The 72089-nt window shown below is 25.3% G+C and overlaps 4 protein-coding genes across 5 annotated transcripts in view; 3 read left to right on the forward strand and 1 right to left on the reverse strand.

Annotated features, from left to right (window-relative positions):
* Positions 1 to 814: 814 nt before the first annotated feature.
* LOC145844708 (uncharacterized) lies at positions 815 to 12999 on the forward strand. The gene is made up of 19 exons (XM_082952163.1): positions 815 to 1114; positions 1182 to 1345; positions 2293 to 2395; positions 2460 to 2621; positions 2684 to 2836; positions 2902 to 3042; positions 3519 to 3644; positions 3885 to 4028; positions 4089 to 4205; positions 4267 to 4427; positions 4534 to 4579; positions 4843 to 4968; positions 5690 to 5770; positions 5871 to 6245; positions 6329 to 6514; positions 6582 to 6719; positions 7455 to 7586; positions 7701 to 7821; positions 8137 to 12999. The coding sequence occupies exons 1-19, from the start codon at positions 889 to 891 to the stop codon at positions 8204 to 8206; spliced, it is 2772 nt and encodes a 923-aa protein (XP_082808289.1). The 5' UTR covers positions 815 to 888; the 3' UTR covers positions 8207 to 12999.
* A 15373-nt stretch (positions 13000 to 28372) lies between these two features.
* On the reverse strand, positions 28373 to 38410 carry LOC145844577 (uncharacterized). Of its 2 annotated transcripts, none has more exons than XM_082951984.1 (9): positions 38205 to 38410; positions 36063 to 36337; positions 35709 to 35854; positions 34185 to 34313; positions 32586 to 33041; positions 32179 to 32301; positions 31129 to 31323; positions 28981 to 29234; positions 28373 to 28797 (listed from the first exon to the last, which is right to left on the reverse strand). In XM_082951984.1, exons 1-9 carry the CDS (start codon positions 38408 to 38410, stop codon positions 28758 to 28760), a joined length of 1824 nt encoding a protein of 607 aa, XP_082808110.1. In that variant the 3' UTR covers positions 28373 to 28757. The 2 variants fall into 2 exon arrangements, with proteins under 2 accessions (XP_082808110.1, XP_082808103.1); XM_082951977.1 differs by having other exon boundaries at positions 28977 to 29234.
* A 6088-nt stretch (positions 38411 to 44498) lies between these two features.
* LOC145837217 (sialin-like) lies at positions 44499 to 51180 on the forward strand. The gene is made up of 7 exons (XM_082945002.1): positions 44499 to 44502; positions 45148 to 45341; positions 48044 to 48202; positions 48491 to 48623; positions 49419 to 49572; positions 49665 to 49758; positions 51016 to 51180. The coding sequence occupies exons 1-7, from the start codon at positions 44499 to 44501 to the stop codon at positions 51178 to 51180; spliced, it is 903 nt and encodes a 300-aa protein (XP_082801128.1).
* Positions 51181 to 71437: 20257 nt separating this feature from the next.
* LOC145830794 (mini-chromosome maintenance complex-binding protein-like) overlaps positions 71438 to 72089 on the forward strand; it is a 1949-nt gene continuing 1297 nt past the window's right edge. Inside the window, exon 1 of the mRNA XM_082938292.1 lies at positions 71438 to 72089. This exon is cut by the window's right edge and continues 211 nt beyond it. Coding sequence (XP_082794418.1) covers positions 71451 to 72089 — 639 coding nt within the window. The 5' untranslated portion in view covers positions 71438 to 71450.

The following is a 72089-nucleotide window of genomic DNA, read 5'->3' on the forward strand; positions in this document are numbered from 1 at the left end:
AAAACTCAAGCTTTGTTTTAAGTTTTTTTGCAAACCTCAGGGCTAGTTATGAAATTATTTTAAAATCTCATATAATAAAATATTTAAAAATTAACTCAATTTTGTTATTATCTTAGAAATAAAGTTATTTTTATATTATTTTTATATTTTATTTAAATCTTTTTAAGTCGTTTTAGATTTTACTTATCTTTAATTTTCTTATAAACTCTGATTAGTTTGGTGTAAATATGGTAGTTTTTTATCACATATGCTTTATTTTTTATTTCAGAGAATAGCAATTTTGTTACTCCCAATCTTTCTTTGAGTCTTTTCTATGGAGATATTCCAAAAAAACAAGATAGATCCCCTATGGCCTTAAATGTTTATTTTATTAAAATAAAAGAAAAATTGTATTATTTTATATAATTGATGTAAAAAAAAAAAACAATATATCAGTAATTAGAGGTAAAAATTAAGATTTAGTAATAAAACAAATTTGAAATTTTTATTACCTTATTTATATATAAATAAAGTTTACCTAAAATTAAGGTATTTAGTTTAAAGTTTTAATAAATTCCATATTTTAACTGAAATGTTAAATCAAATAAATGAAGTCCTTAAATAAGTTAATTAATAAATGGTTTTGGTATATCACATCTTTAATTTATATTTTATGAAATGGAAATAAGCATTAATATTTCTAAAAACTAAAACTAGTGTTTATTTTCAAGCCTAAATAATTAAAAAAGAAAAAAGGTAATCAGTTGACTTTTGTTTTAACACTAGTGAGTTATGTTTTGCATTAATTATTTTTTCATTGCATTTTTTCAGAAAAAAACAGCTTTTTTTTAACTGTAAAATACGTAGTGTTTTAACAACTGCTATATACAACATTTCGTATCATTCAAAATGTTACCTTACAATCAATTCCACAACAATTCTTTGATGAAAGAAGTTTGGGATGTTGAAAGTAACCGATACTGTGCTGAATGCCTTAAGTCACTTGAACTCAAGGATGAAATCAGTGTATTGCTTTATCCGGCAGTAATACTTTTGTGCAGTGAATGTAATCAAGTTCACTTGAGTACATTAAGTAAAAAGGCTAAAGAAGCTCAAAATGATGTACAACAGAAAAGTAAGTTTAGTTTTAAACATAAGCTAGTACTATGATTTTAATTTTAACAAATTATTGTTTTTATCAGATGGTAGAAAGGGAACATTTCTTTTGTCAGAAATCAGCCAAAAAAGATTAACTCAAGAACAATTTGAAATGTTAAAGGTTTCTGGTAAGAAAGAGCAAGAAAGGCGTGCTTCTTTTCCAATTTGGTTGGGGTATCCTACACCCAAATCTAGCATGATATACAAGGTAACTAGCTTTTAAATTAAAAAGTTAAAGATATGTTAGTCTGTGTATGCATACATATATTGATATCCTCATAATTTTGTTGTAACTAATATTTTATTCAAATAAAATTACACAAATCGTTAAACTTAAAGTGATTATTATAGAATTCTAAATAGCATTTTAGGGCATAGGGGTCCAACTTTTTTTATTTTTACTAAAAATAAAATTGGCTTTTATATGAAATCTTTAAGTACAAACTACAATCTAGTTTTTATAGAACTAAAAAATATCATTTAACTTTTGAGATGATATAATCTTTGTAAACAGTTTCCAATACGTATGGACCGCAAATTTTTCAAGGCAATTTTCTCGGAAATTGAAAAATTAAATAAAAATCTATCTCTTCTCTCATTTTTTGAGCTAGAGACCTCAAACTTTCAGGAAACTTCCTTTTATAATTAATTAGATTTTGAATGTTGCCATTTTAAATATACTACAAAATAAATATTTTTGATAAAAAAACTAGAAAATAAAAGTTTTTATTTTGATAAAAAAATATTTTTCAAAATAGAAAAAAATCTTGCATTCAATCTTTTTAAAATTTAATAATAGACTTTCTGTAAAAATTTAAAGAAGATAGGTTAAAATTATGGAGAATATAGATTCTCAATAAAATAGTCTTTTTTTTTGCCTTTTTGATTTGCGCCTTCCACTAGAACCCTATTGAGGTCACTGACTTTGACCACTTAAATCTCAAAAATTACTTTGAATTTTTTTAAGTGGTTAAAAATATCTGATAGCTCAGATAGAACTTTTTAAAATAAGACCAACTTAAAAAAATCACGGTGGACCCCCTTGCCCTTAATATGGTCTCAAATGATCAAGATGTTTTAATTGTTAAATTGGAATTTTTTTAAATTAAACTAGCTGTTTAATCTTTTTAGTTTTGAAATACAATTATTTTATAGGATCTGTGGATTAGCACTACCAGACACTCTGAAGTTCCAAAGCAGCCTGTTTTATTGGAGAAGAGTATTAAAGTAAAAGTCAAGGGACTAGCTACTAATGAAGGTTTTGTTATAAAATATAATACAAGTTTTGAAAGTACTTAAAAAAAGCTTTATTTAATTATTAGGTGTTTATGTTGCTGGTGTTCAAAATAAGAATACGCTTGTGGTCACTAACGAAAAATTAGATAGTGATAAAACTGCCGTTCCTATACATCACATTGAGAGCTACCATTTGGATGACCAATCAAGCCAGTTTAATGTACATATAACCTGGAGAGTGAAAAATAGTAAGTTAATTTAAACAAATTCCTTATAATGAAAATACTGATTACAATTTTTCTGGTTTTAGATTTGAACAATGTCCAAGTTATGGGCTTATATACTGAAGACTTTGCTGGTGCCTACAACTTAGCATGCTTAATTTCGTATTTTAAAGAAGCTATTTATATGGATTTATATCCAGAAATTACATCTGAACAAATAAAGAATTTTTTTAATTTTGGTTAGTTTATACTTCTTTTGAAATTAAATTTTCCCATTTCATTACAACATTTTGTTAAATTTAAGACATTCTGAATAAGTCAATTATGGTGCTGGATAAAGTTGTGAGAGTATTGAAAGTGTCTGAAGCGCGTGTTTTGATATTCGAAAAAGCAGATGATCAACCAGAATACCATATTCCTATTTCTAAAAAGCTTAATTTGACTGGTGGGTTAATTTAAGTTTGTTTTAATTGTACCCACTAAGTTAATTAAATAAGCACTGTAGATGCAAAAAAAAATACACTAAGAGTTTGATCACATTTTTGTAAATAATTACTAAACACCATATTACAATGGCTGAAGACTTAGTACTTTAAAAAAGTTTAAGTAGTGGCCATATAATATGTTCATTTAATAATGATATTAGCTAAATATTTTTTTGAAAGCTAGTATTAGCTTTAAAACTAATAAAGATGATCTACCGTTTAAAATATTTGAATAAGTTTAAACTTCATAAACAAGTCTTATGTGATATATATTAGAGTTTGAACATGTATCTTATCATTTAAAAGAAAAAGAAAGAACTAATTAAATTAGTTCTATATAATAAATCTAATTTTATACATTATAGTCTTTATCCTTTCACTCTTAAAACATGTTTATAAATGGAAGAATTTTTCTGTTAACTAAAACTAAATTTAGCTTCTGACTATTTGGAAAAAATATGCAAGGTTCATAATTATGATTCTGCAAAGCTGGCTAACTATCAAACTTGGATTAGTACTATACAGAAAGCTTTGGATATGAATAAGCTTGGATTGTTACCAGGTTTTTTTTATATTGTCACAGTTGGATTAAAAATATTAGTTTTTTTGATATCAAATTGAATACTTTTTATCAATTTCGAGTTAATTATTTAAATAATCTTTTTACATATCAGTAAATTGAGCAATCTTTTTTAGTTAAGACAAATAACTATAGAGTTTATTATTTATAAACATTGTCTATAAACTTAACTAGTACTTTTTTTTTTGATATTTCATCTAATTACTATGATATTTTAAACAGAAATAGCTGATTTGCCGGAACCTGTTGTGCCAGAAATAGTACTGAAAAAGAAACAAGAGTCTCCTAAGAACACTAGTCAAGGAAATGGTTTACCATATACTGAAGGATCATCTAATTTGTATCCGTATCAAAATAACAATAAAAGTGAGTTGTTGAGGATGAAATAACTAGGTTGTAAAGTAAATTAAATATGTGTTAAAACAGATTCATACCAGCCAAAATCTGCAACTCACAATTGCTACCCGGCAATAGGCCCCATGGGTGAAATGGGAAAAGAAATGAGAGGTGAAATATCCCCAAGCTCAAACTTAATGAGACCAGGTTTGTTAATTTGTATAAGTTTATATTTAAGTTCTAGCTTCACTGTTCTAAAAAAATTTAGGCACAATTAAACAGCCGGAAACTAATTGCTATCCTCCTATCCAAGGGCCACCTGACATCATAAATGGTGGTTTAAAACTGCAGACAAAAAGCATAAATCCAATGACTGGCCAAGCAATTCAATTTCCAACTCACATTCAAAGTGGCCTAATTGGAAATCAGGTAAGCTATGCTTATTATCTAATTTTGGTGAACAGAAATAGTTTATAGAATAAAGTTTTGGTAATAAAATTATAAATGAAAGTCATAGTTACAAATTTTATTACAGCAAATCCATAACTTACAAAATCAGGGGTTGCTGGCACCAAGTATAGGTAAGTAATTTTGTTTAGTTAATTAAAAAGCTCAAAATTTACTGTAGATATTAAATTAAAAAAGTCCTAACTGCATAGTGTCATAAAAATTCTGTTCAATTTATAATTTTAATGAATTTGTTAAGAAATTCTTATCAAATAGATAATTTTAAAGGATGTATCTGACATAAATTTAAATATAAAAAGAATAGAGTGTTTGAGTTAAATTATATATAACAGTAGATCGTTAAACTACTATTGCTAAAAAAATATATATATTTTAGCTGTGCCTCAACAACAGTTGATCGATACATATGCTTTGAGAAATCCTTTGCTTTACAATATAGCCCCACATTTACAAACTTCTTTGACTAGCTTAGATGCTAATACCCTATTGCAAGAACAGCTGAGTAAGTTACTTATATGTATGGCAATATAATGTTAAGTTATGACTTTGAGTAAATAAAATAAATATCAAAAGTGAAAAAAAAATAGTATAAGTTTAAATAATTCAATTAAAACTTAAGAAAAATAAGACCATAAAAAACTGATATCATATAAAATTAACTTAAAATCAATCTTAAAAGAAACCATCAATGCATAATTTTAAAACTTATATTTTAAAGAGTATTCTAAAACTTATATTTTAAAACAATCTTACTATTATTTTCATTTATAATTGTAAAAGGGTCTACTTCACAATTAGGTAGTTGATTTTGTATTGAAGACCTTAACCTGTACTACTAGGTTATGATACGAAGGGGTTTTTTCGAGATAATAACTTAATACTAAATAATTAATTTGTCCTCAAACATTGTGAAATAAATTGTAAGGCTATAGCTAAAAGTAATGCAAATGTATGTTAGTTTCCCTTTACCAGGTGTTGCCAGATCTGAAAATGAGTAATTATATCCTTTAAATAGTTTTTTTTTGTAAGCTGATTTATTAGTTTTAAGGTTAACACTTGAATTTTTTTTCTATAAATAAAAAAACTATTAATTTGATGAGATATTTTTAAAAAATATATTTATGTAACTGAAATAAAATTATCTGACGTTTTCAAACAGTTAAATTGATAGATCATATTTAGTTTTTTTTTTTATAATTTGTATTAAATGTTTTCTATTTTAGTGAAACAAAAACTTCAGCAACAACAAAGTCAATTGATGCAAAACTTAAACCCTCAGTTATATACTCAGCTAAATATTGGAGGTTTGTCTAGTAATATTTTGAAATCTTTGGATTTGTTTTTAAAAAAAAAGAGTATTTGTTTAAGTGTCTTATAAATTCACCGTTTGACTAAATTTGTTAGGCCTTAACCAATCATTACAACCGCAACAAGACTTACTAACATCACTTGGTCAAAATTCTTTGTTTACCGGTTCGACTTCTCCTGGATTATTATTTGATAGTATTGCTGGAAATGGACTGATGGGAGTAAATGGTATAGCTTCGGGTGTCAACGTTCCCCTAACGAACACAGTAGAGCCAACAGCAGCTAATTTAGCAAATGATTTGTCTAAGATTTCCTTAGCTAGTATGTTGCCTTCTCAGCAACCAAAAATGATAAAACCTAATGTTTTCAATAAACCCGATGATGAAGATAACACTGATAAAATTTTGATTGATATCAAATGGGACGGTGTTTGTGGATCTTTAAAAGAAACCATCAATAACACGTTGTATGGTAAGTTTTTTATAATTAAGATATTTGTAGTTTTATTGCATTTAAAACATTTAATTTTTTTTTTATTAAAATAAATTTTTCAGACCCCTCAAATCCTCCAGATAATTTGAAAGATTTCGCAGTTAAAGACTCAGATTTTCATGAAATTCTAAAAGCTTTGTTTGAACACATTTGTAAAAGCGAACTAGAATACGCAGTTACTCTTTTCCGTCACACATTGAAAACATTTAAATACATCAATATTGATGAAGTTCAAAGACTATATGAAGGTAAGTTAAAATAAATAGATTTTTCACAACATTTTTTTCTATGATAATCATAATTTACTTTTGTCAGGTTCTGAGTTTGATGTAATGAAAAAACTTTTCTATTTTGCTGGTTTCAATCAACTAAAAACAAACAAGAAATGGGCTATTCAACAACTACACAGCACTGCTACTAAATCTCCTGCAACAACTAATCCTGATCCATGGGGTTTGAAACTAGTTTACTTAGTAATCGATTAACTGAAGATTTTTTTGAAATATTTAAGTTAAAATAAAGTTTTTTTAAAAGTGTAGGAGCCAATGGAAAGTGTAAACAATTGTGAAGTAATTTATTACAAATAGCTATTTTATTAGCTCTTCATATATAAATTTAATCGTTTGTTAACATAAGATCCTAGCTAAACAAGTTCACCTGAATATATAATAATAACAAATTATACAGTATCATTCTTTTATTACACTAACACATGTTTCTGCGTGTTAACGAACTAACACACTTCAACGGAGCTCTGTAAAAAAAATATTGTAAGGAAAGAATAGAAGCTAAAGTAGCTATATACATCATTATATCTATCATTAACCTTTTAAAATTTATAGCAATTGTTTTTATTTCTAATAGAAACATGTATATACTTACTTAAGCTTCTATTCTTTTCTTAAAGTATTTATTTTTTACAGAGATCCGTTGAAGTATGTTAATCTGTTAACACACAGAAACATGTGTTCGTGTAATAAAAGAAGGACACTGTATAATTTGTTATTGTCTTTGTTAATTCAAAATCTTTAAAAATAATATTTAGTATTTTTCAGCCACATACTGCATTTTCGTTGACATAAAAAAAGTTGTTGAGTTATGAAAAAGGAAACGCAAAATTGAATTTGTTAATCATTTTATGTAGCAATTAACTTATTATATTTTAATTATATCATAATCTTGTTTTAGGATCACAACTAAATGGAGGAAATGATTGGAACAAACAATCTCTTATTGGAAATGGATCAGCTTCAAACACTATTTGGGGAATGAATGCTCAGCCGCAACAGAGATCAGATTTGTTTAGTAGTAATGCTTGGGGTAGGTATTTACTATTACAATAAACACTTATCTGATTATATCATGTAAAAATAAGTAATGCATGTTTGATTTTAAAGCTTAAAATTATGAACTTTTAATAGAAGGTTATAACAGGGCAACCTCCCAAGAGAAGCACAAGCTTATATGACCAAACAATTGGATCAGGTAGGCCAAGCCGCCAAGCCACTCAAAGCGTAACTGATATTATGGGAAATTCCAATACTTCATCCTTAAGGTTATTAACTTGAAAACATACTTAACGTCTAAAGATGATTTTTTTCATTTAATTGTAATAACGTCTCAAATAATGTCACTACATGATGAGATTTTGAAAAGGATAGATCAAAAGTAAAATAAATTTCTACAACCTATATCAAACTAAAATTAGAAAAATGATTAAGTGACAGTTAACAAAGCATAATTTATCTTAGTTTTAAGCATCATTTAAAAAATAGTATTGTTTAATTTAGAGTAATACCTAAATGATACCATTTAAATACCTAAAATGGTTTACTGGATTTTTTATTAATTATGCTATCTGTACTTGTAGAACTTCTCCAAAAGATGATATTGATCCTTTTTTTGCTGTCAACAATCTCAATTCCATCCTTAGAGACTGATTTTAAGTAAGATTTGTATCGAGAACAAAACTGAATATTAAACAAATCTTACTAAAAATCTTCCTGGCTAATGCCATTATATCAAAAAAAAATGTTTGAAGATAATTTGTTTCACACAACTACACTGTGAAATTTAGCATTTATTTTATTAAAACCAAACTTATATTGGTTTATTCATAAATATTAATATTTTTTTGCCTAGCTGCTAAAAGCTGCTTAACTACATATTGTAGTTGAGATATTGAGGCTGTTTTTTTGTACTCTTACAGACCGAGTGATTTACGAAGTCTAGCAATATTGAAATTTTAATGACAAGCTTGTTTTTTATGGTTTAACTTTTTACTCACTGTACAGAATTTAAGTTTATTGGCTAATTATATAACAATGAATTTTTAACTGTTTTTATTCTTCAAGTTTGCTTAACAATCAGAAAAAAAAGCTTTCTTTAAGGATATATATTGGTGTTAAATAATAAATTAAACTAAATATAAGTTCTCCCCTGAATTTATTTCAAAATTATTAAGAGATTCCTCCGTTTACTTATGTTTAATTATAAGCCATCAATTTCTGATGTGCTAGTTCCACGTTTGTTTTCATTCCTTATAAATTTCGATTTTCTTCTTTATGTCATTTTTCTGCCAATACTTGTTCTTTTAAAGCCACCTAGCTGTACTCAATATTGGTTATAAGCAGGGAATTCTGAAAATTTATTTTTTACTTTATCCGGTGCTAACTGAGTTTGCAAGTAAAATTAAGTAGAACAATTAATTTAATATTGAATTTTACTATGCTAGAGTTAATTATGTTGGAAAAATATGCAAATAAGGTATCTAAATTTTTGTTTCGATTTAAGCATAATACACACTAAAATTTTATTTTGGAGTGCTTACATTTTTCACTCATCCATAAATGTTTTTGCTTGACTAAAAAAAAGATTTACTACTTTTCCTGTCTTTTTTAAACGAGAAACATGAGGATCCAAAATAGGTATTTATTTAATTTGGAAACAAAATTAGGTCAAACAGAAAATATTTTAATTTGGGTGCTGCACTGCTATATAATTTAAAACAGTTAAAACCACAACTTAAGATAAAGAACAGATTTTTAGTGTTAAGACGATAAGTATTGTTGGGTAATGTATTTGCTTTTTATAATTAAATACTGTTATTTATTTGTTATTTAGAAACAAATACTTTTGTTTTGGGTACATCTTGAGGCCGAAAATTTGCACAATTGTATTACTACTTAATATGCCAGAAAATTATAAACACCGTCGAATTTGTTCTTTGTAACTGAATGGCTTTTGTTTTAAATTTCTTGTTTTTATTGTAAAGATTTTTTGTTTTGCCTTCTAAATTCCCGGTATATCTCTTTTTGCATCTACGCCAACTATAGTTAGACTGTGAAACTGACAAAAATGTATTTAATAAAATCTTCCTAATATTCTCTTTAATCCGTCCATAATGTTTAAATAAAAGTTAAATATAAAAGAATTTTTTGTAAACATATATGCACTGCAAAGTTAAGGTAATAGTTAAACGGTCAAAAACAGGATGCACATCTTAAATTGAAATTTAATTAAAAATGAGTTAAATATTTTAGCCTTCTTATAATTTTTTTAAATTTTAGATCATTTCTTTAACGTATTCCGGCCTTAAAGTTGTAAGTATTTTGCATTTTGTATAGAATAAAACTGGGAGTTCTAACGTTTTCCATTTTGACTAAGAAACTTAAAGTCTAAAATAGTTAAGCAATTTTTAGCAGAAATACATAAACAAAGGCTTTTTAAAAATCATGTATTTATATTAGAAAGTTAAAATTTTTTAGTAATGATAAACTTAATCTTAACATTCAATGAACAATTTTTCTTAGATCGACTTTATTTTTTAAATTGAGCTTAGAGTCCATTATGATCCAAAATTATATAGGATTAAATGAAATAAAAATATTAAATAAAAAAAAAAAAAAAAAATTTCCAACTTGAGTTAAGTTTTTTCCATTTCTCTATGTTAAATAGTATTAAATCAGTCTCAGAGTCCTTGAAAAAAAAATTTAAAAAGTGCCTTTTAAAAACAGTTTGTATAGTATTTATTGTTATACAAACATAAGAAATATTCTATCTTAACAACCTGGGTTTTATGATTTACTTGCAACAAAAAGTCAAATTTTTAAATAGTAGTTTTTTTTTAGCCATCCACTATCTTATAACAGCTGATTATCTATATTATGTTTTATTTAGTTATATTATGTAAAGACCAACTCAAAAATAAACGTAAAAACATCCAGGCTTAAAAAATTATAACCAGTATTGATTATAAGCAAATTCGACACTCATTTAATAAGCAGATTGTTCAATCATTTAATCGGTTATTATTTAAAGTTGCTTCAAATTATAAAGTCATAAAAAAGTTTTTCAAAAAGATAATATATAGTAAACTGACTCTTGCCATGTTAATGAACGATAACAGTTTGTAATATTTGCCAAGTAAACTGGTTATTGTATAAATTAAGCAAGTTAACTTTCTGAAGTAATTCTTTTGTTAGTTTGTGTCTAAGTCCTTTGTTAAAATAAAATTTCTATACTCTTATACACAATGTAGTAACACATGTTTTTATGATTTTTTTGGTACAAACAATAATGTATTCAGTGGATTTGTGATTTTGTCTTGACTGTTTTTTTACTTTCGTTGGTGCCAACTGTTGTTTTATTTATATTTAATCGCTAAGAAAAATTGTTATATTGCCTTTTGACTTGTAATTCTGATTTATTTTATTCGTATTAAAAAAGAAAAAAAAAGACTTGTCAATTAAAATTCTAAAAAAAAGAGACTTGTTAACAAAAATAAAATAAATTGAAGCTTTTTATTGCTTATAATTATTTGCTACCTTAACTATTATTAAGCTGTACACCAAAAAAAAATCCGGTTTTTGCCACATTTTGTGATGTAATGACAGCTATTGATGCACTAATGTGTGTGCAATTTTAGTAATCATAACTTGCACTTAAATTAATAATCTGATTCTATTTACCTTTTTTTGCAGTACGAAGCACTGACACTTTCGTTTTTTGGTGTCTGTTTCCATTATTGGTAACAAATTTCTTTCGCCATATGTTTATATTTTGTAATGCCAAAGAATAAAAATAGACATAAAATTATTACATACTCGGTTAAGTAGTTTTGACTTGTTGTGTTTTTGCATATTTTTAACAAGTACCATACTTTGAGCTGCTTGCCTGTATCAAGGTTTTTAGCTGCTCTCTAAAACTGACCTACTAAAACTAGATTTTTAAACGGTTAAACAAAATTACGGTGGATGAGACTTAAGTCAGATTTGTTTGTGCCATTTTTTGTTGCAAATTGTACTTGAATTAATTATGATATGTTTTTGGAAAGAGTCGATCAAATTAAGTTGCGCTTTTAAAATTTAATTTCATTGAGGCCTGTTTATATAAATCAAGTACGTTTGGTAAAAAAGGTATTTTAATTTTAACAAAACGTGCCTTTTCTTAGCAATGGTTTATCAAGAATAACGGCGTACTTATGACATAAAAATTGTACACATGGTTAAAATTAAGTCATTCTTCCAAATTTTCTTCATTTTTCCAGTTGAAATCATCTAAGTTGCTTTGAACTTTGTTTTTCATTCATATATAAGCTAATTTTTCAAGATATTTTAAAGTAGCGTTACACAACTTTCATAACTATTCTGCTTGAAAAAGTTCAAACTTAAATAAACTACCCGGCTAACTTAAAGGACAGGTTGCTTTTTAAGTTTTCCATTGTGCAGTTACTCTATGCAGCACTTGATAATAATTCGTAGCTTATTTCTTAAAGTACTTATTTATCACTCGATTTGGACTTTAATACCACAGTGAACATTAAAGTTTATTTATCAAAGTGTTTTAGAATTTAGGTATAAATAATCTATGCTTTACTTTATTACGTTAAGATTTAAGGTCATTGTTATTCTTCAAAACAAAATTTCATAGTACTAAAATTATTTTAAGCTCTTAAAACAAAACCAAGTTAGTTTAAACTAAGCTGCCTTAAAGTTGAAAAAATAAACCAAAATTGCACTAAATTAAATTTTACTTGAGCATTTAGTTCGAACAAAGTGTAATATGTTTTCTTTATTTAATAATTGTTTTTTGGTTCCAAAACGTACCTGCAAAAAAGTACATACATATTTTATGACAACTGAACAACAAGCTTTTCAATACTCTATATTATGTAAATTTAACACCTTTCGTGCTTTATTATTATATCTGATTCAGTGGTTTAAAATCAGGCCATCTTCCTTTTTGTCTTTTTTCAGCCTAATTTAGTTTTATTTGCATTTGAATTTAACAAGGCTAAGTCCTTCAACTCTACATATTTTGTCCAAAATTCTAACAGTATCATGTGGAGTTTTTATAAAAAGCCTTTTAATTGATTTCTTCCTCAATTGCTCATTAATTGTCCTCTTTAATTGTGTATCATACGCATTACGGTTTTGTTTTTATATTGTAAATTTCGTTGTGTTTTGGGTGCAGTTTTTTATTTTATTTTCGCGTTTGTCTGAATTTTCAGGCAGTTACAACTGAACAAAGTATTAGCATCTCTTGCTGTAGCTCGAATCGATTATTGCTTTTCGTTAACATTGTTGTTCAGCAGTAACACGAATATTTATGCGAATTTCATTACTATATTTTATTTTTTGAATTAATATATGTATGGTTTTATCGTGTTTTATTTTTGACTTTTCGCAACCTTTTCTATTCGTAGATTTTTGTAAATAAAATAAATCTTGTATTGAAATTTGTTTGTTATAAACCATAAAGTTAAAAAAAATATAAATTCTAATTAAAAAAAAAAGAACTGCTATGTTTTAAATACTTGAAACTTTTCTAAGACAATTAGATAGAAAAATCCCAACTGTGTATTTGTATGCAGCTTGTAATTTCAAGCACTTAACTGCTGTGTTGAGATTAAGTTATGTAACTCATAAAAAATAACAACGTTGTCAAAAACAAATAGCTCAGATGATAAATGTTAAGGTATAACAGTTTAAAATTAGTTCGCTGTTTTTGTCACTAAGTATGTTTTATTAGCACTCAAAAAATAATAATTTTTAGCATGACATATGATAAACAAAGCACGGAATAAGTCAATAATTGAGCTGGCGTGATGGCGCAAGGAAACTCCATTGATTTCTCATTCGCCTCTCTTCTGTATTGCGAGTGGCGAGCTTGCAGAATTGCGCGCTTTATTATTCTCCTGCCTGCTCGCTAAACAACGCCCTCTAAATTGTTTCTTGAATAAAAAGAGAAGCCCAGCATTTCGCATACAAGCACAAGCGTTTTAAACTTTTTTATTGCTCAACGCAGCTCCATCCAACACTAGTTTCAAATTGTCGTTTTGCGCTTTGTTCGTTGGCTCAGCTAAAATTCAACGTATGCAAATTTTGAAGGGCATAGAAACGTTTAAAAAACAGTTACTCTTTTGTGTTTAAAATACTTTTAAGCACTTTTTAAGTTTTGATTAAAAACGTCTACTCTTTTACAATGTTTAACATATCAGTTTAGTTAGCGTAATTGAGTTTATAAAAAGGTATACTTGAGTAAAGGTTTCAAGATAATATTTTTTCAGTGAATTTTCCCTCTAATAAGAAATAAACTTATAACCAAAGTATACTTTAGTAATTTCTAAAGTTGGTAGAAACAGAAAAATCATTTCAAACAGTTAAATATTTGATTTAAATAAAGTTAAATCTAACAGTCATTGTATTCAACTTATATTGCATTATTAAATACATATATATTGTTCGAATTCCAGCTTTTTATCCAAAATATAGCCAACTCCAGGGTTTTTTTGCATTATATTTTGTAAAAAGAATAAAATAACCTTGTAAATATACTTTAAATAAGTACGATAAACAATCATTTTAAATAATAAGGTTTCAGTGATTTTTTTGTTTAATTTTTAACGTGAGTAAACTTACAATAACAAACAAGCGGTTTTCAGTTTAATTACTACATATAATGTGGAAAACATTACCAGTTTTAAAATATTTTGTTGATCTCAAATTATTGTAAATTTAAATTAACATTAGCTTTGTGAACTTCAAAATCCACACACTGTTTTAGATATACTGTTTTCTTGATATAGTAACTAAAATTGATTGTGACCAGAAAATATGGATCTCAAAATTTGAGCTAAAAAACCTTTATATTAAGAAAAATGAAAGTCTTTAGAAAATAAACACTCTTGTATTTAAAGTTTTATAATTTATGAATTGTCAGTCAGGAATATTATGAAAGTGATACTAAAGTTTAAATCAGAATCAAAAATGTTTCTAGAAAACTAAAAATATATTCAAGTCTTATCTATTTCAAAAATGTAATAAAAAGTATGTAGAACAGTTTAAATAGTTTTTTTTTATTAACATTTTGACAAGCTCTAATTTTATTTACAGAAAAATCCATTGTTTGAGTTATATAAAAGAGTTTTAAAAAAGTTTATTAAGAATGAAGCAGCATGTGCAGTCTAACTTTATCTAATTTTTTGATAGTGTGGACAGATGAATTATTCTGATAAACTGGAATGCTATGGTAACTATGAAGAAAAGTATAATCATTATTATAATAATTTCTAACTAACAAAACAGCTTATAAACTTTTGTGGGGTTTGAATAAACCGGGAACGGGTCAGAAAAGCACGGTATAAGTTTAGCACGGACTGACACTTTAGCACCGAACTTGTTTTGCAATTTATTTTCTTTGCTTAAATAAGATTTGTACTACTATGTATAAAAATCTAAAAACGATATGTAAACTAAATGTGTTACAAGTTAAAGCTTTAATAGAAGTTAGAAAAAAAAATTACAAATTTTATTAACTCATTTTACAATGTAATTTTTGATAGACTTTTTTCTACTATCATATTTTCGACATAAAATATGTTTATAAACCTAACAATATATACAAGCTCTAGCTTGTTTCCTAAATTTTTTTCTATAAGCATTAATTAATTTTAGTAAGGTTAAATTTTAATTGTAAGTTTTAAATAAAAGGTGAGATATATAAAGGTTAAAAATATTGATAAACACTTGTTTTTTTACAATCTGATAATTTTGTATCCTACCAAAAATTTACTTGTTTCATTATTAAAATATATACAATATTAAGTATCTTAATACAAAAAAGATGTTAAGTTCCTATTATTTCTACATGCACGTGTCTCGCATCTTTTTTATACTTTTCTATGTGTTATAAAAACTTTATAAAGACTTCTACAAGGGTAAGTAAACCTAATTCAAGAAATTGCTACCTGTTAAGCTTTATTATTATTTTTATTGTTTTGATACTTTAAAAAACAGCTTAATTTAAAGTGCTACTGGTAGACGATACTTTCATAAGAGTTAGAACTAGTTTTTGCACCTATTTGTTTTTTCAACTTATTAATTAATAAGTAGTTGAACATCAGTTAAATGAACGTTTTAAAAGATCTTAAATTACTCCGTGCTAAGATCTCATTCTGTGCTAAAGGGACGACATGCTTTAAGTGTCAATCCGTGCTAAATTGACGCCGTAGTAAAGTGTCACTCCGTGCTAAAGTGATGCTGTGCTTTTCTGACACCTATCCAAATAAACCCGTGAAGCGTTGTTGTTGGAGTGCCATAACATTCAGTATTAAAACCTATTTTAAATAAAATAATAAGTTTAATATTTGATGAACAATACTAGTTTATGGGTTCTTAATTTTGCAGTTGGCGCCTTGAAAACAAAAATAATTTAAATGTTTAAAAAACTTTTTTCATGCTCTTTTATTCAGGAAATAAAAGGAAAAACTTTAATTTTATTATAAAGATGACTAAAATAGTTATACAAAAGTAAACATTTGTAAGTATTTTGTTAGTTTATAGTTATTTTAACTTGACAGAACATGTAGAAACATTAAAATCTAAACTATCAAAAAAAAAAAATATATAAAAAGTTACTTTCTAAAAAAGAAATCTTTTTATTTTTATTGTTTTATATAATCTTCATGAATAATATTAGATACGGTTAGTTAAGTTGTAAAAAAAATGTAGAGTCTATGTACTTATAAATAGAATACTTGACTTTTCATTTTTAAAATACGATGAATGTGTAAGAAAGCTAAAAATAATAAAAATAATGCAAGATATTAAAAAGTTAATTAGTTATGAATCAGGTTATTTATATATATGCTCAAAAGCATTTTAAAATAATTAATATTAAGTGTTATTCTGATAAAAGAAAATAAAGATGAAATACAAAACCATTCAATAAATCTTTCAAAAAGAAACTAGTTATTAGTAAAATTTAATAATAAACATGGACATAAATCGCTAGCTTATTTGGGTAGTAAAATATAAATTAAAATACTAAATTATTTTAAAGACCATTTTATAATGTTCCAGGTTAATATGAAAATACTGTAAGATCAATTATATAAGTAGTATAAACAGGTTGCAAGGGATATTGTTTTTATATGTATTAAATACATACTTAAAATAACTTTATATCAAAAGATTTTCTTTACTGAGTATGTGGATTCGGTTCAAATAAAACTATATAGATTTAATGCTGTAGCAATCACTGTTATATTTTATACTACTAGTAAAAATAAAAAAAAAAAAATTTATTTAAGTAAATTTATCTAAACCTTGATACAATTATTTACAGTAATATTGAATAAATAAATCATTAGCTAAAGATACGAAAACACTGTATAAATATAAAGTTGATAGTGTCTTAGTTAGTTTTATAATTAATTTATTTTTAAAGAAACTAAAATAGTATACATTACAGTTTATTTGTTTGCAATATATACATGGTAAATATCGTTAAAGTTTAATTTATAAGTATAGATATATATTTATAATAACTATTTTTCGTTTTGTAAAGACTTTATAATTAAGAAAAGCAAGATAGTCTTTTTTTTACTACACATACTGTTTAGTTTTTATGGTTTTTTCAATTTTTGGGAAGTTATAACAAATTAGTACTATAATTAATATTACAAACAAAATTTTAATCACCTCTTCTAATGTTAATTAATCTGAGTTAAGTGTCATACTTGGGTTGTTTGTAATAATTTTTTCTTAGTTATTTGTAGAAGAAAAAAACTTAAACTTTTATAGTTTAAATAGTTTTTAGCTAAAAACTTTATAGCTAAAAATTGTTTAAGTATATAAGTGGTGTGTAGCTCGATGACCATGAAATCTTTCTAATTTTTTATATACCTTTGAAAATATTTTCGAGCGTCGATTTTATCATTGTGTGAACTAATAAATAATAAAAATCCCAAAATAGATATCATGGATAAAATTTATTCAAATATTTTTTTTAAAATAAGAAGTAACTTTAAAGCAAACTTAAAATTGTAATTAGGTATTAAGACTATCAGTGCTAACTGCTAATGCTTTAAAACAAGTTTACAACAAAAACTTAAAAGAGCTTAGTTCATAAAAACAAATCTGTTTGTAATGGATTGAAACAATATATAACAAGCAGTACGGTGTATCTTAAGTAGTTTTAGAATATTAAATGAAGCTTTTTTTATTTAAAGTTTACTAATTAATTAATTAATAAAAATTAAGACTAGTTTAACATTTTGTCTAAATCTTAAGCTATTTTTTCAATTGAGTATTTGTTGAGTTAATTGATGTTTTATTCATATAAGCTTTATTAATTTCATATTTAGTTTTCGGCCAACATAAATATATGTTGTTAAAATTAAACTAGCTTAAAGAATTATAAAATAGTTTTTGGTCAACCTGGATTGATTTTTCACTTTATAGAGTGACAAACTCTAAATTAAATACTAAGCCTAGTTAAAAACTTAAAAAATAGTAGTTGTTTGTAATAAATAAATTTCATAACAAAACATAGTTTAATTTTCAGTTTTTACTTTTTTTACCAGAAAGAAGTGACAATCAGATACAACCCTGAACTTCTTGAAGTGCAAAAATCCTGTCTATGAAAGAAACGATGTGTACATCAACTGTATGGAGAGCAACAAGATTGCATTTATTTGGATTTAGCTGTTTTTAACTCGTTTTTTGTTGTCGTTTTTCTGTTTGAATATCATTTGTAAAAATAGATAATACACACAAAGTAAAAGACATAGAATTAGTTTAAGTGTAGTTAATGTTAAATAAAATATTTTAAGAGTACTGTACTGGAAATTTGTAGTGATTGCGAAGATGTGTTAAATTAATAAGTATGTAAGAAAAAACCATAAAACAAAAATTTCATTGTGAAAATAAGGCAAACCACATATAAAGGTTCATTAAACTTAGGATCAAATAATAAGTCTCAGCTTGACTTATTAAAATGTTTGCATGTAAAAATAAACTTAGTTATGATATATTAGCGCCGCTAGTAGGTATCTTGGAAACATATGTCATTAACATAAATTATGATATCATAAGATATCTCAAGAATATCACTTTAGGGAGAAATATGTTACTAAAAGTGTTTACGTAGTCCTACCACTAGCGGCGCTTTTTAAAACAATTACTTAAGGTGTACCGATTTTATTTTTTTGCAGTTTGGTGTACACAAGTGAAGACCACTGTCCTAGTATATAATATAATGTATTTGCGTTTCATTTTCTTTTTAAAATACTTCGTTCAGAGAAGGTAGTTGTATTATTTAAGTTTGTTTTTCTCAATTTTATTTCAAACTTTAAGCATTTGTTGGAATATCAAAGTCTCTTTGTGAAGATTATTATTTTATTTCTAGTTTTATCTGAACCTTTAACAAACTCTTTTTATTGATGTGTGCTATCTTTAACTCAACAAAAATTTCATAAGTACAACAGTATTAACCTTTTCAGCCTGAACAAAAAACTTTTTAAAATGTTATCATTTCTAATTTCTAAATATGTTTAATTTTTCATTCAAGTTTAAAAATAAGTAAGCTTTCATTGGTTAAGCGGAAGGTAACAATGAACAGGTTTACGGATCTGACTGAACAGTTCAAGACGGCATCGAAAGCGAAAGCTTTTGCGACTACGTCAAGTTTGGCGAGATAATCAAGAAAGAATATTTCAGCCAACCATCGTCAGTTGACCCACCGGAAAAGCAGATCAAACAACTGTCGTCGGGCAACGTTGATAAAAGCTGCAAAACTAAATAGACTGGTAATGTTAGTTGTAATAAAATATTAGATCAGGGGTCGGCAAACTGCGGCCCGCGGGCCAATTGCGGCCCTCGAAGGGCAAATCTGCGGCCCGCGAGCACTTTATTTTTTTGAATGGAATGCGGCCCGCGAAAGAAAATTTTGTGGCCCGCGAGCATATAAATGTGGTCCGCTGAGCAAAAATATATTTCAAGTTAAATTTTATTCGGTAATTCGATTTAATTTGATTAGTTTGGTTTTAAATCTCTGTATAACATTTTAAAGAATTAGAAGAAGTTTCTGATTTAGTTTAAAAATGTAAATACAACAGATTAAAATTCTAAGAGGATGTTTTTCTCAGTTCATGATAATTTCTTTTTTACAACAGCCAGTAGTTATCTCAAAAAAAGAATGTAAAGAGTGCTTGGATTTAATTATAATACCTGTTATTAAATAACTAAATGCAAGCGTTTTCCATTTTATGCAAAAGTATTGCACAGTAATTAACTTAAGTATCATATCTTTATAGCTTAGATATTCTTTTTCAATATTTTTTATACCTAAGTTTCTTTTACAGATTTTTTATTTGTAAATTTTATATTTTTGTGTAAAAATATTTAAAATAACATAGTAATAAGAAATAAGGTTTATTTGATTTTTGTTTTGACATGTTTTAGTTTTTTAGAACTATTCTTTGCACTTTAAATTAATTTCTTTGCACACCAACTTAAAAAGATGCTCATATTTTAAACCACTTTTTATTTAATACTTTAGTTAGTTTAAGTTTAGTTTATGCATAATTTTCTAACATTGTTGTTTCTACATGTAATACCTAAATTTGTACAGATATATTTAAAACAATATACATATGACATAACTTAATATAGTTTTTGTTAGGTATACATTTTCATTTTTCAAACATTGTTTTTGACAAACTAAGTTAATTTTTATGCCTTGCATATCAATACACTAAATTGCTGTTTTTTTGAGCTACCTATTTAATATAAATTAGATTTAGGGATGGCAAATTTAATAAGTTTGTATATTGTTAATCGAAATGGTTCAAATTCAAGCAAATAAACAACTAAACATTACCACACACTCAGATTATTACTATTTGAAGACCTCAAATCTCAATACGATTAAGTCATTTTTTAAGTTTTTGGCTAGAATTAATTTTTGTATGCAAAAATATCAGGAATGTTTTTGTTGACTCAGACTGGCTTTTTTGCTTGAAAGAGTGGCAAATTAAACTTATGATGTATATTTTGCTCAATCCACAGTGTTAGTTTGAGTTATAATATATGTTGAACTTTAGGTCTTGCAGCTGATATAACTCAAAATGTACCTGAAAAGCTTTGAACTTAAAAATTTATGCTTAAAAATTCTGTAAAAAAACTTAAACTTGAGAATTTTTGATAAACCTTGAATTTCAAACAATTTTTCTATGTAAAGTAATGAAGCTTCGATTTGACACAAAAAATTTACCAAATATTTTTTTTTTATTAAAAAATATATTGAAGTAGCATAACAGTATTTTTTAATATTGATACATTTTTATTAAATTTTTTTTAACTTTACTTAAATTTTATACTAAAAATAAAAAAAGGAATTGTACTTTTAAAAACTTTGTATCATAGCACCTTTACTTGTAAAATTTCACCGATTGTTGTGAACAACCTTCGCGTTGGAACTAAACCAAGAAATTCTGCTAAAATGTCAAAGTTAGTAAAAACATCTCTAATAGAAATTCTCAGATGAGCAATAGTTTTTCTATCAATGCTCTCATGTCAACAGGATGATTAAAGTCCTAAATTGATTTATTCGACTTTATAACCTTAATGCATTTCCTAAACATGACTTTTTGTTGTCATTGAAGAAATAAACAAAAGTCTTTCATTACCGCAAACATAAATTCTTTAAAATAGTTTCTAATTATAAATGGTATCTCATTTTAAGTAACAAATTACACTACTTTATAACTTGCCTTAACAATTTTTTCTGATCATTCTGTAATTACTGAAGATAATCATATGCTTTGTTGAAATTGACTTTGATGATTTGTTTTATTATCGTTTCTCCCAATAACTCCTAACTAACGTTTTTTTAAATTCTTGTAGCTCGTCTTATATTTTACATTTACTATTTTTAAATGCAATATTCTTATTGCAGATAAAGAATTGCTATAATGCTTAATAAAAAAGAAGTTTTTCTACTTCGCTGATGACCCAATAAAATTTTTTTACTTTTGTTAAAATTTTTTAAGAAACTTAGTTATCCATTCAGCTGACTTATATTTTTTTAGAAGTAATTTATTTGCTGTTAAAAATTTTCGTTATTTCTTTATGCTGTGAACTTTATTTTAATTGGGTTGCTACACAAACAGGCTATTTTTAAAATTGAATACTTATGTGTGTGTGAAATTTTTATTTCAAACACTTTAAAGAAATTTTCCAGTTCTCAGAATAGATTTTATGACTGTAGTGTAGTTTACTAATTTTAATTTTTTCTTGTTTTCTTACACTTTGTGTACTTTTTGATTATGATGATATTTTAACTAGGTATTTAAGCTTAATTAAAAACTACTTATTAGCTTTTTCAACTTTTAATAAACTTAGGCTGGTTTGATACAATTCAGACATTTTTGCTTTTTATGTGGCAACCATGTAAAAGACTAATTACTAACTAAATGTTTTATTAAGTTTTCGAGAACTAATTATGTAAAAGAATTTTTTTTAGCGTTCTGGAATACAAAACGGTATTAATTTTATTAAGTTAACTAATTACTAATTTTTTTAATGAGCGTAAACTATTTAACACGCAAAAACTTTTTATGAAGTTAATGTTCTTAGAAATATGAAAAAAAGGTTGATAATATAACGAATGTATAAAAATAAACCATAAGTTTTTTTTCAAATTAGGTTTTTATAGAGAGTTAGGTTGTAAGTAAAATTACATAAGTATTAAGTTTAACTTATTAAGTGCTTATGAACGTTTATTAACACTTTAGTATATTAGTCAACATAAATTCTATTCTAATAAATATTAAATAAACATTCTATTTATAGCTAAAAGTCATTTAAAATGATAAGGTGAATAAAAGTAAAACTTTTCTCTAGTGTGACTAAAACTAAAACTGCGGCCCGCGAAGACTTTGGAAACTTTAAATTTGGCCCGCGACCACCAACTGCCTGCCGACCCCTGTATTAGATGTATAGTTTTTGTTTACAAAACGACAAAATAATGCGCTCAAAATGTTTGGTTTTAGGACCTGGTTTAAGAAAAAACCTTTCGGTTATCGAGTCGCACACCACTTGGTTACCTTTTAACGTCTTGTCAAGGAAAATTGATAAGTTAAAAATACAACTAAGTGGATAATTAAATACAAAACTCTGTGATCACTAAATAATGCTAGTGAAGGATGATAAAATAAATTATGAATAAAACTATACCATTTACAAGTTTCTATGATAGTAAAACATACTTAATACTTTATGTAGTTTTTTTTAAAGATCATAAACAGTATGCTTAACTTTTATGAAAACTTTTATGAAAACAGTTTCAACTTCAAAACTTTTTTTTAGTAAAAATTAATCGAGTAATTAGTACCTAACTAGCTTGTAGTTTTCTTCAAAAAATGTTGTTTTGTTTTATTTTTGAAACGATTTATAGTTATAAACAGATAATTAATAGTTTTTACTATAGAAGGTACAAAAACATTTTAATAAATAAATTTAAACTTAAATTTTAGAATGTGTTGTGTAATGATTTTTGTTCCACTACCTAATGTTTTTTATTAATATACCAATATTGTATGATAGTGTAGAAACTTATATACAATATTTTTATAGTTATTTCTTTAAAAGAAATAAGTTTCGGTACTTTAAACTTCATGTTATAATAGTAAACATTGTGTCTTATTTTCATATTTCATGAAGTTTTAGTCATATTTCAGCAGGCATGGTACAAAACTTGTTGCTATAAAATTAGGAAAAAACTATGGACAATTAGCAAAATTAATATGAAAAAATTTTTCACAGTTTTCTCAGATATGAGCTTCCAAGCATTACATACTATATTAGCAGCATCAAGAAGGGTAGCAGGAATCCCAAAATCTACTCCAGATCGCCCCTTAATTGTGACATACCTCTTTGCTTCAGTTCACTTTTTGCTGTATTATCAAGTTGATGAAAGTCTAACGTTACTTATCATTAAAATTAGTAAAATCTTTCTACAAGTATTATTATTTAATATAAATTTAAATTCTTTTTTTTTTAATATATGTATAGTTTAATCTTTTGATTTCATGTTTATAAATAAAGTAAACAAATTGTTAAATGTGGGAAAGTCCCCAGCCTGCTTTTAACTAGAAGCAATACCAAAAATCAGCCATAGTAAATTTAGTACCTCTCGTATCTTTACGCACTTTTTCTGTGGACACAATGTACGTAAACAAGCGAGAGGTTACTGTAACTGTAGTTATAATTTTTATTTTTTTACAATAAATATGAAGAATTACGTCGAATATGTCTATCAATGAATTCAGAATTTAATGATAATTGAAAAAATATCTTTACAGAATTTACTATAAAAAAAAAAAAAAACATTTCTTAAAATGCTTTGATTTTTTTAAAGCATTTTAATAAGTATTTAGCAAGTTTTTATACACAAAATTGTTACAGAGTCAATTTGATAATAATTTAACACCAAGTCTAAAAGAAGAAAACAAAGAAGAGAGATTGTTTAAACAGCTATAAAAATACTGATCAAGAACAATCATATAACTCTGAACGGAGATTAAATGAAGCAAAAGTTTTGAAGTTTTTACAACTTTAATGCTTACTTCGAAACGATAGTATCATAATAAAATTTAGATTAGATTTTCTTATTTAAATTAAGTTTAATGAATACTCTTAAAGTACCACATTCGAAAAAAACGCAAATTTTAGCTTTAGAAAATATAATTTTCTGTCTAGTTAATATAAAAATAATTGAGTTCTAATATATTTAAACCTTTGTAACATTCCTATTTATTTTTTAGCGCAGATGATTTATAATTATTAACATTTTATAAATAGTTTTTGCGTTTTTCACATTGACTTTAAACAGTTGTAACAACATTAGTAATCTTATCTATCTGTGGTTAGTGTTTCAGTTAGTTTAAAAAAAACTTAAATATTCATTTTAAAATATTAAAATAAAGAAGTTATTTAAATAAAAGTTATTTATAAAAGTTATTTAAAAGAAGAAGATGTATTAACATATGTTCATAATCTAATTTTCCACTACATACATTAAATTTAGTTTTTGTATGTATTTAAAAAAAAATTTTTAGACTTTTAACAACTCAACAACTAACCTAAAAAAAAAATGAAAGATAAAAATTTAAAGTCGCAAGAACAATATTTACGAATAGGTTGCTTATAAAAGTTAATTTACTCTTTGTTTTACATAAAATTTCTGCAAACAGCCATTATAGTTAATCCAAAAGGTCTCCGTCCTACTTATACATCTTTTTCTTCTAATATAACTAGTAAACTTCAACTAACTTATATCTACTATCTCTAATCTTAAATCAACTAGTAAAAAAAAAACAAAAAAAGCAAATTTAAAAATTGTTATCGTGACAAAAATTTCATATTTAAATCTTATAAAAAATGTTGTAAGTGTTTACTAAAATTTGCCATATTTGCCAAACTTAACATATAAAAGTATTAATATTAACTATATATTTTTTGTAATTGTAAACAAAATTTATTTTATCTATATTTGAATTGTTTTTATGTCGCTGATAATACAGTTTAAATCAGGTGCGTGTCTAGACTTTTTTCAAAGGGGGTTCACAGTTTTTTTGTTCTTAATTTGCCGCTTAAGTACGCATCTCTTAGGTATGCACTGCCAGTCAAGTACATAATATTTAGCCGAAAAACTCTGTGTTTAAAATGCTTTTTTCTGTTTATAAAAAAAAAAAACATATAAGTAGTAATAGAAAAATATTATATTTTTTTATATATTTTACTGTATTAAATTTAGATAAGTTAAAATTAAAAGAACCAGAAAAAAATTATGAACTTACAAATTTTGACTTAAAGGTTAGTATAGACTATAGATAAAGTTCTTGCAATTTTTTCATTTAAATTTTAATTTTTTTACATTTATATATCTATTAATAGTAAAAAAAAATTTTCATGTAATTTAATCTATAAAAATTGAAATTTCATTGAAAAAATTATTAGACTTATACAATTTAGTTTAAAAATCTTTAAATTATAATTAAATGTTTGTCTGATGGTGCAGGGATTCTAATGATGGTTTTGTAATCTCTCTCAGTTGAAAATTTCAAAAAATCAAGTTTTCTGGCCAACACATATATAAAAATAAAACAACTTAAATTAAAATTTCACTTTAAAAAAAAGTTTAGACTTATACAATTAAATTAAAATATCTTTGAATTATAATTAAATGTTTGCCTGATGGTGCAGGGATTCTAATGATTGTGTTGAAATCTCTCTGAGTCAAAAATTTCAAATAATCAAGAATCAACTTTGTTGCCAAAACATATTAAAAAAAATCAACTTAAATAAAATTTGAAATTTCACTAAAAAAATGATTAGACTTATACAATTAAATTAAAAAAATCTTTAAATTATAATTAAATGTTTGCTCGAGGGTGCAGGGATTCTAATGATGGTTTTGAAATCTCTCTGAGTTTAAAATATCAAAAATCAAGAATCAACTTTGTGGCCAACAGATATACAAAAAAAAAATAACTTAAATAAAAATATTAACATACCATTAAATGATAAAAGAATAAATTGCCAAGTGTTGTGGTGGTCTAAAGATGATTTTGAAAACTCTCTGAATTGAACTTTTCAGGATTTAAAAACTTCACACAACATTATAATATACAATCAACTAAGTAAAAACAACTTTAATGATTATATTGGACAATTTTTAAGAAGAAAAATTGTACTTACTAGTTGAAAAAAAAATAATAAAAAGTTATTTACACTAAATAAAAATTTATAATGGGAACTAAGAGCATCTTAGTAGAAATTTTCCCAGAAAAAAATGCTACTTTAAAACTTTTACCTATTATCACGTCACAATTAAAATTTTATACGAAATCTATTTCAGCTGGGCAAAAACGAGCATTTTTTGCTAAGGAAACTTATAATCTTTCAGTGTTATAAATTCAATATTCATTATTCAAAGTTTATCAAATAACCAAAACAAAGTCAGTAAACAACGTTTTTAGTGATATTCTAAGATTTTTTTTTCAAGGTTTTTTTTTTTTCAATTTGATTTTCAAGGGTCAAGTCAAAACACGCCCCTGGTTTAAATTTACTTTGTAGTTGTATATTTGAAATTGTTGTCCTTGACAAGACGGATGTTATTTTTTTAGTTACTAAATTGGCTTTAATGAAAGTTTATAATATGTTTTGATATGGCCTTAAACTAACTTTATTGTATTTCAGTAGAATCTAACAACTACTTTTTTATAAAGGTATGAGCAAGAGTTATGTGAAGCTTTTTTTTATCATAAAACTTTTTTTTTTAATTTTAAAGCTTTTACTTGATTTTAGAGGAAATTTTTTTTAATAAGATTTTGTAAAATAACTATAATTAATATTTCTTATGCATTATTATTTAGTAACCATTACTTTCCCAGCAGTAAGTAAGTTTTCAGTTAGATCAGTTATTTTAGTTCAACAATTATAAAGTAGGACATGGATATTGGTGTACTTATAATTTAAAACCTACCTCATTTAATCACGAGCATAAAGTTAATTTTATAGGCAAATTTATAAATTTTTCAAAAAACATAAAACTTTAATGTCAATTATTTTCCTAGTCCCCTAGTGCAAAAGTGACCCTCCGTGCAAAAGTGTCCCCTCGTGCAAAAGTGACGCTCGTGCAAAAGTGTCCCCTAGTGCAAAAGTGACCCTCCGTGCAAAAGTGTCCCCTCGTGCAAAAGTGACGCTCGTGCAAAAGTGACCCGTTCCCGTATAAATCATCTCTTGAACTTAATAAATATTCTTAAATATTATATTATTAAATCTGAAAGTTTTAACTTATAATCTAAGTTTAACTCATTTAAAATTAAGATAACTTACGATAAGATGAATTTCTTTGTAAAACTTATACAGAATATTACAAACTTAAACTGTTTTCATACCTTTTAACTTTTTTTTTAAACAAATAAAGTTATTGTTTTCATTATATAAGAAATAACAACTTTAAAAAATTAATTAAAAATAATATGTCATGCCGTGTCAGTTACAAAATAAAAACTTTTATCATTGAAACCTGAGGTAGTTTAATTATTTAATTTAGTTATAAAAAATAAAGTTTATAAAAATTCCTATGCGTATTGTGCACCAAAGCTTTAATCAATTGTTAAACTTACTAACCTTTCTAGAAGTACATATTTAAACTGTACGTTTAGATTAAACTAAAGCACTGCTTAAAGTTTTTTGCCTATAATCAAATGTTTATATTGAAATACTTTACTGATAAAAAAGTTCCTAACAATTTATTATTTATATTTAAAAACAGACTCGCTATGTTTTTTGTTTACTACTTGAACTAGTTTTATTTAATTCATTAGAAAAAAAAACACAACTTATGTAAACATAAAGAAAGGTTACTAAAATTGTAAGGCTTAATAACTATTAAATATTTATGGCTTGTAAAATACAATTATAAAGTTTCTAACTAAACTTTTATTGGTTTTAAACTGAAAAACAAAAAGTTAAAACTTTAAGTTATTTGATTTTCATAAACAAATGTTGTTGTTTAAAAGCAGGCATTGTAAAAATATTAAAAAAATACTTTGACCATAGTTATTAAATTATCCGTTTGAGTTATTATAAAGTTATTTAAAAATCATGTTAGTAGAATTTGTAACCATTGAATACACTATTTATGAAAAAGCTAAAAAACAAACTTTTAAGTTTGGCATGAAATTTATCTCTTTTCAAAGGATTAATTGGAGTTAATAAATAACAGGTAAAAAGAATAAAATCAAATTACAGTGTTCATAAGAAAGGAAAAAATAATTATTCACAGTATTTATAAAAACTTAATTGTTAGGTAACAACGTTGTGAAAATAAAATAATGAAGAATAAAGGCTTGTGATAGAGCTAGTTTATAAAAGCATGGTGTAAAATTTATCACTTTTTGAGTAGTGTAGCGTCATACATAATGTTTTAATGAATGTTCAAAAAGGAATAAAAATAAAGCTCACAGTGAAGTATTTTATAAAGAAAAATTAACAAATGTTTCTTCAAACAAAAAAGATAATTTTAAAAGTGATCATCAAAATATGGAAGGCCATCATTGAAAATTTCAATTTTTCAGCTCATAGTACTTTCCGGTTTTGGGATCGAAGTAGCAGTTGAGGGTGGGATCGTACATCAGATCCAGCATCTGTTGATCGTCCTCAGCGCTGCGAACCTTTTAAAATATTGTTATTAAGCGAAATCAAGCTCATTAAAACTGTTCGCCTATATTGTTTTACATTAAGTTAACTAACAATTAGAACTACCATTACTTGTTTTAATTCTAACATATAATATCTTTTTATCATCTAAATGCTTAACAAGTAACAAAATATAATTTTTTTATCAACTGACAGACGAGCAGTTGGACGAGGACGGGTCGGACATGGCGAACTTGGTGACCATCCCGTGGCACCTGCGGTCCATCTCCGACCCTTCGCTTCTCCCCGACGACACCTTGCTCATCGGCGACATCCTCCGCCGCCTCTCGCTCGGCAGCACGGGTTCGGGACTTTCCCCCATGAAATCCCGGGAATCCCCTCCCCCGAAACTGCGGAGGGTGGCAGTGAGGGTCTCGTAAGGGTTGTTCCCCCTCATCTCAGAATCGTAATCCTGCAGATTTTATGTTTTAATCAATTTTATTTAAACACGGTAAAAACTGTTTACAAATAAAAACTGATATTTTATTTCTATACATACTGGACCGAATTTAACTCGACGAATTGTTTTTTTTTATGTATTGTAATAAGACTGTCACTATTTCAAGCATGAAAAATCCAGTGCGAATCACATAAAAATAACCTGAGTGAATGCAATATCAAGTCAGCCTGTTTATGTGATATAAATGTTAGAAAATGATATTTTTGTGTCATTCATTATCAGGAAAGAAAAACAATCTAGCTGCAATATAAAAAAGAACAAAAACCAAGCAAAAAAAAACACAAACATCCTGGCTTACAATTTAAATTAAGTGACTTATAATACACTCTGAGTTTATTTAAAAAATCATGAAAAAAATGCAACCCTGGTTAACATAAAAATTATTATATAAATTTATTTGAAACTTAAATTAAGACTTATACTAAAGTAAGTTAAATTTAATTAGCATAAGGTTTAATCCTTTAGTTTGTTATAACGTTAAAAAAATAAGTAAATATAAGTTTGTAAAAAAAGCAAATAGAAACTAAAAATTAAAAACAATAAACTAACTTTTTGTGGTTTTCAAATTAAAAAAAAAGAAATAAAACGTTTTATAACAGCTTAATTTTGAAAATATTTCGATAAAAGAAACATATAAATACAACTATATTTAAAATAAATGTGGCTTAGACTAACAAGTCAAAAACACCTTTTTGGGTTAAGAACTTTAAAGAAAAGTAAGTATTAAATAGTTTCTGCATGAATTGTAATTACAGGGTGCAACATTTTACATTTTTTGGTTACCACATAAGTAAAGATAAGCTTCATTAATGATACTAGTTATTACAGATTTTCTGTACACACTACATCGGAATTTTTTTGAAATATCATCAGTTTAAAATTTTGTTTTTTGAAGTATTCTATTTTAAAGAAAATATTTATTTACTTGGAACGTAAGTTAAAGACTTTGAATAATTCATTCCATAAATTACGCTTGTAAACAGACTTAAAGCGTAAAATTTAGAAACTCTGTTAAAAAAAGAATAACTTAAAACAAGCTTTTAACTGCTCCTTTGAATTATTTAGTAAGTTTTGTAATGAAAACATTGTGAAGAAAATTTTAAGCCATGTAAGGAAAATATACTTATTAATTAAGCTTTTTACTTGTATATCAAACTTTTCAAACTCAAGTTTTTAATACAATTTATACAAAGCCAAAGTATTTAATAAATATATATAATTTATAAATTAAAGCTTTAAATAGTTGTGAATTATTTGTATGTGTTGTACTTAAGCGCTTTTATTAGGGTGAAAAAAAATATTTCTAAAAACCTCTCAATACCTAACTTAAATACAACAAACTAACCTAAAACTAAAAAACTTATTTTATTTTATTATTTGTTACTTTAAACAAATACTATTATAATAGTTAATACCCTAAACAGTCACTGCATTTGCTTGTTTTTAATCAAAATAAACTTGATTTACAAATTTACAAGACATTTCTGTTAGCACGACTTCATTAATTTTTGCTTTTAAGGTTACAAAAACTTATTGTACTAGATTTAATATTAAACATTTACGTAACATATCATCAAAACTCTTGTGGATTGTATTCATTAAAACTTAAAAATAACACTATCACTTACCACACAATAACTACCTAAACTAATTAATTTTAAAAAGAACTCATGGTCGTTACTTTCTTATTCCTGATAAAAAAAAACTAAAAAAGCATAATTTAAAAAATTATTACACAATAACCACCTAAACTGTTTAATTTTTAAAATAACTCATTACCGTTACTAGCACAGTTTTAAAATTTAAAAACCACAATGTTAGATATTAATTTACAAACACGACGAACTTGTGGGAGGAGGGGTGGCGGGTGAAACGTGGATGTGAGGAGGCTCGTGTCGTTCTCGAAGCTCTCCTCCAGGTTGGAAGATTTGTAATCCGTCTTCATCTTGTCGTGCTCCCGGTCCTCATCCTCCATCAGATCCGTTTGCTCCATCATCTTCTGCAGCATCTCCTCCTCCAAAGAGTCGCTCCACTCGCCCACCTGTGTGACGTAACAATGCGTTGTTAGGAAAAATTGAAAAGTTATGAAAGGGGAGTCTTTAACATTTCGCTTAAATAACTTTATGAGCTGTACAGTTTTACATTTAGTATAAAAACAGATTTTTAACGCATTTAGTTTCTAACAACACGATATATTTCAAGTTGTATTTGCCGACACATTGTTTGATTATTTTTGCTTTTAGTAGGAAAAGAATTAACTTTAGGCTTAATTAACTGGTTTAAAGATTAGCACTGTTTACATAATTGAAAACAAAATAAATAAAAGTACGCTGAAGTATTTAAAAAAAATAATAATTTGTACTGTAAACAACACAAATGTAATTTATTAAAAAACTAACAATGTTTTATAAGTATTATTGAATTCGTTAATTTAATCTTTAATTTATGTTATTACTTCAAATAAATTTTATTATAAAAAAAATAGTTCTTAAAGCTCAATGACAAATAAAATACGTATTTTTAATTAGATATTCAAGAATATTAAAGCAGTTTGAACAATTAGAAAACCGTAAGAAATGCTTTTAATTTTTATAATTTTTAATTCATTATTGTTTATTACTTTTCATTTAACTTTCACTGATCAATATCTTTTCATGGCGACAACAAAGGTTGCTTGTCAGTTCAGCAATTATAGTGACAACTTGTTTATATAAAAGAAAACATTGATTTTTTTTAATTTATAATAGCTAAGACAAGTTTTAACTCAAAAAAAATCAAACTTACAAAAAATAGGAAAAATATTTATAAAACTACCTTTTAGAGAAAATTATTTTTTGTATAAAATGTGATTATAAACAAAATAGTATATAAACTAAGTTATAAACAGTTAGACTACCTGAAAATTACTTGATTCTAATGTTTTACCCGCTTGGGGAAGGTTCAATTTTTTTATTGATGACGTCATCACACCGCTTTCATTCAAACTGTCATCCATTAACAGTGAATCTGTTGTTTGGTCCTTTAAAATTTTGAATAATTAAAAACAAAAATAAACAAAATTTCAGAGATTACATACTAAGAAAGAACTTTCGGTTTGTATATAATAAACATTTTTAAGAAATGTATAATTTAAGTTGAGTCTAAAATCTCAAACAGATAAATAAATATCAGTTAATACAAAATTTACACAGTTAACACATAATTTTTATCACTTCTATTGTGCACGGTATATTTTGAGAAACATTGATTTAAACAATATGTACTTAAAATATAACTGTCAAAATAAATGTCGTATACACGTACAGAGGAAAGGTCGCAGTCAGGCTGATCAGACGACTTGTGCATCACCGTGTTGACGCTGGTGGTCAGAGTGGCTTGCGAGCTTTCGATAGACCCACTCCGAACGTTGTGAACGACCTGGTTTAGGTGCACCTGTGGCAACAAAGTGCTTGCCAACGGGCCCTTGTATGACGTCACAGTCTTCCTCTTCCTTCGTCTTTCTCTCAGCAAGGAGGTGTTGTCGGAGTCCGAACACGCGAAGTCGCTTTCGTACTGGTTTGAGGAGGATGCGGATTTGAACCTGCGGGGTGCGGAGCAAGGAGGGGACGAAAACGTGAAGATGTGAGATTCGGATTGCTTCACCGCTGATGCGTCATGCCTCCTCCTGGAGACATCGGCTGATTTGGACTTGCTTGCTTGTGATTGGTTGGGAGCGGAGACACGTGACAAAGATGTTGAAGACGGTCTGTGAGGGGTAACCTGAATTTGATTTGGTTTAGTTGAAAGCGTTTTGGATACGCTTAATTTTTTGTGGTTTTAACTAATTAATTTACCTTGCCTGGAACCTTTACTAATTAGTAATAATAAAAAAAAAAAGAAAATGATTAAGCATAGAAATTATAAGCTAAAGAAAAATATAATACAAGTATGTAAGTGATTATGTACTTACTTTAATTAAAATTTAGACCTAAAAAACTGAAACCATATTTCAAACCTATGGTTAATTCTTTAAAAAAAAAGCTTTTTTATTTATTTTTTAAGGTTAAAGGTTCAACCATAAAATAAATTAAGTTGAGAACACTAGAAAAATTGTTTTAGAAGAATATTTATATAATTTTAGTCTAATATGGTATTTGTTACCTTTTTATTTTGAATTATAAGTATCACACTATAATTAATCAACAATAAAAAAAATGATAAAAATACTTACAATTTTATGTGCTTCAGTTGAAAAATATACTTATAAAGCTCAGTATTAGTTCATTTAAGTAATATAAAGGTTTATCAGTGCTGGCCTAACTTATTTAATTACAAACCTAACTCACCTTTTATCTTTAATTTTAACTAAGATTTTTAGTTTTTTAAACCGCCTTAAATTTTTAGCTGATACTTTAAAATACTATATTTTTAAATTAATTCTGTACTGATTAAATGAAAAAAAATTAATTTTGAAAAATATTTTTTAAATTCAAACTAATGAACAAATTTAAAAAATTGTGTTTTTATCTTCAATAACTAATTTTAAAGATACCATATTGTTGACATTATTAAGTTTTATCTTAAAAAAACTTTCTATTTTGAATATATAGGAAACATGAGGTAACACCTAGATATTTTAAAGAAGTTTTCTTTTTATATACCGTCATTTAGTTTATAGCCATACAAAAACTGCATTAGCTTAACTTTAAAAATACATCTTTTAAAAACAAAGATAATATAAATTAAAAAAATAGTAAAAAAAATTAATCAAAAATTAATACTAATACATAATAATAATAATAACAATAAAAAGTTAGAACAAAAAGTAAAATACTAATTATAAACAACATGTTTATACTTTTAAATTTTTAAAGTTTTTATCTGAAAGGCTACTTAAAGTTTTACAAGTGTAAAACAACAAACCTTGGTACCAAAAGCAATTTGTGTTTTGCCTCTGTTAGTAAGGCTACCATCATTAGAAATTGATGAATCATAATCAGAAGTTGGACTTGGAGATTTAAACAGACTTTCTACTTTACTAATATTAATAACCTGTCATAAATAGTTATCATTACTGATTAATTTAATTAGTTTTTCTTTACTTATAAATAATAGTGAACCAGTATAGAAGTTATAATTAAAAATTTGATTCAAGACAACTGTAAATTAAGCAAGTATAATAAATGTTTAAATAAAAAAGTATCAAAAAAAACTGTAGTTGGTAGAAAGTATACATGGTGCATAATAACTAAAACAAATATTTATAAGGGTAGGTGTCACCTTTGCTTGAGTAGACAACTTTTGCAAAAGTAAACACTTAAATAGATACGCACCTGCGTAAAGTATATCATACAACTTTTCTGTTTTGTTTACTTCAAGATATAGTACGTACTTTACGCAGGTGCATTCTTACCTTTTAAGTGCTTATTTGGTAAAAAAGTGACCCTGCGTGCAAAAGAGTCATAGTGAAAAAGTGTCAACTTGTGCAAAAGTGTCCTCGTGCAAAAGTGACACCCACCCTTATAAATATTTTTTTTATAGTTATTATACATCATGTATACTTTTTTACTAACTACATTTTTTTTATACTCTCTAATTTAAACTTTTATTAAACCATAAAAATTTATATTTGTCTTGAAACAAATTTCTAATTATAAAATCTATATTTGCTTGTGCAAAAGTGACCTGTTCCCATTTATTAAACAATCAAAAAATAAAAGTTACTTTTAAATTTATTGTTAAACTATGAAGTAGTAAAAACGAACATTATACTATTAGAATGAAAAATGTAAAGAACTGAAAAGAAGTCAACTAATACTTAATAAAGCAGAAAATTATATACCTGAAAGGTGGTAAATTCTAACTTTTTTTATCTCAAACTTGATTTTTCAAATTCATCATTTAAAGCTCTATTTTTCTAATTGTTTCAAACTAGGAACGTATTAATACTTTTATACTTAGGTTTTTAACTTAGTATACTTCTAACTCTCTTTATTCTTAGTAATTATACTTAACTTTTATCTTTCTAACTCATTATTTTTCTATTGTCAAAATACGTATAACACAAAAATTTGACTTACTTTTAGTAACCTTTGATTGTGTTTTTTTAATTAATGCTGATGTTTTAATTTTACAAGGTCTTTTTTTAAACATTATTTGTAATTTAAACTTAGTAATTTTTGAATATTTCTGTACATAATTAAAATTAATTTTTGTGTTGAACGCTCAGGTTTTAAAAAATTTAGAAGCATACTTAGTAAGAAAAGTCAAAGTTAGAAAAGATCAAGTCTGAAACTTATCAATTTAGAAAAGCTCTAATTAGAAAAGAAAAGTTTAAATAACCTAAAAGTTAGAAATGATAGTAAACCTTATTGGTCTGTAAACTTTTTAAATTACATAAAGTGTAATCAATTTTCAAGTATACATATTTTTTTGTTAAAAACCTACTTGTGTCACCGAAGGAACTGTTGGGTTGAATTGAAGACTTTGTGGTATATTGACAGTTGGCTGTTGTTCAAAATCACTTAGCCTGTAACTACATGTATCATGGGGCTGGTTCTTCATTGTAAATACTCTTCTTAATTTAAAAGTACCTACACAAAACAAAAATGCTCTAAAGAAATTCATTTTATAAAATGTTTTAGTAAGGTTTATAAAAAAACTTAGATTTTATAAAGGTTATAGGTCTGTTTGTAATAAAGCAATTATGAATGTAACTAACTGACTTTATTTAAATGATTGACAGTAAAATTGCTAACTCAGATAGTTTAAAGACTAAGCTAACTGATCATGTTAGCTAACCTGAAAGTGTGAATGTATCCAAAGATTTGTAGGATTGAGGTTGAACGATATTTGTGGATAATGACACAAGATCAAAACAAAGGTTCTGCCAAGTATCATGCTGCAACATTTTACTGCATAGAGGTAATTTAACATGTAAAAATGATGTTTTTTGAATTTCTTGTTTATTTGAAGTAGACATCATTATTCTTCTTTTGTTATTACTCACATCATAAAGAGAAAACTCAACAGCAAAGTCACATGATTTTGGTAGAAAAATTTGAAAAACAATGTACCTTTATATGTAAATTTTGTTTTCAGATACTTTGCTAATCAATATTGTTACAATTTATTAACATAATAATAATTTCAACCCTATTTATCTATAATAAAATATAAATGATGTTTAAAACAAATTAAGATTTACTCTTTTAGTATTACTTAGTTTTTAATTTTGAACAAGACTTTATTAGAGAACAGTAGCAAAAATATTATTAGTGAAAACGATATGGTAAACTAGATACCACAGATTAAATAAATTTGAAAGTTTAAATTATATAAATATATTTTAAAATTAGACTTTTTACTGAAGTTTAAACTCAAGGTTGCAAATAAACTTGTAATTCAAAACAAATCGGAAAATAAAATAAAATGCCTAACTTAAATTTTTAAAGAAAAAAATAAATGAAAGTTATCTGTAATGTATAAACAGTAAAAAGAAAACTGTATTGTAGCATATTTATTAAACAAATAGTTTATAAAAATATATATGTATAACTTTTATTAAGTTTCTGTAAAATTAAACTTTTTTTTATACTACTAGCTTTTATAATATAAAACCTAATGTTATATAAGCTTTTATTATGTAAAACATACATGAACTGAAAATAAGGCTACACAAACTTTTCCATTTTTAACATTTTTTGAAAACTTATTTTTATAATTTATATCAAATTTAAATAACAACCACTATTAAAAGCTAAATTATCTTAATAACACATCATCTTACTTAGCTCTGGTTTGTACAACTAAATAATATTTTATCAGATCCTAAATTGACCGAAAAAAGTTAAGGGCATAGCACAACTTTTGTACATGTTGTTCTTATTTTAAACATCTTTAACTTAGCTAGCAGTTGCTTTTAACTGTTTTGAAAAATTCAAACTAATTTTTGAGATATGAGGGTACTTGGTTGGAAAGCTCAATAGGTTCCTTATGGAAGGACCTAAGTAAAAAGGTAAAAAAAGACTGTTTTATTAAAAATCTATCTACTAATTAGAATGTTTTCATTCTATAAAAACTAGCTCGTAATTTACACCTTAAGCTTCCATATAGGTCTAATCTTAATTTTTCTTAAATAAAATGCTGGACTCCCCTATCTATGCCCTTAAATTCACAACAACTTTTAAGTAGTTGTAAACTTAAACACAAAAAATGTGCAAATAATTTTCCAAAAATCTTTTTAATGTAGGGTATAGGAGATTCCAAGAATAATTTTTCTACAAAAATTTACATTATCTCTTATATAAAAGCTTAAGGTATAAACTACAAGCTAGTTTTTATAGAATGAAAAAATTCTAATTAGTTTTAGACTTATTAACATTTTTGTATAAAAATTCCAATACAAAGGTATGAACTGAAATTTTTTCATTGTCAAGTTTCTTGGAAATTTAAAATTTCACTAAACATTTATTTTTTCCTTCATTAATTGAGCTAGAGACCTCAAATTTCCAGGAATCATTTCATTTATAGTTTAAAAGACTTTGAATTTCGGATTTTGTTAAATACTAAAAAATTAAAATTTTAAAATAAAACAAAAAACAAAAATATAGGTGGTTTTTTCTTAATAAAAAGTTCTACATTCAATCAATTTCAATAGTGGTAAGGGAATTATGAAATTTGAAGAAAATTGTTAAAAAAAGAAGGAAAAAACAGATTTTTAGTGAAATAGTTTTATTTTCATGATTTTTGTTTTCACCTTATTAAACTTTGATGACTTATATCTCAAAATAATTTTTGAATTTTGTTAAGCAGTTAAAATGTATGATAGCTATAAATAATAAGATCAACTAGTAAAAACCAAGGTCGACCAATCCCCCTTATGACATTAAATTCTTAAAAATAATTGAAAAAACGTTAAGCTTATGAAAGCTAAAAAACTACCTTTGAAGTAAAAAAAGTGAGTTGTATTTTGTAATTTTCAATGGAAAAGTAACTTTTGATGAAGTAGTTGATCCTTGAGAAGAGTAAACATATCCTTTTACTTCATTAGAATACTCTTTTTTAATACTTGATTTTAAATGCAAGCTTTTACCACTTGCATTAAAAACTTCAACATAAGAACCTCCCTGATACTTGTTTTTAAACATTGCAAGTCTGAAAAATATCATTAATTAATTAATCCTCTAAAAAATCACAAGTCGAATACTAAAAAATGGTAAAAAGTCAATAAAAAAGTTTTTCAACTTATACAAGGTAGCCATTTTACCTGGAAAACCTTGAACTTGAAAAACTAGGCAGAAAACATGAAACTTGATATTTTTTGAAAAAACTAAAGAAACGTATAATTTTGTACAGTTTTTATATATAAAATGTCAAAATTTAAGTTAGATAGGTAATAATTAATATTATCAAAATATACTAATTAGAGTTTTGTTTATTACAATTTTTTTTTAAGTATCACTGTAGTACCTTTATAGAAATTTTAAATGTTTTTAAATCTTTATTTTAAAAAAGTACAACACTTTTACTTAAAAAGACCTGTACAAAAATAAGAAAACCTGAACAAAACTTTTTAAAAACCAGTGGCCACCTTGTATAAAATATTATATCTTTTACAATTGTTAATAAGCATTTATATCAACCAGTAGAGTTGAATTAACTTCTGAAGCAAATTATTACATCTTTAAATGTTTTTTTTTCCAAAATTTTTTTTTATTAGAAAACATCTTTAAAGGTTTTCTTTTGTTTAAGTTTTTTTTTATAATCAAACACTTATCTATTTGTAGTACTATTGAAGTCTCCGACTTCAACCAGCTTTATCTCAAAAATATTTTGAACTTTAAAAATCTGCAAAAAGCAACTCATAGCTTAGTTAAAGCTAAATAAATTAAGACTAAATTGTAAAAAAAGTGATTGACCCTCCTATGCCATTAAAACAACAAATTCAGTGATAAGTTTTAAAATAAGTGTTATATCTAATCTGTTACTAGTGTAAAAATTTGATTTATATTACTAAACACAATTGTTCAATTTAATTAAGCACTAAGTAAAAACATTATAACCATAAGACTTATAATAAAACGACGTGCATGGTTGTGTTTTATTAAATTTCAAAATGAAACGTTTACATATAATATGAATGAGTAAGAAATGTTTATTATAATATTTTGACTAATACTTAAAATTGATACATAATTATAAATTGTAAACTGTAAATAAATACAGTGATTGTTGATGTTGTATCACATTTAAAAAGCTTACACTTAAATTAAAAAAAAAACCTTTAATATAATATAAATAATATAATTTAATATAAAACCTTTTCTTGTAAGGAAAAATGAATTGTACTTAAAATTTGTACTCCCACAAAACTTAGTACTTATATCTTTAAGCTAAGTTTTAGTGTTGTGAATATCTCTAATAACTTTAAACAAACAGTAAAATATACGAATAAACTGCTAAGAGTTTTAATTTAAAAAGTACTTTGTAAAAAGCCTTTAAATTAGAGATTAAAACAGTTCATATACTCAAAACAAAATAATGAAACTTTTTTTATTTGTTTAGAGATTCAACAAAAAGTTTTAAGCATTTATAATTACAAATACTGACTGATTTTGTCTTTAATAACTAAATCTTTATTTAGAAATAAATTCACATCTCAATATAATCTTAAAAAGATTTCTCAATTTTTTTTTATCAAAAATTTTAAAGCATTTGAACTGAGAAAAACTGAGATTCTCAAATTTTTGAATAAAAAACTGATTTAGCCTGACATTTTTGAACTTTTTTCAAAAAAACTGATTTAGCCTGACTTAGCCTGATTTAGCCTGACGCACACGAACCCTAAAAATTTTCAAATATTAAGTTGCATTAAACCAAAATTTTAATTATAGATAAGAAATATTGATTAAGAAATTAATTATAAAGCTTAACAAATCTTATGTAAAGTTAAATTAAAAACAGGTGCTAAAAAAGAGCTATTTTGCTGGTTGCTTACATACATATATTTTAGAGAAATTTTTATATAAATTTAAAATTTAATGTCTCACAGGGTGGCTTCTGGTTTTTGAGAAATTTTTTCAAGGTTTTTGAAAGTACGCGTTTTTGGGTCTATTTTAGTTTAATTTTAAATTGAAGATAAGAAAATTGTGTTAGATAGTAAAAAATATAATTGAAGTGTGTTTTTTATTACTAAATTATTTAATCAGTTATTAAGAATTAGTTTCTAATACTTATTATCATAAATTGTTTAAGAGGTATGTTAAAAACATTATTCTACAACTTTTAGCTGTATGTACAAAGCAACATAACTTTATTGAACTCTTTCAATTTGGAGTTAAGCCGTTATATTAGTTTTTCATTGTTTACAAGTTAAAATCAAAGCAACCTACTTTTGTAAGTTACCATTTTACAAAGTTGCCTATCTATTTATGTAAGTTAAAGTTTAAATGATACATATACTAAAATAGAAATAATTAAAAACTAGTATAACTCAAAAAAATATTCTTCACTTAAATTGCTTTTCATATTTATTCTATAAGTGAGAAAATTAACTAATTGTTTAAGTTTATGATGCAGCCATTACCGCCATTAGGATACCCCAACGCTGCCGAAGGCTGCGCCCCTCATTTTTTAAAATCAAGAAGTGTTTCTTGTCTTAATGTTGTTTGTTGGGTCAAAAGCTGCCAGAACTATTAAGCTATCCGAGAGGTCTTTTTGTGTATCCAGGTCCTTGAACCAAAATATTTAGAGCAATTTTTCGTTTTTGTTCAATAAACCACTATTTTAGTTTTTTCTCATAATTAATTGTGACAATGTATTATATTCTAAAATTAACACTAAAGCTATTAAAGTTTTTTTTTTAAACAAAGTTATATTAAACTAGTTAAACGAAAGTTTTCAATGCGGCCCACGGGGCGCAGTTTGCAACACCATAGTCACTTAATATGTTATTATTCTAAAGTTTAATCATTACACGGCTCTTGTTTGTCTTTAACAACTAATTAAATGAAAATAATTGTTAGAATCAAACTTTAATTAAAGATATAACTAACATCAAAATTTGTCTAATAAAACACAGTTTTAATGAAAGCAAGTAAAAAATTGCACAGAATAACTAAATCTAGCCTTTTAACAGTAATTTAAAAAAAAAAAATAAGATTCTTTTTGTCTGAAATATTAAAGAAAAGTATGTAATTAAGTAAAAGTTTTCATTATCTAAGTAATTTCAAACTGATCAAAATCTTTTTTTGTTAAAGAAAAGTTTTTCTATCACCGAAAACGGGTAGTAAATAAAATATTCAATTTGCACACCTCTATCTAAATAAGCTCTTTACATTCCAGTGAACTGAGCAATCTTTTTTTGTTAAGACAAATAACTGTATACAATTTGTTTTATAAAATATTATTTATTTAACAAAAAAAGCTTAAAAACATAAAGTTTTTAAATAAACTTATTCAAATTACAATTAAGTTATTTAAGTAAATCCTTACAAAAAATAATTGAGATTTAGTATGTAGTTATAAAATATCATTACTCCAAACCTAACTTATTTTATAAGTTAAGCTAGAGTTTTTAATTTAAAATAATCTAAATAAAATAAGTTTAGTAAAAAAAATAAGTAAACAAACTAATTTTAAAACTTTTAGAATTTTCTTTAGTAAACTTTTAATAAAGTTTTGATATTTTTGTAAAAAAGATAATATAGAATGTATATTTATTTATTTTTTTTTTTTTAAATAAATTTTTTAATAACTTTATCATCTTAAACAAACCTTTAGAATTATAATTCTAAACATCTTTGTAGTTAATACTTTTGAGATGTTTTCGATTATTCAACTTGTTTGCTTCGATACCATTTTAGTGAGTTCGAAAAGTAACGATCTCTTACTAATAATTTTATTATTTTGTAGCTTAATTTACTTATCGTCTTTTATTATTTTGCGTTGAATTTTGTAAAATAACGCTTTAAATGTCTTATTCGTGCTTAGTGAACCTTTAAAAACTAGTAGATATTTATAAAAAGTAAAATATATGGCAAGAACCCCATTAAACTTATCACAATAGTTTAAATTAAGATTATTTTGTTTCATGTATGTTTCGTAGGAATCATGGCTGCCATAAGTTTCATAATTTTAGTTTGTATAAATTTTGCAGTTGTAATTGATATATTTATTACACTTAGACTGCCCTGCACTTAATCTTGACGGATTACAAGAGTTGCCTGCCACACACTTTGGTTACTCGAGAAATCTCAGGCTAGTTGAAAAATTATTTATTGTATTTTAAAATTCTACCATATTCTTAGGCAAATTATTTTTAGCTTAACTATTTTTTCTCCCGAGTTCTTTTAATGTTATATTAGTTATACGTGTATATAGAATTATACAAAAAGTGTTATTATCTTTTTAAATATAATTTTAAGTTATGTGACTCACTGTTAATAAACAGTAGATTTGAACCAGGTAGAGAATAAACTTTCAAAATTACGAAACTAGAAATAAAAGTGGTTCATTAACAGTTGTTTATAAGTTAAAAAATTAACAAACTTAATTTTTATTTATTTAGATTAAAACTAAAGGTTTAAAACCAAAATTTCCTGAGTATGCAATTTTTTTCTTTCTTCAAAACTTTGATTATAAAACTTTAACTTGTGCTTATAACTTTGGTCATAATTATAATAGGTAATTTTGCATCTTCTTCTAATTAGTTTTGCAAAAATACTTGAAGCTTTAAAAAAAATGTAGTTTAATTTTTTTAAATGTATAACTACGTTATAATAACAAAAGAAAACTATCAAATTTACTTAATTAACTATTTTTTATGCTTTATTACTTGCTTTCGTAAATGAAATGTTATTTTGCCAGAAAAATTATTGACTTTATCATGAAAAAAAATAGAAAGTTTAAATTTTGAAACAATGGTAGTAAGAACGTATATTTAAATTTGACAAAAATATTTATTAAGAATGTGCAAATTTAATTATTCGAAAATTATTTAAAAACAATGTTTCAATCAAAAATAAATTGATGAGATTATCTGTTATAATATTACTAAAAAAGAATAAATTACTGATTGTAACAATAGGGTTGATCACGCCAATTCGATCATCAGACCAGTCATGTTATAATCAAGATGGCAGTTAAATACAACTGTTTTAATTGTAAACACGCGCTTTAAAGCTCTATAGTAAATTGAGAGAAATTTGGAGAAATAAAAGAAACTAAAGTGAAAAGTGAGTGGTACGCTGGAGCGCGCTCGAGTTATTCTCTTCATTTAAGAACTTTACAAATAGACGCAAAGTTTTAGCGCAAAAGTGAGAGAGCTAGAAGAAAAAAGAAATTTATAAGCCAATAAGCTTCTGCTTTCATAAGAAATTTTAATTCTATTGCCATGCTTTTTATTTTTTTATTCTACTGCGGGGATTTTTCGCTCTCCGATTTAACATCACTGCATCAGACCACAAGTTTCGGTAGACTGAGACCAATTTCGTCCTTATTAGGACTCATTAGTCAGTCACAACCGACAAACTTGTAATCGTCAATCTACAAACGGTTTATGATGCTTTCACATGAATCAACCATTCGCTAGCAATGATCAGTGACGTCAGCATTGTCATTTGCCGTGCAACGTTTAAAACATTGTCCACTAGGCAAGAAATCTTGCACGCTCGTTTTAGTACGATCAACAAACAATTACTGATTGTAATTATAATTACTGATCAATTACTGATTGTAATTGACAAAAAGTATATACTTTAGTTTTCTTTGAACTGAGACTGATCTCAGCAAACTTGTTTCATAAATTATTTATTACAACCTTTAAAAGTTTTACGAACAATTACGTACGTACTTTTACAAAAACAAACTAAACTACTTTTATTACTAAAAATATGTAATATTAACCTTAATTACAACCAAGTAGGCCGGAATAATGTATTTAGTAACCTAACTAGTAATCGAAATTTACAAAATACTATCACATCATAAAGAAATAAAGTTTCAACTTAAAACTAGGTTAAGCATTTTTAAAGTAGTTTACGGATCTTGTATTGATATATCCATCCAGGGACGTAGCTAGCTCAAAAAAGTTAAGAATCTGAAAAAAAAAATCAAGAATAACGTGTGATGACGTCATAACGGGAATAGAGTAGTTTTAACTACCTTTAATTTTATATGAAATGAAAGTGTGCAGTTTACTTAAAAATTTAAAAATAAATTGAATGTTGAAGTATAATGAGTAACTGAATACAAGGCAATTTGTACTGCTCTTGACACCCTACAATTCTTTATGTGTTGAGACTTTTATGAACCTATAAAACCTTTAACTTAAAATAAAAATAATTATTAAGAATTTAATTTTAATAGTATTACTAATAGTCCTAAAATATATAAACTTGAAAACAGTTTCCCCAATTCAGAAATCATTTGCAAAAATTGTAGCTTTATTAGATAAAAATCATAAATTTTAGGAGTTGAATAAAAAATCAAAAACCAAGTACTGAAGGTAAATTAAATTTTTGCTATTGATAAAAATAAACATATTATGACTACTTTTTAATTTATCAAAATGTATTAAACATTTGCAAAAAAAAGTCTAGTTGGTTATACTATAAACAAAATTCATGAAATTTTAAACATTTTTAACGTACTATATAAACATTTAGATTTTAGAAGATAAATTAATTTTGTATTTTAAGTTATATAAGGGTAAATTAACTTTATTCAATAAAGCTATCATTAGTTGTTACAAGAAAGCTGAAAATATGAACTATTAGCTATGTTGTTAGATTTTTTGGTTCTATTAAATTATATTTTAATTAAATTTAAGTAAAAAAATTAAAAAATTAAAACTTTTTTGCTACTTAACTTCATTTAAATGCAGGAGGAAAATGGTTGTCTTCAAGGTTTTGTCTGTCTTACTTGGCTTTTTTTGGTTTCACCACCATCTACGCTCAAAGAGTGGCACTCAGCGTGGCGATACTGTCAATGGTGAACTCAACAAACCTAGTACAAGAAGGTAACAAATATACAAATAACTCGTGTTTGCAGCTAAGCATTAACAAGACAGTACAAAAGGTTTGTATGGCTTGTAACAACAAGAATACTTCTACGAATATTTTATTAACTAGTTTGAATAAATATATAAACAGTGCCGTTTAGTTTCTTATAAAAGTTTTGTTGTTGTGTATGAATGATAATAAATTACATATACTTAGTAATGTATATTTCTGTACGTTCAAATACTATTGTTTGTTTAATTTATTTGATAAACTTTACATAAGAAGTAAACTAAAAGAGTAAGTTGAGAACAGAACCTCTGAAGTTTTATTTTTTTAACATGTTAAGACTGAGTATAAAAACATTTAGATTGAGTTTTAAGTGTTAAAACTACAAATTTAGAAGGTTTTTACTTTTTAAATCAATAAAAATAGGTAACACCTTCAGTCAAAACTAAACTTCTTGATATACTACACAAATAAACTATGAAGTTTGTTTTGTAGTTAGATATAATTTTTAAAGAATGTTTAAATAACTTTTTTAAAGTTAAGTTTGATTTTTAATTTTTGTTTATATTAAAAATGATTGCAGAAATCGCCATAAAATTTATAAACTTCAAAGTGTGCTGTGCATTGTACTTTTTTTTTGCGATTCGTGTCTAAAAAAATTATTTGGTTTTTTTAATTAAAATTGTAAATCTAATTTCAATGATATAAGAAATTAAATGTTTTTTAAGAATTTTGATTATATTTTTTAGAAAATTTAATTTAAAAAATGCTAACAAGAATATTTTTTCATTATTTTTTAATTTTTTAGATGAATATAACTAAAAAAGGATATCACTGAAGCAGTAAGATTTTAACTTAAAACTTACTGCACTTTTAAGGAAAAGAAATTTTTGAATGTCTGGGTGTAAAAAGTTAATTGTAAGCTACTCTGTAATATTAAAAATGCTGTCCTGACTTGTTTTTCATAAAGTGAAAAATGTGCTGTAAGTCAATCATTTTTTCTAGCTTTAATTTTTTTTTTTGGAGATTTTATTTTTCAAAGCATCATTAATTATTTAAAAATAATAAAGTAATTTAGTTTCTAAAATAAATAATAACTAATACAGACACTTTTTTTTCACTTCACTTTAGTTGTAAAAATTGAAAAAAAAAATCTTTAAAAGTAATTGACATGTTTTGATTAGAAGGACATTGAAGGCGAGTTCAACTGGTCCAGAACCCAAGAGGGTTTGGTTTTAGGGGCTTTTTATTACGGATACATGGCGTCTCAGCTGCCAGGGGGATATCTAGCTGAAAGGCATATTTATCAAATCTTTTATGAGTATTTCACTATAGTTCTAGATTTTAGAGTTTAAAGAACTAAATATAAGTTTATTTTTTGTTTAAATTATAAATGTGATTTAAATCAAAATACTTTCAAAACTTTAATGATACAGATTTGAAAACATGAAAGTTTTTAACTTTTGTTTAAATTTTTTTTTTATAATAATGTCAATGGTTACAAATAGACTCAATAGCTTCAAGTTACTGTGTAATTAACAGAAATATACTTTACTTGTTTAATAAAGATATTGAAATTAATTTATAAAAGTCAGTTTAGTTTTAAAAAACAGCTTTTTATAATTGTACGGTCAGCGTATCAAAAACTAAAGAACTTGTATTTAGTTTGCATAGTTATTTCAAACTAAAGATCTAAAAATGTTTATATTATATTTTGTGTTGTTAGGTATGGAATGAAGGTAGTACTTGGTGTTTGAAATTTAATATCTACTGCAATGACCCTGATATCTCCTGTAGCTGCTAGAACCAGTTTCGAATTGTTTGTAGTTGTAAGAATAATACAGGGACTAGCACAAGTAATTAGAAAAAAAAAATATTTAAATAAAAAAAGTAATTTGCTTTTAACTGTATGTCCTGGGAATGACGTTAAACTCTATCCAGTCAATTTACGACTCGATAACCGAAAGGCTTTTTCTCACACCAGGTCCTAAAACCAATTATTTCGATTGCATTTTTGTCGTTCAATAAACAATATATATAACTTTGATGAAAACTTTTAACAACTAATACTTTACTAATGTATGTATATTTAAATTCAAGGGACTGTATTGGCCAGCACTGAACACAATGTGGTGTAAATGGGCCCCTTAACATGAAAGGAGCATTCTGATGAGCATTTCTTCTTCCACGGGAGCTTGTTTCGGAGTGGTCTTCTCTCAACCGATATCAGGTGTGATTTGCTCATCCAGTACTTTTGGTGGCTGGCCCTCTGTGTTTTACCTCTTTGGTGGGTCTTTTATACTTGTCAAAAATTTTGTTATAAAAGACTAAGATAGAGTCAAAAAATTAATTATTTACATTTTGTATACGTGTATACTTTTATAGGTGACGTTTATTATCTTATATGTACCTTTTTAAAACATAACTTAATCGTAGGCGTTTGTGGACTAATTTGGGGAGTTGTTGGCAAAATTTCTCTTACAACAGTCCAGACGAACACCCTAAAATTTCAAAACAAGAGCTAAAGTTAATCAAATTAACCTTACGACCAGTTAGTTTATTATACTTAGTTACATATCCAATTATTTTTTGTCATTACTTTATAAATTGAATCTTATACAAACTACTTTTGACAATTTTGTTTAATTTAAAATAACTATCTTTACTACTAATTTCGTTGTTACTATAACAATTTTATTTTTATAATACAATTTGTATTTATTGGTCTTTTGTTTAGAAATACAATATTCACTGTGACTGTCCTACAAACAGGTTACCAAAGAAAATAAAACTCATTGGAAGAAGATATTGAAGAGCGGTCCTGTTTGGGCTCTCAGTGTAGCTTATATTTCAAACGCTTGGGGTTTAGAAATGCTGTCTACTTATCTACCAGATTTCCTCAAAAATATAATCGGATTCGATATATCTCAAGTGATCTTTTTTCTGCTAAGACAATATTTTGAAACTTGTTAAAATAATATTTTGATATACTCTCTTAGTGTACAGTATTTAAAACTTCTATGTAAAACTGTTTTATTAGCTTTATAGAATTTTTTATTAATCAGCTTTACAATTGCAGTCATTAAGCAATTAACTAAACAAAGTTGTTGATATTAGTGTTTACCAACAAATTTTTAAGTCTTATACTTCTGCATTTGCGAAATGTTTTTTATATTCATTCTACACTTTTTTTATAACTTTTATTATTTTTATTTGCAGAGTGGGTTTATAGCAGCACTTCCTTATTTAGTGCAGCTTGTTCTAACTAACGTTTTCTCATACCTCGCAGATTATCTTTGTGCTAACAAAAATCTTACAATTGGTCAGACTAGAAAAATTTTCAACGCGTCTGGTATATAGTTTTGAAATGCTTTATGAATTAACATTTTTGATATAATGAGCACATAATTTTTTTCTAACAATTATTAGATAAATTCAATAGTAGTAGAAATATTTTAAACAAATTTCAAATTCCATGTAAATAAAATTTATTAGTAGTACTTGGTTAGCTAACAAAACAATAACACGTTTTTATGTGAACTATATAAAAAAAGTTTTAAAATGCTTGAGGTTTAACATTTTCGAACCAATCAATTTGTTAATGTAGCTGCTAAAAAATAAATACCAAATTAAACTAAGACTGTTTTATATATTACAGTCTTAATTTTGAAACCATTAAGAGATTACACAGGTTTTTTAATGTATGTATGTATCTATTTACTTAGTTAAATTTAAAACAAAGCAACTAGTATTAAAATAAAAATGCAAAATGAAAACATATTTTTTATTTTAATTTGATAAGTTTAATAAAAACTTTCAAAAGTTTAAAGAATAAATTAGATTTAAATTAGATACAGTATTCAATGTTTATAATCTTGGTATAGAGTAAAAATTTAATGTTGTTTTGCTAAGTACATCAGAAATCTAAAAAGAAACTTAACTAGTTTTCTTATACATCTGCAATAAATTCTACCGTTTCGTAAAATCTTTAAAATATTTGCTTTTTATATTTCACCAACGTTTCTACTTGTTTAAAGCAAAAAGAAAACTTTGAAATAAGTCATTTTAATTTATTTAAAAAACTGAAAAAATAAAAGCTGTGTTGATTTTTGATAAAATTTAATAAAAGCAAATTTATTATATAAAGGTCAAATAGGAGCAGGTGTGTTTATGATAATCACCGGATATATAGATTGCAGCCCGTCTCTTGCTGTATTCATGCTCTGCTTGGTACTTGGCACTAATTCAATGTCTTTTTCAGGGTATCGCGTCAATGCTGTTGACTTATCTTCTAGGTGGATGTTTTGTTAAATTTAATCAAATTTTTTTTTGTGAAAGTATCACTTGTGTTTTTTTTTATAAATACTGTAATGTTTTTTTTTTTATGTTTTAGGTACTGTGGTGTAGTAACTGGATTTGCTAACTCATTAGCTAATATCGGTGGATTTGTAGCTCCCACTATGGTCGGGATAATGACTGATAAAAATGTTTGTTTTTAGAATGACCTGAATATATATTATCAAATGTCTGTTAGTTTGTAAAAAACAGCATTATAAGACCTTTGTGGCCAGGACACATTTTTTATAAATCTTTACTTGATTGCGAAAATTAGCAAAAAATCTGTGACCATCCTTAAATTTTTTTAACTTTTTTTGGTTTTAGACTAAAATAACTTTTAAAAATTTAATTTGGTTACGTAGCTGAAGTTTTAGTGTTAAAAGTGTTTTAACATCAAAGGGAAAAAATACTACCATCAACTAAAAATTTAAAAATTTTAGAGTTACTTAACTTAGTTTACGAAATTTAAATATAAATATGATTTAATTTACAATAGCAAGTATTAACTCTTCTTTTAACGAAAACATTTGAGTTAACAAACTAAAACCAGTGAAAGTGATTTGTATCAAAACACTTAAAACTTTTTTATTATACTGACAATTACAAACTTTTACAAACTTAGTACAATAAATACCATACACAAATACAAACAAAACTTTCAATAAAGTTTTGTACTTTGTCATATACAAAAAGTGATTAACTAAAGTTTTTTTTACTTTAAAATGACAAAAAAAAAAGAATTGATACCAATAAATATATTATAACAATGTATATAAGTTAAGTTTTATGACTTAAACTATGAGATGAAAAAAAAACTTAAAATAAAAAGTTAGATTTATTAAGTTCGGATTAAAATTAAGCGATCTAAATGCCACATGAAAGTGTTCTAAGCATTTAATACAAAACCATGACTCGTAAATATACTAAAAAATATCATTAAACTAATTAACAAAACCGTTTAATTTTAAACAATTTATTTTTTATAACTTTCTGTATCAAAAGCTATTTAAATTGAACATCTGCAAAAAAATATTTAAATATTTCCGACAATTTTTGCAAAAGGACTATTTTAGTTTTTTAATATGTTTTATGTTTATTTTATAAAACTGCATCACTTAAAAAAATATTTGAAATTTTATACCTGTAACAAAACTACTTCAAACTATCTAAAAATTAACTTTAGCATGTTTGAAATCACAGATAAAGCGTGTGCCAACCTTTTTAAATTAACAAAAGCTTATTTTAGTTAAGATAAACTACCATTAGTATCATAGACTTTAATAGCTTTATAGATAATTTTTTTTTTAACAGAAATTAATATATATTTTTTTTAATATTTACTCAGATATACTACTGTCATAGTTAGCTATGCTGAAAGTTATAACTCAACACTGTTATTTTTGCAGAACACCAAAGAACAGTGGAAAGTTATATTTTACATTACTGCTGCAATATACGCTTTGGGGTCAATTACTTTTATTTTGTCCGGGTCTGGTAATGAACAGCATTGGAATAGAAGTAACGTTAAAACTGAACACAACAATCAAGCTTATGTTGAGGAGCCACTTTAACTACCATAAAAAATGCAAATTTTAAGCTATAATTTTTTTAGATGCATTTTTTTTTAAATTATTTTATACATTACAGAAATGGTACATGAAGTAAATTATCAATCAATTTGTTAATCATCATAAAGCAGTGAAACATGAGCTTAGAAACAATATGTTTAAAAAAAAAAGGATTTTTATCTGAGATACACCTGTGATTCTAAAAATTGATAAAGTTTTTGAGTAATTAATCTTTTATTTGGTCTACCGTAGTTCTTAAATATTGTTCTAAACTTTATCTTTTTTTTCCAACGTTTCAGTATTGTTATTTTAAAGATTATTGATTGTACAACATTTTAGTTATGGTTTTTGTAGACTTTTTTTTATCCTAAGTTATCATAAAGCAATACCAGCATTTTTTTATCGATTTTACAATAACTTTATTTCACTGCAATTATTAAAGTTTATTTAACTAACAACTTAGATAAACTACTTTTAAAAGTTATAAAAAAGTGTATAACCTTAGCAATGATAACTATATATTATTGTATAGCTCTGTAAGAGACGCTAAAAGGTTTCCATGTGGTGTGCGACTCAATAGCTGAAATGTTTTTTTGTGCACTAGGTCCTAGGACCAAATACTTTGAGCGTTTTTTTGTCGTTCAATAAACAATGCTATAATCAAATAATTTTCTTTTAGCTAAATTAATGGTTATACGTCTATGTAAACTATTGTACAAAATAAAATTTGAATAAAAAAATACTAATAGTATTCTGTTCTTAGTTTTATTGTTTGTTTTCTGATTTACTGTCATATAATAATAATAAAAAAACACTGAAGGTTATTATTTAAACTAAAAACTTTCTAGTTTAATTTACACAAGCTGGTAAAAAGTAAAAGTATTTCAAACAGTATATTTGTAATCATCCTTTTTAAAATGCTATTATTTTATGTAATATTTCATAAACATGATAAATAAAAAAATTAGCGCAATAAAATTGTCAAAAGTCTTTATAAATATTACGATAAAAGCAACTATTCTACAATATAACTCTGATAAAAAGAGTTGCACTATTATATATTATATTTATGATTGAAAAGATTTACGATGTATAATGTTTTCAAAAAAATACACAAAAAGCTTGTTAAAACGCTAATAAAAACTTTTTCTTAATTTGACAATTTACACACTCAAAAAAGGTTTAATAAAATGCAAACTAAATATTCTTAAAGTCAGAAAATTATTTTTATTAAAACAATTTTAAAATTTCACTACCCTTTAATAGCAAACTGGACTATAATTTAACTAATATTTCAACCTATTTTATTTTTAAAATCTTTATTGTTTAACCAATTTTAAAACAAATTTAAAATAGTTAATCAATCTTGAGATTAAAAAAAAATTAACTATGAGTGTAACTTGTTTGCTTATTGACATCGAAAAAAGTTTTAGTTTTAAGGAAAAAAAGCTGAGCACTAAAACAATAAAACTGATCGTTTAGTTTTATTTACTTAACATTGAAGTTTGAAATTAGCTTTAACCATCCATAGTTTATAAATTAATCATTTTAAGCTTTTAATAAATATTTATTTGAGTTGATTCGACTTAATTCAGCACTGCATCGACTTTTTTAAGAAAATAAAATATGTTGTTAAAATTTCTTTAATTGAGTGTGTAACTTACCATGTTTTTGCTAGATGTCAATATTTTATTATAAAATTTAATTTAAAACTAGGTTTGTTTTGCGTAAATACTTTTTTTGTGTAAAACATCATTTCTTAACTATATAAAACTAAAAAAAAAAATATCAGTTTTTACCAATTTTAAATTAGTGTTGTTTATTATTTGTTAAAAGCTATTAATACGACAACAATTAACATATTTTAACATAGTTTAAGTTTATAGAAAATTAGTTACTAATGGACGTTTATTATACAAAATTATGAGTACTAGAGACCGATTTTTCTTGAAAAAAACTAAATTTTGGTCTGATTTAACCCATAAAATTGGTCTTTTTTTTTTTTTTGATTTTTAATATTTCTCAAATTCCAATTGTTTATTTTATTTATTTTAACTTAAAAGACTTAATTTTTAACTGAGGAAACAACAAGGCGAGACGATGTTTTGTAAAATGAATTTAATTGAATAATATTTCGAAAAATCTAAACCTTGACGTCTGCTTTTATGCTTGTTTTTATTTCAAGAAATCAGTTATAACATTGTTTAATTACGAAAATCGTAAAAAATTTATAGGCAAAGACAGTCAAAAATATTTTTAATGCGACAATCAATGGTGAACAAAAATTAACTTTAACTGATAGAAGAACAAAAAACTAGTTGAAAAATTCTGACTAAGTTAATATTGCTGACTGTATGAATTAATATTTGTAACTATAAAAATATTTTTACCTAACACAACCTCTTGAAATACTAGTAAACTTTTTTTTTATACTTTAAACTAAAATACTGTTACAAACACTCGTTTATTTTAATAAACCTGCTTGATAATATGGTTTTGGACGAATCTCTTGCAAACCATCCACTACAATATGTACTTATGCATATAAACACATTAACCCATGCATGCTGTTGTGCATGTCTGCATGTCAATGATGTACTGCAGTTTGTGAAGATTGCACTTTCGAAACTTTGCTTGATTGTTGGTGTTAAAAATCAAATTTCAAGTAAGCTGAAACTGGGTGACGTAAAAGTTGAGCTGAGCTATAATGAAAAAAATTTAAGAACGATTACACTCTATTCCAATGCTGAATTGAAAATTGATCGGTGATAAACTGTTCGATCAGTAATTATTAGTTTTGCTTATTGTGTGCTGATTTGCATATATTTACAAAAATGCGTGCGCTTTTTTGTATTGTTATATTTTAGTTATTTAAAATTATTAATAGTACGCTTGTTATGATATTTCATTTGAGTAACATTTAATAATTATTCTTTACTTTAACTTTGTTTTTGTCTATTCGTTTATTATACAATATTTAAATCATTATTTACTATTTAAATATCAAAGTTGCCACTTCGTATTTAAACAGCAAAATACTATTTCTGTTAAACTAAAATTAAAGCTAAATTAACAAAAAAACTTCTATAGTACTACGATATTTACAAAGATATAACCTTAAAAAATATATATAAGCATCCTACAATAATTTCCAATTACAAATATTTAATTTTGAATCAAGTACTACTTTTTAAGTTTAAGTCAATGTAACAACTATTTTTCTATGTACTACTACTCTTAAACGAGTAAAAATTACGATAATATTAAATAAAATTCTATATTGTGCCATTGTCGGTTCTGTTTACATATTCAAAATACTTCAAGAAAATTAATAGTTTTTTTTTACTTTTAAAAAAGCAGCGAACGTAAAACATGAGTAAAAATATGTCATTTTGCGGAAGCCTTAAACATTGGTAATAAGTAATTATTAGGCTTCATTGTATTTTAGTATATAAATAATTTTATGTTAATATAAGAAAGAAGTAAGATAAACAAAAATAATAATTATTAACACAAAAACTTTAACTACATATTTCAAATATTCGACGTTTAAAAAATATATATTAAACTAATCAACGCAGCTTAAATTTAAAAACATTCATAACATTAACAAGTTAGAGAAAAAGCTGTTAAATGAACAAAAAAAGTTTATTTTTTTAAACTAATACCAGCCCATCCTTATTTTTTTTGAATTTACACACTTTATCAGTTAGCTTCCAAATGCACATTTTAGTTAGACAAACATTTATAACGTTAAGAAGTAGTCAACTGTCTTATATATGTAACACGCCAGACTTCAAGAAACTTTCCTTTTGCGGGGTTTATTAATTTTGTATAGTCAAAAAACCTAACCTATCTCATATTCAAAAACTTAACTCAAATAAAATAAATAAGGTGAATGATTCTCTTTAGCACGGAGTCACTTATGATGTATTTTTTTCCCGGTCGACTTTTGTGATATAAAGATAAAAACAAGTTAGCAAAAACTATTTAAATATAACTATAAAATATTACAGTTATATCGTAATAGAGATATATTTGAAATAAACCTCTTTAAAGTTTAAATAAGTATTAGTTAAACCTAAAAGTAAATAAAATTTAAATCAAGCTTAAGTTATAATCACAGTAAGCCTAAACTAAACTCCAACAAAAATAGCTGAAACTAAGTTTAACTATGTACCTAAAACGTATTTATTAATAAAAATTGTTTATTACAAAAAAAACAAAAATTACACACGATTCGGGAAAAAAACTTCTAGATTATAATAATTGAACGGATAGGAAGTGATCGAGAATATAGCTGCGCGTGTCCTGCATTAAGACAGGGTATAGAGCAACCAGTAAAAACTTAAACAAAACAATAATAAGTTTCAAACTTCAGTTTAAACATAACTTCCATTTTAATAACCTAACATATACTAGTAGTTTCGAATACAGCATTATCAAGTTGTTAAACTGCATTAACATGCGAGTTGAAGAACGTTTTTTTTAAACTTTAAAGTTAATTACAATCAAAACTACTAGTCCTGGACAATTAAACAATAAAATTATTATTCTAATTAGTCCTGGACAAGACGTTAAAAGGTATCCATAAGGTGTGCAACTCGATAACCAAAAGGTTTTTGTTCACCAGTTCCTATGACCAAACATTTTAAACATTTCTTTTTTCATTCAATAAACAATATTTGTTAGACTTTTATAGATTAAGAAATATTTTATTTTGTGATAAATAGTAACATGTTTTTAGTTTATAATAATTTTTATTATCTGTGTATTTAAACTAAGTCACATATGGGTGTTCACTAGTATTTATATTTTCTTTTCCAACATAAAATAAACCACAATAAACTAATAAAACATTGTTTATTAAGAGACTGATAACACTAAAAATATGCAACAGCTATAATTTTTTTTGTTCGAACTGCAGTTCTATGAGCTTTTGAAAATAAAAGCAACAAACATAATCGCGAATAGGCCTGCAAATAGAAACTGTGAAAATATAAATCCCTCAACTCTTTCTCTCCTTTTTCCTAGTTCAATGTTGTGTTCATTTTTTATCTTTTCATTACAATCTGCACTCTCGACATCGTTTTTAGACGTTCTTTTCTTATAAGATCTGTGTTTTTTTAAATCAAAAAGAAATAGTTAATACTTGTTTATAAACTATTTTAAATAATTGTTAAAAATTATTTGATGTTTTTGATGACAAAGTTAAAAATGTAAAATTTATGATAGGTATAAGTAAAGATCTGTGATAGACATTTAAACTAGTGATCTACCGGATTTTAACTTTAAAATGGATCTGATCCGTACCGAATTAATTGAAGAGAGCAAGGTAAGTGTTTTTTTAAGTAAAAGTTTACAGTTTAAAAACCAATAACATTAAACTGGTAACAAATAGACCAAATAGTATTAAGTCCATAACTTTTTATCCAGAAAAATAACTTCAAAACAAAAAAAAAATATTTTTTTTATAACATAAAAGTTATTTTATCTTTCAGAAACCCTGAAAACCCGATAGAAATTAAAAAAAACAAAAACTTGTCATATGTATTTCGCTGTTTTTGTAGTTTTGTGTAATTTTATCAGATCTTAGTTTTGAGCTAAAGTTGTGCAGCACTTTGGGGTAATTTTTATCTTTAGAATACGCAGAACTTTGCCGTACTTCAACTTACTTAACTTTTAAGGTACTTTGAATAAAAAAAAAAGTTTTATCAAACTGTGTTTAAACTTAGATTGATTTTTTTAGTCACCAAAAAGTTTATCTCAGCTTACTTATACACTGTTCTAATAAACAAATAGAGATGAACAAATCCACAGCATTAGACACTTTTAGAAGTTACAATTGATGTATACTGCATGTTTTTTGTATATAAAAACCGTTTCTTGTTGCTGTAGAAGTTTTAAGTATTTTTAATAAAAACAAAAGTTGTTATTTAAAATTCCATTTTCCTTACTGAAAAAGTAAAAATTAGTCATGGAGTTTTTGCTTGCTTCTTTTTATGAAATACTAGTATTTTTATTATTGTTTTAGTTTTTTTGCTAAATTTTAAAACACAATACAATTTGTTAATTTACTTAAACTGTTTATAAATTTTCAACAATTTATAACAACGTCGGACAACTTCTTTAGTCTGCGGGTAAAATATGGCATTTTTTTGTATGAAACGGACCTTATTTAACATCCCCTTTTTTTTTTTAAGTTTTACCACTATATTTAAAGAGTTTTGAATTAGTCTAATCACCAAATATAACTACAAATTATTGTATTTTGCGCTATGTTACAACTAAACTCTAATTATAAATTGTCTTGAAAAAGTTTTAAACTTTTTTACTTTTATTATTTTGGTAAAAATAATAAATTAAAAACTATTTAATGGACGCAATCAAGTTTCCACTTTTTATCTATGACAAGGATCGACAACCTGTGGCCCGTATGTTACTTTTCAGCTAAAAGAGTACTTTTTAAAACTAATAAAAAGAAAAGTTTTTGTTGTAAAAACTTACAGCTAGGCACTTAATCTAATAACTACATTTACTAGAGCTCTTCAATTGCTTATTTTATGATAATTTTAGTCAGGGAAGGTATATTTATATTGATTATTACAATTATTTTAGAACAACTCCGGCTGTAAAGACTATTTTCGATTAGATGCGATCCACGAGAAACTTTTTTTAAAAACTGACCCGCGACTTGTAAAGTACTGCCAAACTCTGTTCTATGACATAGTTGATTTATAAGAAAACTAATAGCTAAAATGTTTGTATTTTATTCTATTTAATTTCTAGGTAGAAGACAGTTATGATAGGTAATAACAAGTAAAAAAATATTTAAAGTGTAGTGTACCAAACCAGATCAACAATTTATACGCAAAAAAACACTGTAAGATCCATACAACAGTTTTACTTTGTTTTTTGTTACACAGTTTTAGATAGTTTTATAGTTAAACGAAAATAGCTTGGAAATATATGGTTTTAAAAAGATTAAACTAACTTTGTTTTAAACATAACATTTAACTATGATCAAGTTTAATAAAGTTTTAAAACAAACTAAACCTCACTATTGACATAAGCTCAACTACGTGTATGGCTTCAGCTTTCAACCAGATTAAAAGCGACAATAAAGCTATTGGACTGATTGGGATGTAGCCAGTTTCAATGTTGGTAACCAGATGTTCCAAAAACTTGTCAAGCGAACTCATTTCATCTTTAAACAATTCTGTGATTTAAGATACACTGTTATTAATTGATAAAATTTGTAGTTTGAAAAGTGAAAAAAAAAATTCTGATATAAGCATAAAATTTTAGTTTATGTTATTACAAAAACATTTAGAATAAGTAAAATAACCAAATACCAAATTTGTGATAAAAGTATGTTAAATCTAAAAAATATAAAACATTATCATAATGTTTATATTTACTTGCAAATGTAGTTTGAATATAAATTGTTTAAAACATTTTTACAACAAACATGTTTGATTACAGTAGACTACCGCTTAAGTACGCACTTTTTTTGGTACGCATCACGCCTTAAGTACGCATTTATCAAGAAAGGTAGAATGTCCAACCTACTGAGTTAGCCTAAGACTTTCACAAATTTTAAACTAGGGTGAGTAATCCTTAGTAGTCTAAGTGGCATGAAATTGTGACAGTCCTATTATTAAATGTTAATAAACTAAATACTTATGTAGTGGTTGCAGAAAAGTGAAAAGAATAATGATATTTGAGCTGTAATGCTAACAAATAAATAAATCTACATGACAAAACTAAAAACCTACAAATACAACATAGTTAAGTCATAACTTAATTTAGATGTACACACATTGATGTTTTCAAAATGTTTGGTAAACATAATGTAGTTTGGTACTTTACCTATAACAAAACAAAATATGGCTTAATATTCTTTTCTATACCATTGACTGACATTGACTTTCTATTTTAATGGTATGTATTAATTATGTAGAAACGTTTTATAGACAAAATAAATCATTTTAAAATCTAATGAAAAGTTTTGCAGATTAGAATTATGTATTAAATGTTATTTAAAATAAAAAGACTTGTTTATTTGGTTTAATTATTTAATGGCTAGTTGTAAGAAAGAAAACAAACAACTTGAGTTCATATTATACTATGTCTTCAAAAAGTACGCACTACCCATGCTAAGTACGCACTTTTTGGTCGGGTTCAATTTGCGTACTTAAGCGGTAGTGTACTGTATTTGTTCATTGACTCTACTTTGAATCTTGTGAACGAAGATTATGATTGAATAATAATCAGCTTTTCTACTTACTTAGCTATCCATTACACAACTTTCTGTATGACTTTAGTTAAAAATTAGTAATTTTTCAAATCACAATATATGTAAGCGAACTTTAATCACAAACAAAACTGTATATTTCAGAAATTATCAATTAATATAAATAAAGATTAAAAAATTTTTCTTGGTTTTACACTTTGAAGTGTTTTAAAATGACAATAGTAATCGAAACTTAACTTAAATAAGTTTAATATAAGCTAATAACTTAACAAATAAATTTCAACTAACAAACTTAAGTAATAAAAAACTTACTTTTTAGCTCCTCAGTACGTTTGTTATAAAATTCTTTCATAGGTTGGCTGTATAAAAGTTTATTTTAAGTACGATTTTTATGCTTAAAAAAAGTTATAAAATATTTAAGCTAAAAAACATACTTTTAAAACAAAAAATATTTTTTAGTCGTAGTTGTTTTACTTAACCGAATATACAATATTGTATTGGTATAAAAAATATCAAATATCAACTTCTAACATTTTAATATTACTTTAATATAACATTCTAAACTATTACAAGTTAAAAAGTAAACCAACAAAAGAAAAAAAAAACATGAAACTTGAAAAAAATAAATATCTAACAAATTAATAAAGATAACTTAATATAACAAAAAAGTTTAAGTGAAATTTTTTTTTTTCACATTATCGTGTCTTAAAATAAGTAAAATATTAGAAAATAAATTTGAAAGCTGCATGCGATTTTTTAACAGTACACTTTTAATATCTAAAATTAAAAAAAAAGGTCTCATAATAATATCAGTTTACAACTTTAGACAGCAATTAAACTTTAAAGCGTTGTGAACTTTAAAAAACTGGTTTGAATGCTCATGTAGCACACGCTTTTGTTTTTAAAATTTTACTTTAACAACTAATTCCAAGCTTAGTTAATAGAAACATTTAATTGTTTTTCTTTAAAGTTTTTTTCGGAGTATGATACTTTTTTAAACAAATTAAGTGAAGAGAATTCCAAACATTAAATACTATTTGACAACTAGAACCAAAGTTTAAAACTATGAAAATTTTATAGTTTTATAATTAATATTAATCGAAAAATATTTATAGTACCTAGTCATTTTCGATAAGGATAGATGTATATTAAGTTTCACAAACCATACACAATTTTTATTTTCCTGGCTAAAATTTCCGTTCAATAAAGATTCACAATTAAACTGGTGATCACCACAAGAATAAGAATGAAACGTTATTTCCGCACAAGTTGAAGTATTAAACTGTTTCACTGTTAACATAATTTTACTTAGTTTCACACATTTTTCATGAAAAATATCCAATAATTTATTAAGTTTTTCAGATCTTATATCAAACTAAGTGAAAAACAATTATTTGTTTGTTTTTATTAAATAGTTTTAAAACTCACAAAGTTCGTCAGTTACAATATTTTGAACTTCATAGTTATAGTTACACTTCAAACTACTGGATGAGTATTCAGCTAAACCTCCAACTAAAAATTGTTTCAATAAATTTGTCAGCTCAATAAGTTTTCTTATTGTAAATTTGGTTATATTTGTTTTATGATTTTAAGCTTTTTATTTTACAATTAGTTATTATTGTAAAAACATGATAATATGTATAAATATAAGGTATACAAATAAATTTATACATATCTTGTTTTAAAAAAATAACAAAAATAAAAGTTTTTAGTTTAATAAGTAAATAAAACAATTAACTCACTGAACATAGTAGCAACGAATCTGAAAAAAAAAGTTATAAAAGCTAAGCTGGTTCAATATTTACAAAAAACAGTTTATGTTAACTTATGCAATATGTTTTGTAATATAGTTTTGATAAAAACCTCAAAATTTGAAAGTTTTTTAAAACTAACTAAAGAACTACTGCAGATAGAAGTTTGTAGACAAGCTACTTGAGTTATAAATAGCAAAAAAAAGCTAATATATAGTTTTAAAAATCAACTTTTTAAAGTAAGATTTGTTGTTTATTTATAAGCAATATATTGTTATCCAAAATTTTGTTGAATAACTAATTACTCACACTAAGTAAACCGGTAAAATTGATTTGATAAATTTTGGAGGTGTTTTAGGTTTATCATGCTTTCCATCAACACTAGACCTAATTAGTTTGATTTCTAACATACTTTTACTTAAACTAAAATTTAGAATTAAGCAATTAGCATTATATTTCTACAATCATTACATCAAACTTAGATTTAGTTTTATAACTTATTAACTATTTTTAACAAAATCAAAATGTTAAATAACATTATTCTCAGATAAGTTAGTTTATTCACATGTAAAAGAACAATTTCAATTCTCCTTTATCATAAAAAATTATAAAACATAATCTTTCATAACTATATAACATTTCAAGATTTAATTGAGAGACAAATGAGTTTGCCAACACAGACATACAATTTCAATGTAAATGCTTTCTCATGGAACCTATTACGAAAGGATTCAAGATATGCTGTCGTAAGATGTAAATAAATTATACATGTCTTTGTATATAAATTTCAAACAGCATTTTTTTATAAACTGAGTTTTTATGAAATATGTACAAAACAAATTTTATAATCTTTGTCAAATTTAAACCGTACAATGCGTTTGGACTGAAACTAACTAATATCTTTAAATTTAAGGAAACAATTAAGTGACATACTTTATTGCAAAAAAGAACCTATAAATTATTTTTAGCATAAAAATTTTTGTTTAAGTTTACACAAACAAACATAACAAATTGTAAATAAAAGTCAGATTTATAAATATATGACAGATATATCTACTTTCAGACAACTCCAGTTGAACAAAGTCACAAAGAAAAAATTTGAATATTTTTAGAATATGTGATACTAATTTATTGTTTAACTTTTATTGCGTTACGCCGTTTCCCTGCAGAGCAGTTCATCAGACACAAAAAAAAGCTTATTCAAATAGAACCATTTTCAACCAGTATTTATAAGTTTCGGATGTAGTTTATTAAAGCTACTAATAAGTCAAATTTAGTTAAAATAATTTATATTTTAAGTATAAAAATAACTCACAAAAAAACTTATAACAAAGGCACCAACTCTAAGCAAATTATAAACAAACCTTTATTATTTATGTTTCTCTAAACAGCCGTTAATAAACACTATATCGAGTTACAAACATTATTAAATATTTTGTTTTTAACAACAAAAGTTAGAGAATTATTTATTAAAAAACTACAAGCTTTTTTTAATTGCACCTTACCGATATTTTTCTAGACAAATCAAAATAAGCATATTTGTAAATATATAGCCATTGTTTTCAGGACAAACTAAAAACTATTAATTTTTTTAAGTAGTCAATAACAATTTAGTGCATATTTTTTAACTCAAATAAATTTTTTATACTTTATGCAAATTTTTATGAAATGTTCAACACAATTTTAAGTACATAAAAGTTTATTTAATACACTTTTATTAATTAATTGTCCTATCTGGTTTTGATTTGATATGAGTTATCATTGAAATTCCGAATCTGGCAAAGTTTATTTTAAATTTGATCTATAAATTTAATCTAAACTCATGTCTAATCTAGATCTAGCCTGGAACAATTAAAAATATTTTATTTGAATTAAAATTTGGTTTGATCCAGACATTGGCAAGCAATGTTCAGATTTAGCAGTACCCGGCGTTTGGATCCGGTTAAACTTTACTTAAGACATTTTCTAGGTTGTCTTTAATATTTTCTTATGTGAGACGGATTAGTCTTAAAAGTATTACAAGAACTAAAAATATTTTCAATTCAAAACAAATTAAATCAATAAAACAAAACTGTTAGTATGTTATGCAGGCAGCAGTTTGCCAGCTCCTAGTCTAGAATATAATTCAAAATTTATCTAAATTAAAGCACTAAAGTGTAAATTTTTTGTCTGTTGTAAGCTATTAATTTCACGCTCGAGTAATTAAAGCAATGCCTTTTCACGAGTATGGTTGGCTCCCAGTTGGGCTTATAACCCGGTGATACAGTGCAACTTATTAGGTAAGTTCCAACAGTGTAGCCTACGTATAATAAAACTTTTTAGAATTTTTTTTTTCAATCTATGTACACACTTAATTACAGATGGTCTTCGAAAAGTATTATCAAAAGTTTTAGTTTTCGGAACTTGAATAGGTAGTTGAGTTCTACAGAAATTATTTTTTTTTTGCTTTCAGAGCACCAGTTCACCAATTTTTGAAATAAATGAGCTTTTACTTTGTAATACTACCCTCAAAGTCAGGGTTTCTCAAACTCCTTTTTGAAAGGTCCCATTTAAATAAATTAAAAAAGCTATAGCATCCTCAACCCAAGAATATCTAGTGTAAGTTTCAAAACTACCATTAAAAACACCCAAGACCTTTTTTTTGCTCTTCATCATCAACTCATGAATATTTAATGTAAGTTTCAAATTATGACCTCATGGCCCCCCTGTGGCCCCTTTGCTGATCTTGGCTCACTTTGGGAAACTCTGCTCTAAGTGATAAAATGTACTTCCTTCTTTGCAAGAAATCCTTGAATGCTTTAATTTAATAGTAAATTTCTGGTATGAAAGTTTTGACACCAAATCAGAAAAAAAAAATTAAATATATTTTAGAAATTCAAAAATTTTCAAGGATTTGTTTTGAAAAAAAACTGGCAAATTGCCTTCAAAAACCAAATGTTAATTTATAACTAAATTCACAGCTTGGTTATTTAGTCAAAAAAAAAATACTGATTCTCAAATTTTAAAGCATTTAAACTGAAAAAAACTGAAGTTTAAAAAGTTTTATTTGAAAAATTAGCCGGATTAGGCCTGACGCTTCATCAACTCTGTAAATAACTTAATTATTTTAGTTAAACAAAACATTATGCGTACAAACAAAAATTTATCAAAGACTTAAGTTAAATAGCTATGTTAAAATCAAACAATAAGGCTGATAGTTGTAATATTAATAACTTTTAAATTGTTTCTAAGTTTTTTATAAAATAAAAATCGTCTGTTAAAGTTTAATAAATAACGAAAAATGTTTTAAACATTGTCTGAAATCAATTTGATCTATAAATACTGTTTTAAAAATAAAAGTGAGAAAATGGTAGATTTTTTTAAAGTAGCCTTAATGAAATGTTGTCAAGTTTAATAGTTTTATGTTTTAAATTATAAAAATATATTTGAACTTGCTTGCAACTTTGTTATAACAATGGTATATTACATGTCTTGGGCATGACGTTAAACTGTTCTGGTGTATGACTCGATAACAGAAAGGTTTTTTGTACACCAGGTCCTCAGACCAAACCTTTTGAGCGCTTTTTTTTGTCGTTCAATAAACAGTAATTACTAATTTTTCTTCAGTTAAAACTAAAATGTTTTGAAATAATTGCATACTGTAGTAGTAGAATTTAAGCAAACAAGTAGTTTCTAATGATTTTTTCTTAAATAAACACAAATAAAATCCTGAAACTGTAAACATTGTTTTAATGGTTATTCCTTTAATTAGTTTATATTAAACTGGTTAGTTTTGTTTAGTTATCTTATCATTTTAACATGTTTTGCTTTAATTAATAAAAATTAGCAAGAACAGCTATTAAATTAAACAGCTTTAATAAACTTTAATAGCTTTTAATTAAATAAGTTTAATAAATTATAATTATTAACATTTTTGTAAAATCTAAACTAAATGAACTTTATTACCCAAACAAATATTTTGAATAGATTTCATTTAGTTAAAATATTGTATTAGAAGTTCGAATAAAACAAAAATAACTTTTTAACACAACTCCATTAACATAACTTTGTTAACCTAACCTAATATAAAATTTAAGGTTAAGTTATAACTATCAGAAATAGTCCAACAAGACGATCATAACAGTAAAAAACCATAAAAAAATATCATAAAATAAGAACTTGGTTTGACTTAATTTTTTTTTAAACGAGGTCAGCACATAATAAGTTAACATTTTGCTGCCAGTACTACAGTGACAATTGAAAGTTATAACTTAAATTTGAGATTTTAACTTTCCTTACATTTATATATTGTTTGTGTAACACAACTTTATAAATTTATGTTTGTGTGTTTGTTAAATGAATAAAAGTATAAATGTCAACGTGAAAAAAATTATGAGTTTAATATTAGTAATATTGGAGCGTCTTTAAAATCAAAGCAGTTGAATTGTAGGTTAGATGAAAAATTAGAAAATAAATGAATGTGGCTCTGGTAACATTGTGGTTAAATAATTATTGTGACACTATCGGTTTTTATTGATCTATTAGAATTAAAACTTGAAAAAGATCAAACAATAAAATAAAGTCTTGTGTAAAAAAGCATGTGTAAAACCACTATATTACAACCAAGTTTTCAAGTAAATAAAGTTTTGCTGCACATAATCTAATTTTCAACCGATAATCTAATCTGTTTAAATTTAATAAAACGCCATTGAATATTTTAAAAGTGAAGTTGCTTTAAAAAAATTATTTTAAAAAAGTGCATTATCTTAACTTATTTACACTTGCCACTACTTTTGATTAAAAATCTTAAACAACTAGTTAAGGTTTAAAAAAAAGTTAATATAAATAATTTAAAACTAACTAAAGCTGTTTTCAGATGCTCCCATCCCAGCATTATTGTACTGCAATTTATCTAATGCTAATACATACAAATTCAGCATTCAACATTAAAATATTACTAAGAATTTAAAACTAAATCTATTAAAACATGTAAATGTTTTTAGTTAATATCATAACTTTTTTCTTGTAGTCTCTGAAATTACCAAAATAAATTAACTCGTTTTAAGTGTAGTAAAGGTTATTCATAAATAAAAATAGACACATGACTTTCTTTTTTTAAAGATCATTGTAAAAGTGTACATATTAAATAGCTTGTTAATCTACTTACTGCATTTATGACCACTTCGTGAACAAACTTTTATAATAATCGAGTCTGTGATTTAATTTAACTCAACTTTTTACACTTAATATTTCTAAAAAAAAATAGTTTTCTAAAAATTTTAAAAAATTTATTATATATGCTGAACTATCGAACACCGAAAATCTGATTACGGCAATTAAAAAACAATTTATTTAGTTTTTGAACGTAAAATACTATTTGATTTTTAGTTTTTATGATGACTAAACAAAGCATCCTAAACTAAACACCATGAAATACAATAAAAAATATTATTAGTTTTAAAACAACGATCAAACAATTATGACCATACCCTCAATTTGAGAACAACTATAACTTTAAAAGTATTTTAACTCAAATCTCTGCTAAAAAAAGTTTACATTTGGTATTAGATAAGGTTTTAACTTTTTAAAACCTCCTATCTTACCGTAAGCTTCTCAGCTCCATAATTGAGCTTTAATTTCACGTGTATTAGGTAAAGCAAAACGCAACTTATAGTGCCACTTTAGCGTTATTGCAGTTTTGTTTATAAGGACATTACTAAAGTTACTAATAGGTTTATTTATTAAACTTTTATTGTGACGACTTATGTATCTTTAAAAATGGATTTAAATACAAAACAAAATTTCTCCTTTGAATGTTTGCTTTGATATTTAATATACTTTAAAGATTTTCAGATAGTGATAAAAGTAGCTACTTTCTACACGTACTTTCTAACTAGCTAAAACAACATTTAAGTATAAAGTTGTAATTTTTAACAGTATTAAACAAGCCTATAGAGAGTTTAGATTTTAGAACAACTGAATTTCGTTGCGCGGGATTTATGCTGGACTTAGTAGTTTACCTACTAGGTTTTATTTAATATACATGTTAAGATATTTAAAATCGTGCAGGATTGCTGTAATTAAGTAAACAAAAAATTTTTAAAGTGAATTTAAGTTAAGCAATAGTAATATTAATAATAATTTATCCTTTGATTGTGATAAAACAAAAAAAGTTTGGTAAGCATTTAGTTACCTTTAAATAATCTTTTAAAAGGCAATCTCAATGTTTTAAGGTATATTAGTTAAATAATAAGGAAATAACTACATTACAAATTAAAATACATAAAACTAATGTTTACGTATAATACTTAACGACATTAGAAAAACAAATAAGTAAAAAAAAAATTATATATATATTTTTATAATTTCATTCAGTCTTTCACTTATTTTTCCTGCTTAAAACAATGAATATTTTGAGTTGCTAGGTTATAAACTTAGTTTTAGAAAATCAAGTAAAAAATAGCTTTTAAAAACATATATAAACAATGAATACATAATGCTGACAGCTTTTCTCATTCGTTTTAAATTGTTGATGATTAAGTTTATGCATGGCCCCATGATAAATTTTAGATTAATTTTATTTAAACTTTTTTTCAATGTACTAAAAACTATTTTTTAATGCACCATTTTAGTAACAAAAAACCCGCCTTTTGATATTAATCCCAGTATGAAAAGCTTCTTTCTAAACTGAGAAAGGTAAGGCTTCTAATGAACCTCAATGCTTTTGAAATATATACACCTTTAATTTATATTTGTATATAACAGCAGGTTAAAAAAAAAGTTTTGATAGTTTTTGAAAACATGTTTTTTAATCAGTTTCCTGTCCTGGAATAGACGTTAAAAAGTATCCGAGTAGTGTGCTACTCAATAACCAAAACTTTCTTAAGCACCAGGTTCTAGGATTAAATATTTTGATATTTTTTTTATTTTGTTTGATAATTAAACTAACTAGTTAAAAATAAGTTAGGGAATTGGTTTTTTTAAGGATAACACTTAGATTTTCAAAAAGTTTTTCCCCTGAAAACGTTTATTGTTGAATGTTGTTGGTAGAGTTTGAGACTGATTTTTTTTTACCATAAAAAAAAAAAGTTTATAAAAATAAATTAAATTAGCTAAAATTATAATATGATTGCTACCCAGTCTCTAGCTTACAAGTTCCTAATTTTTAGACTTAATTCAAATTACAAAGTTGTTGAAACGACTTAATGTTAGCTAAAATAAAATGTAAAATATTACAGTGTCTACTTCCATAGAACAGTTTTATAATGATTAAATTGAAATAGTTTTATATAAATAATTCAAGCTTGTTTTACAGTTCTATATTTTATTTGGTCAAATTGTTTTATATGTTAATATATACAATCTACCATAAAAAAATTATCATTATTATTTTTTTCATTAACAGGGTTGCCCCACACTCATGATATTTTGATGTTTTTGAAAATATCAGGACAGCTAAGAATAACTCAGAATATTTTAATATTTTAAAACTTTGGCTGACTCAGGATAGTTTTTTTTAATGAAAAACACAGGATAGTTTAAGATTCTATAAAATCTCAGGGAAGTTTTTGAATGAGATTTAGTTGCAATATTTTCTTGTTTTATCATCAATTTTGTTGAAGAATTTACTTGATTAAATTTTTTTTTTCATTAGTTTCAAAAACTTAGTATGACTCTGGACAGTTTTTTTGACTTTTTTAAAAGACTTGGAATTTAAAATTTTGGCTAAAAAATTCTAGAAATTGAGAAAAATAATCTGTAATTTTGAACAAAAAGCACTAAAAAATCTGGAATTTTGAACAAAAGTTACTAAATAAAACCTGGTAAAACCTGGAATTTTAAACAACTTTTACATGTTAATTAGTAAAATTTCTATTTGACACAAAAAATCTATCATATAGATAAAAAATATTTGTTATCATCAAAAGTGTTATTTTATTAAGAAACACATTTGAAGAAGCTTTAAGATATCTTTTCAGTGTTGTCACACTATTTAACACAGTTTATTACCTGAAATTTAATTTTAAAATAAAAATAGACCCTAAAAAGTGTAATTTTAAGAACCTGGAAAAATTTTTTAAACATTGAGAAAATGTTCCAAAAACATTTGGCAACCCTGTTAACCCTGTAAACAGTGACAACCCTGTTACAAAACACTTTTAAAGTAGATTTACAGTATCTTTTCAACATTATTATACTATTAAAATCAATAAATTAGAATAAATTTAATTTTATACTAAAAATGGGTAAACAACTTTTCTTCCAAATTATCAAAGAAATTTAGAAAATTACAATTTTTTTTCAAAAAACCTTTGACAACCCTCAAAAATTTAGGCTAACTCAAGATAGTTTTTTTTTGAGGTATTTTTAAAAGCTCTTGCTTACTTGGGTTAGTTTGGTCTTTTATGGAAAACTCAGTCTAGTTTTAAGAAAATATTGAGTAATAATTTAATAGCTACACATACGATGCTAATAAAAACGGCAACTTTTGAGTTTTCAGTTAGTTTTTGTTTTTATATTTGGCCAAAATCCAAAAGACACCCAAAAAAATGTGACCTTGGAGTTTATAGCTGGAAGTTATTTGAGTTTTTAAAATGTATATAAGCCCTCTACTACACATGCTTAGCAGTTATAAAAATCATTAAAACAACATTTTGTATGTAAGTTTAATAAATTATGACTAAAAAAACAAGTAAGATATACTGTTAATTATGGTTATTTTTTACATTAGTCATAGAAACATATGCTAATTCAAGTTTTTATTATGCAACTATTATGACTGACTGAAAAAAAAAATTCTTGTGATTAATAGTTTGCTAAATTAAAATAAAAAGTAAATTTTGCATAAACACTATTTTAACTCAGAAGTAGTATAATTTAAAGAAATTACGTGAAATTGCTAATATCTTCTTGATTAACACCTTTAATCATTTTTAAATTTATTGTTGTTAATAATGAAAGTTTTGTAAATTTGTAGTGGTATAAAAGAATGGTTTGCTATTTTAAGTATTTTTATATTTTTATCCAGCTAAAGTTTTTAGGCAAGAGGTGTGTCAACCTTGTTTTTTACAACTTGATCTTAATTAGTAGAATTTCATCTTACCTATCAGACATTATTGACTGCTTGTCACAACTCAAAGTAACTGTATATGTATAAGAAACTAGATTTGGTAAGCTTAATAGGTTCCTTATACATAATGGCCATTTTACTGGAAACCTAGAATAAACTTAACTTTAAAATTAAGGCAAAAAAAATTGAAAAAACCTGAGAAAACATGAAATTTAGAAAATCTTTAAACATAAGATAATGGGATTTACATAAAATATAAACAACTATCATAATTTTTTATTTATTTATAAAAAGTTTACTTAATATAAAACGTGTTTAAAGATGAACTATCTTTTAGTAATTTTTTACTACCCAAATCATTTTTGTGTCAAGAATTTAATTTTGTAATAAAAAGGGACAAGAAAACTTGTACATTAAAAACCTGGAACATTTTTAAAAAATCATTCCACACTGCATAATTGACAAGGCACAAACTCAATTGAAAAAAATTAACTTACAAGTTTAACTTATTAGTTTTTTAAGCAGACTTAAATTTTTACAGTAAGTCCCTACTGCTATTTTACATGATACTACCTAAGAAAGTTTTTTTAATTTTAAAAGGTTATTTTTAAATCTAAAAATTATAATATGTGTTTGCTTGTTTTAAAGAAACAACAAGAAATAAATAGTATTTAAATATTGTTTTTTATTTTCAAAAAATTAATTTTAGACACTCTTAATATTTCTGAAAGTTCTATAGCTCTTAAAATAAAAAAGAAATATATTGGAGTCAGTTTTTAAATTGGCAATTAAGGTTGCAATCTAAATGTTTGCATCAAAGGCTTTTTATAAAAGAACTATGTCTCAAAAGTTAATTTGTCTATAAAAAGCATATTTTATACTTAAAGCATTCATATAACAACCAAAATTAACTTTTATAAAAAGTGCTGCCTTGACGTTTTTTATTTTATCAGATTCTAAGTAAATACTTATTCTTTACTAATTTACTCTTAAAATATCAATTAAGTTCTTACCAATATATTTTTTTTAATATAAAATAAGCAAGACTCAAATTATTTTTAATTTTGAAACAAAAAAACTTGTGCAGTTTTTGGCTGGATAAACAATTGCGGTTTTATCTTTTAAATAAATGTTTTACATTAACAATAATTTAAATTTTTAACATAGGTAAACATCTAAAAAGATTTTATAGATTTAATAACATTAATAAAATAGCATGCCAGCAGTGGAAAATTGGCTAATAACCCCTCTTGATGTAGTCTCTAATCACTTTAATAGTGATAAGACTGACTTTCAAGTTAATCTCTACAACTATTACTCAAGTATTTTAAAATCAAGGTATAAAAGTGTGCCTTTCATCAATGGAAAGCTAAACCATGAGCTTAAAGCTGGTAGTTTTGTTAGATTTCGTTGTATGGTTCAAGATCATTTTGGTCCTGAATATTTTGACTCTGAAGTTGTTAGCAATGATGGATCTAAAGTTTGTGGATTCTTTGTTGATACACAATCAACTGATAATAGTGTATCATCAGGTGGTGCTATCAGTTCGAGGGAACTGTATTACTGTGTTTCTATTCCAGGGGAAACCAGTTGGATCAAAGATAAGTATACAACTAAAAGATATAATGACAGTAACTTTACTAAAACTTCAAAGGTTAGCCTTAAGCGCCAAAGAGAAGATAATGAAGATGATGTTGATATGGAATCAGAGGAAATGTCTACAAATAGTACTGAAAATACTAATAAAAGAATAAGAGGAATCGAAAATAGTGCACAAGAGGACAGCAAGATTTTTACTTTATCTAAAAACTACCCAATTCCTTGTAATGACAATGTTGCATGCATAGTTAAAGTT

The sequence above is a fragment of the Thalia democratica genome, chromosome 1 (assembly GCF_965202585.1).
Source record: "Thalia democratica chromosome 1, ktThaDemo2.hap1.1, whole genome shotgun sequence".
In the NCBI taxonomy this organism is placed as follows: Eukaryota; Metazoa; Chordata; class Thaliacea; order Salpida; family Salpidae; genus Thalia; species Thalia democratica.

Excerpts from the sequence above, each read along its gene's own strand:
- LOC145837217 (XM_082945002.1), top strand. Across the intron at positions 45,342-48,043 it reads TTAACAAGACAGTACAAAAG|GTTACCAAAGAAAATAAAAC; the intron begins GTTTGTATGGCT and ends TCCTACAAACAG. Across the intron at positions 48,203-48,490 it reads TCGGATTCGATATATCTCAA|AGTGGGTTTATAGCAGCACT; the intron begins GTGATCTTTTTT and ends TTTTATTTGCAG.
- LOC145844577 (XM_082951977.1), bottom strand. The coding sequence starts at position 38,410 with ATGTTTAAAAACAAGTATCAGGGAGGTTCTTATGTTGAAGTTTTTAAT. Across the intron at positions 36,338-38,204 it reads TCACTTTTTTTACTTCAAAG|GTACATTGTTTTTCAAATTT; the intron begins GTAGTTTTTTAG and ends TTACATATAAAG. Across the intron at positions 32,302-32,585 it reads CTGACTGCGACCTTTCCTCT|GACCAAACAACAGATTCACT; the intron begins GTACGTGTATAC and ends AAAATTTTAAAG.
- LOC145844708 (XM_082952163.1), top strand. The coding sequence starts at position 889 with ATGTTACCTTACAATCAATTCCACAACAATTCTTTGATGAAAGAAGTT. Across the intron at positions 4,580-4,842 it reads GTTGCTGGCACCAAGTATAG|CTGTGCCTCAACAACAGTTG; the intron begins GTAAGTAATTTT and ends TATATATTTTAG. Across the intron at positions 6,515-6,581 it reads AGTTCAAAGACTATATGAAG|GTTCTGAGTTTGATGTAATG; the intron begins GTAAGTTAAAAT and ends TACTTTTGTCAG.